General features: G+C 55.0%; 2 protein-coding genes across 2 annotated transcripts; both read left to right on the forward strand.

Annotated features, from left to right (window-relative positions):
• The first annotated feature begins 9,476 nt into the window (after positions 1–9,476).
• LOC134512672 (neuronal acetylcholine receptor subunit alpha-10-like) lies at positions 9,477–38,756 on the forward strand. The gene is made up of 6 exons (XM_063328252.1): positions 9,477–9,518; positions 34,828–34,979; positions 35,343–35,601; positions 36,114–36,203; positions 37,938–38,115; positions 38,272–38,756. The coding sequence occupies exons 1-6, from the start codon at positions 9,477–9,479 to the stop codon at positions 38,754–38,756; spliced, it is 1,206 nt and encodes a 401-aa protein (XP_063184322.1).
• Positions 38,757–50,547: 11,791 nt separating this feature from the next.
• Positions 50,548–53,569, forward strand: LOC134512678 (neuronal acetylcholine receptor subunit alpha-10-like). The gene is made up of 4 exons (XM_063328267.1): positions 50,548–50,571; positions 52,260–52,411; positions 52,775–52,982; positions 53,090–53,569. The coding sequence occupies exons 1-4, from the start codon at positions 50,548–50,550 to the stop codon at positions 53,567–53,569; spliced, it is 864 nt and encodes a 287-aa protein (XP_063184337.1).
• Positions 53,570–55,502: the final 1,933 nt, after the last annotated feature.

Consider the following 55,502-nt stretch of genomic DNA (forward strand, 5'->3'; position numbering starts at 1 on the left):
TAGCCGTGCGGGAGATGATTTATTATGACTCGGACAATGCAGACTTACCCACAGACCCTGATGAGGTGCAATGCACAAGGCCCATGTGGCGGAAGTTTGTACGAAGCGCACCGTCGTCATATGCCAACTCACTGGCAGTAACGGAATGGAAAGGCGAAGAGGGACCAACGGTGGATGAGGTGGCTGGCCGGCTCCGGCGATATGAAGAAAGTCTCTCTTCCCGCCTTGTCCCAGCTGTGGAGAAACTGTCCCGAAAGGTCCAGCAACTTGAAGAGAATATGTCCTACTCCCCACCTGTACGGGCCAGCATCTCAGGTACACACCACGAGGCACCCTGTGGTTCTTCTACCTGCGTGACCACGGGGAGGACATGAGGAAGTGGGATGGACAACCTACTTGGATCCTGCGGACACGGGTACAGGAGTTGCAAGGAAGGACAACCACAAAAGGGGATCCCTCCAGGAAAAGCGCCGCCCCACTTTCCAGTGGGCAGTTCCCCAGACAGAGCAGAAGGCCTGATCTTGCTTCTGATCCTCTTGAAGGAACTTCCAAGTCTTTTCTGCAAGAAGTGAGTGAGTAACGGATACTATGACTGGTATTAGAGGGGCCCTGCCTCCGGCCAGGTGGAAGAAAGGGACAACCGGGTTTATTGGACGGTGTGGGCTCGATGGCCTGGCACATCAGACCCTCAGGAGTATAAGGCTCTAGCGGACACAGGTGCACAGTGCGCTCTAATACCGTCAAGCTATAGAGGGTCAGAACCCATTTGTATTTCTGGGGTCACAGGGGGATCCCAAGAGTTGACTGTACTGGAGGCGGAAGTAAGCCTAACTGGGAATCATAGAATCAGAGACTCTTCATGGCTGGAAAGGACCTTTGAGATCATCGAGTCCAACCATACACACACACAAACCCCCCCTACAATCTCTGTCACTAGAGCATGCCCTGAAGTGCCAAATCTAGGCGTTTCTTAAACACCTCTAGGGATGGTGACTCAACCACCTCCCCGGGCAGGTCATTCCAGTGCCTGACCACTCTTTCAGTGAAGTAATTCTTCCTACTATCTAATCTAAACCTCCCCTGCTGCAGCTTCAGACCATTTCCTCTGGTCCTGTCATTATTCACCTGGGAGAAGAGGCCAACACCCACCTCTCTCCAGCCTCCTTTCAGGGACTTGTGGAGGGCAATGAGGTCTCCCCTCAGCCTCCTCTTCTCCAAACTAAACATGCCCAGCTCCCTCAGCCTCTCCTCATAGGACTTGGTCTCCAGACCCCTCACCAGCCTGGTAGCTCTCCTCTGGACACGCTCCAGCACTTCAAGGTCCCTCTTGTACAGAGGGGCCCAGAACTGAACACAGCACTCAAGGTGAGGCCTCACCAGTGCCGAGTACAGAGGCACGGTCACTTCCCTACTCCTGCTGGCCACGCTATTCCTCATACAAGCCAGAATGCTGTTGGCCTTCTTGGCCACCTGGGCACACTGCTGGCTCATGTTAAGCTGGCCGGCCACCAGCACCCCCAGGTCCTTTTCTGCGGGGCAGCTTTCCAGCCACTCTTCCCCAAGCCCCTGGCGTTGCTTGGGGTTGTTGTGACCAAAATGCAGGACCCGGCCCTTGGCCTTATTAAACCTCATCCAATTGGCCTTGGCCCATCCCTCCAGCCTGTCCAGGGCCCTCTGTAGAGCCTTCCTTCCCTCAAGCAGATCAACACTCCCACCTAGTTTGGTGTCATCTGCAAACCTACCGAGGGTGCACTCAATCCCCTCATCCAGATCATTGATAAAGATTTTAAACAAAACTGGCCCCAAAACTGAGCCCTGAGGGACACCACTGGTGACCGGCCACCAAGAGGATTTCACCCCACTAATCGCAACTCTCTGGGCACGGCCATCCAGTCAGTTTTTAACCCAGCAAAGAGTGCACTTGTCTATGCCACGATTCGCCAGCTTCTCCAGGACAATGCTGTGGGGGACGGTGTCAAAGGCCTTACCAAAGTCCAGAGAGACAACGTCCACAGCCTTCCCCGCATCCAGCAGGCGGCTCACATGGTCACAGAAAGAGATCAGGTTGGTTAAGCAGGACCTCCCTTTCCTAAACCCATGCTGGCTGGCCCTGATTCCGTGGCTGCCCTGCACTTGCCGTGAGAGCTCACTCAAGATGATCCTCTCCATGATCTTCTCTGGTACCGACGTCAGGCTCACAGGCCTGTAGTTCCCCAGATCCTCCTTCCGACCCTTCTTGTAGATGGGAAAGAAACACATTCCAAAGGCTGCAGATGGGTTATGCTGACATGCCTCCTGTGGAAGGCGTTAAGCACCTGCTGGTAATCATGGATCCACCCTCAGGAGGAGTAGAAGCTTTTCCTACCAGGAAAGCTGATCCCCCAGGAATGGTCAAAGCACTTTTGTGGGAAATCATTCCCAGATACTGACTGAAATGAAACCAGACGGTCAGACAAGGGTCTCATTTTTTAGCAGGAATACTGAATAATATCTATAAAAGTTCAGCCTGGAGAAGAGAAGGCTCCGCGGAGACCTTGGAGCCCCTTCCAGTCCGTCAGGGGGCTCAAGGAAAGCTGGGGAGGGACTCTGGATGAGGGAGGGGAGCCATGGGAGGAGGGGGAAGGGGTTTCCACTGCAAGAGGGGAGATGGAGCTGAGATCTCGGGCAGAAATTCTTGGCTGTGAGGGCGGTGAGCCCCTGGCCCAGGTTGCCCAGAGAAGCTGTGGCTGCCCCATCCCTGGAGGGGATCAAGGCCAGGTTGGACAGGGCTTGGAGCAAGCTGGGCTGGTGGGAGGTGTCCCTGCCCAGGGCAGGGGGTGGCACTGGGTGGCCTTTAAGGTCGGTTCCTACCCAAACCATGCCCGGAAGGGGTGGGGCCCTTCTCCTTCTCCTTTTCTCCCCCTTCTCCCTCCCTTCTTGTTATGGTTTGAGAAACCCACCACAATTTCTTGTCCTTTAGACAATTACTCTCTCACCCGATGACCCCTCCCCACCCGGGAAGGGGAATTGGGGAAAAACAAGGAAACAAGAGGGTTGAAATAGAAATCGATTTAATAGGATAAAACTAAAGAATTAACATTAATAATGCTAAAGAAGCAGTGTCAATCCCGATATCAATATAAAATACCCAAGGACTACACCCAGCCCATTCCATCAGCAGGAAGCCGTGCACTCCCAGCAGGGGACAGCCAATGGTGGGCACTGCAAGCGCTGCAGCTTCACGAGGAAGGGAAGGGCTCAGGGCTCCGAGACTGTGGCAAGGAGTTCTCTGGACCACCGCCATCACGGGAGAGTCGAACTACACAGCAGACTTTATAATTTATATTGAACGTGATGTTCATGCTATGACATAGTACTGTTGGCAGCTTGGGGCAAGTGCCCTCCTTCTCTTGCTCTGCCTCATCCCCTTCCGAGTGTCACCAAGGGGGGCTTTGACTGCCCCACGATGTCACAAAGGGGGATGTGCCCCCCTGCCACACTACAAAAGATGGACGTGGTCCCCACTGGAGCCGTCAGCGGATGCTGGGCACCGCAGTCTGGCATTGTCTGGGCAGACTGCAGCCTCGGCCTCTGACACCCCAGCAGTCTTGCGGGTCCCGTCACTGGGGACCCAGGAGGACACTGGGGAGCCGCATCGCGGTTCTGTGCTGGTGACTCGGAGCACCGCAGCCACACCGGAGTCGGTGCCATGGGGCGCTCTGACGCCGTGTCTCCCCTAGGCCCTCTCCTCCTGATTGTGATGGGGCTCAGCGTATTCTCATCTGTGCTGCAAAGCAAGCGGCTTCAGGTAGGTGACTGTTGCACCACACTGTGCTGCGGCGTGGGGTGGCGAGGGATGGCGTGGGGTGGTGTGGGGTGCCGTGGGGGGCTGTGGTGTGGGACTGGGAGGTGCTCCCGTCTCACCCAGCTCCTAGGGACCTTGCAGAAGTGGTGGAAGAAGAACAAGAAGAAGCGTCGGACAAGGAAGACAAGAGCCCAGACAGAGAAGCAGAGCGGTGAGTGGCCCCAGCACCGAGCACCCTGCAAACGGCCGACACCCCACGGCAGCCCTGAGCCGGGGCTGTGCCAGCAGCTGCTGGCCGCTCACTCTGTCTCCTCCCTCTGCAGCTTCTCAGCCAGTGGATAGAGGAGTTAGGAAATCCCGGCCCAAGCAGGAGAAGCGGTGAGTGTGGGGGAGACCCCAGATGCTGCCCCAGACCCTCACCCCGTGCCCTGCCCCTGCCTGCGCTGGGCAGCCCTGCCCACCGGCCAAGGAGGGGTGCTGCCCGCGGGTCCCGCTGGGCTCCGGGGTGCAGCGGGGTCTCTTTCTCCTCCTCTGCAGGGCGAGTGTGGAGGACTCAAGCAGGAAGCCCCTCTCCCCATGGGCCCCGCTGGCCACCATGGACTCTCTGACAGACAGAGGCTCCTCTTCCTTCAGCTCCCTCTACTCCTTCCCAGAGCCCTGGCCTGGTGTGATGGTGGACCTGGCAGCGCTCAACCGCTCAAGACCCCGCTGTACCCCCAGGTCTGTCAAGGGGAGAGTGGAGGAGCCAGGGCCAGCCCTCTGCCAGGAATCCCCAGTGGAACTGCCAACAAGGACTAAGCAAGAGCCGGTCCCCAGGGAAAGCAGGGACAGGGCGCAGAGCCCTGTGCACACGCAGCCTTCACCCTGCAGCCCCCCAGCCATGGCCACGGACCAAGGGGAGCTGATCATGGAGCTCCTCCACCCTTTTGAGTCCACCCAGGAGATGGCCAGGCAGTGCTGTGAGATGCTGAAGGTGCTGCAGGCCCGTTGGCAAGGGCGGGAGCCTGTGATTGGAACCTCCCCGGGGAGCCCTTCCATCCCCTGGGCAGGATGGTGGTGCAGGAGCAGCTGGGGGCCACAGTGAAGCCCCAGCACCTGGGAGTGGAGTGGCCGTGAGTGGATGCAAACACAGATAAGGCTGAGGATGGGGACATGGACAAGGAGAAGGACACGGGACCAGACACAAGTGTGAAGGAGAAGGAAAGGAGCAGCCCTGTGGAGCTCGGCAGGAGGCGCCTGGCAGAAGTGAAGAGAAACAGCAAGATGGGGCCGGGCGAGAACAACTCCATGGGGCCAAGCACCAGCAGCCCCCCAGGCTCAGGCAGGAGCACCCCCATGGATGTGGAAGGGAGGATGGACAGGGCGCAGAGCCCCGTGAACATGCAGCAGCCTCCCAGCCAAGGCCACAGACGAGAGGGAGCTCTACTTGGAGCTCTTGGACACTGTCAAGACCTTGGAGGGGGAGGGGCAGCACCACAGCGAGCCCGTGGACAGGGAGTGTGACCAGGCGTCCCCAGGGCTGTGCCCGCTAGGACGGTGCCTGTGTCACTGCTGCACTCGGCTCTGCCACCGCCTGAAGGACTGGTGGAGACACTGCTGCCGGCCACACCGCGTCTGCTTCAGCAATTTCCCCCAATGGCTGGGAAGTGTGGGTCCAGGAACACACATCCTCCGTGACACCAAAGGGCTCTGACATGGGCACCACTTAATTTACATCTGCTCTAGACATTTGTGTTTTGCCAAAAGGGAGCAGAACCATGAGTGCAGGCTGACGCAGGCTACAGCTCTGCAAGCAAACAGGCCGCACGGACTCCTCTCCTCATGAGCAGATTGCCCTGCAAAAGGGTGGGGTTCAGAAAAATCGGAAAGGATAAGAAAGTTACCAGTTACTAGAACAAGCCTAAAGCTTTTTCACAAAATTGAGGTTTTCCTGCCTGAAAAGCTCTTTTTGCTCACAGCTGACATCCCAGCAGCAGTATTTTGGGCGTTCTAGCTTTTTATGAGGGCAACCTGACATCAGCCTGACAGTGAAGACTGGCATAACGGGCATCGCAACTGGACAAGGACAACAACCTCAACCAGGCTAGAGTGGAACACCGCAGTGGCTCGCTTATGAAAATGACCCTCTGGCCATAACACTGAAGTGGTCAGGAATTCCTCCTGCTGAGCGCTGCTATGCAGAAGGCCTGGAGGATCACTTTGCTTAGCTTTGTGATACCGCGGTGAGATGTCACTCTGGGTTCCCGTACCTGCAGAACACGCCAGGAGGCTGGGAGGAGGTTGGTGAGGGTGCGTCTCATTCTCCAGCCTGGGTCTCTGAAACTGTAGCTCCGCAGACTCTTATGCTGCTGACTGGCATCTCCGCTAGCAGGATCCTGGCTAGGTGATCGTGCTTCGTGACTCTTTCAAAGAAGAGGTTCACGCACAGTTTTGGGGCTCTCTTGGCCAAGTTGGCCCACGACATTCCCCTGACCACTTGCCCATGAGGGTCGTGGATATGACACTGGATATTCAAGGTGCACAGGGAATGAGCGCTGTGCTCCCGCAGGGTGTGCAAGTCAGCCCACCATGTTTCCGTGACGGCGACTATGTCATAGCTGTCCTGCTGCACAATGGCTTCCAGCTCCTCCTCTTTCTTGCCCATGCTGCAGGCATGAGTGTGGAAGCACTTCAGCTGGCCTGCTGATCCTGACACCTTTTTGCTGGAAGAAGGCTTCACTCCTACCTGACCATTCCCAGGCGCAGCCGTAGCTTCTAACCCATCAACGACCCTTGCGTCTCTGCTGCCGGATTCATCCCTTTCCCCCTTCAAATCTACTTGAAAGCCCCTTTGAGGAGCCCTGCCAACTCCTGTGCAAGGATCCTTTTCCCCTTTTGAGGCAGGTGTATCCCATCTGTCTCCAACAGGCCTGCTGTCCTGTCAAACCATGCTGTGATCAAAAACCCCAAAGTCCTGCCACTGACACCAGGCTCGCAGCCAGGTATTGATCTGCTGGCTCTTCCTGTTGCTTTCCTCATCCTTCCCTGTGCCTGCAACGACAGAGGAGAGCACGACTTGCGCTCCTGAGCCCTTTCCTAGTCATCCCAAGGCCCAGAAGTCTCTCTTGATCTCCCTTGGGATTCTCGGTAACAGATCATCTCTGCCTGTCTGAAAAATGAGGAGCGGTTAATAATCGGAGGGGCTTACCAGGGAGAGAAGTTTTCTTCTGGTATCTTTAACCCGGGCCCCTTCCCTGAGCACACTTCCCTGAGAAGTGGGTCTGGTCTGCATATCGGGCCTTGCGCTCCCTTCAGGATGGAGTCGCCTACAACAGTGACCCGTCTTTTCTTCTTAACTGAAGACGTTTTGATGCGAGGTGTGGTTTGGCTTAACCTTGGCAACACCTCTGTGGACACTGCATTATCTTCCTCGTCAGCATTAGGTTCCCCTCGCAGAGCCTCGTACCTGGTTTTTCAGGGTACCTGGAAGGCCAGGGAGTTACTGGGGAGACACGCCTGCTTCGCCGGGCAGGAACATGTTCCCACAGCCCCCTGTCCTCTTCGTTACCTTCTTCAGCTAGGCAGAGGGAGGGCGGGGAATCTGCTGTGTCCCCCATCTTGTCAGCAGCCCCCCTGGGAGCTGCTGGCTCTGCTGGGCGGCCTGCGCTCTCCCGGCCTTTCCCCAGCTCCGGAAAAGCCCCTGTTTTGCCTTTTTTCGCCACCAACCCCCGCTCCCTTGCGGACGTACCTGCCCCGAAGCTGTCCCTCGGGAAGCGACCGGTGGGGGCCGTTACACCCCGTTTAAATTGAGCGCCGTTCCTGCTCGCCCCGGCCCGGCCCGTCAGCGCCCCCCCGCCAGCTGCCGGCCCTCGCGGCCGGCCTGCGCCCTCCCGGCCTTTCCCCGGCCCCGGGCAGCTCCGGAATAGCCCCTTTTTTGCCTTTTTTCGCCACCAACCCCCGCTCCCTTGCGGACGTACCTGCCCCGAAGCTGTCCCTTGGCGAGTGAGAATTCGCGAGAAGACACAGACGGCCCTTCAGCACTAGTTCCTGATCACGTTGCAGGGATATGCGGGGGGAACACCGCCGCCTCCTGGGAGGGAACCCCCGAGCGCCGCCATCGGCCGCCGCTGTGGGCCGGGCCGGGCCGGGCCGGGCCGGGCCGGGGCCGGGGCCGGGGCCGGGGCCGGGGCCTGGGGCGGGGCTGCGCCCGGCTGTGGGGCGGCTGAGGGCCCGGCGCCGTGGCCTGTGCTCCAGAGCCCTCAGCAGCTCCCTTGCCCTTCTCTGGACACACAGAATGGGAAGTGGGAAAGGGAGGAAAGTCGTGGCGTGAGAGAAAGGCAGTTTAATACGCAAAGCAAAAGCCGCGCGCACAAGCAAAGCCAAACAAGGAACCCGTTGGCTGCTTCCCATTGCAGGCGGGGGTTCAGCCGTCTCCAGGAAAGCCGGGCTCCGGCAGCGTGAGGGGGACTTGGGAAGACAAACGCCATCACTCTGAACATCAGCCCTTCCTTCTTCTTTCCCCGGCTTTATATACTGAGCGTGACGTCAAATGGCACGGAATGTCCCTTTGCTCAGTCGGGGTCAGCTGTCCTGGCTCTGTCCCCTCCCAACTCCCTGTGCCCCCCAGGCCACTGTCGGTCGGGCAGCGTGAGGAGCAGAAAAGGCCTTGAGAGCTCAGCAACAGCTAAAACCACCAGTGCGCTACCAACACTGTTTTCATCCCAAATCCAAAACACAGCGCTACACCACCTGCTCGCAAGGAAGTCATCCCCACCCCAGCCGAAAGCGTGACACCCCAGTGCCTTGGGAGGGAGCAACTGGGGCTGGGGGCAGACAGGGACATGGACGCAGATGCAGACGTGAACAAGGACAGGGACACGGACACAGGGGCAGGCAGGAGCAGCCTGGGGAAGAGCAGACACAAGAGGGAAGGCTTGCGGACAGAAAGGGAAGGGGGTGGAGGGTCAGCAAGGGATAGAAGGGGAGGTGCGGGCATCCCTGAGAAGACACACCTTTGAGTCGATCCCTTCCAGGCAAAATGCTTTCAGAGGCTCCACACATTTGCCTTCTGGGCCCACAGAAAAGTGTGGGAGCACAAGTCTGAGGCCTGTGCGCCCCAAAGGGAGAGAAGGAGATGTTCAGCAAAGGGACAGGAGGACTTGGGATTACCCCTTCACGGGTCTCACACCATCCCAAAACCTCCCATGAACTCAGCAGCGCCCCGAGCTGCTGCCACTGCTCACGGTGGTGATGACCAGCTCCAGCCTCCGTCCTCTTGGCACCCTCCCTGCAGGTATTGATGTGCGTGGAGGAGATCCCCCTGAGCCGCCTCTTCTCCAGGCTGAGCACTCCCAGCCCTGCCCAGACTGGGCACTTGAACTTCAGCAGCGGAGACCATTTCACTGTTTAGCTAGACCGAAGGCCAAAAAGTTAAAGGATGTGGCCTGTGCTTGTACCGTGATTCTTTTTCACTCATTGGGCTGGTTTTGGTTGTTTTGTTGGGGTTTTTTTAGGCGTTTAGTAACTGGGAACTTTCTTATCCTTTCCGATTTTTCTGAACCTCACCCTTTGCAGGGAAATGTGCTTATGAGGAGAGGAGTCCGTGCGGCCTGTTTGCTTGCAGAGCTGTAGCCTGCGTCAGCCTGCACTCGTGGTTCTGCTCCCTTTTGGCAATACACAAACGTCTAGAGCGGATGTAAATTAACTGGTGCCCATGTCACAGTCCTTTGGTATCACGGAGGATGTGCCACCAAAGGTGTGCGACAGCCTTGACCCGTGTCAATGAGCATCAGGTCTTTGCACGCCTGAGGGAAGCACACGGCCTGATGGTTGCTGACAGCGCTCTTGAGGTTCTGTTGCGCTGCAGAGCTTCCAATGAACAGCCGGGATCTGCAAAGCTTTCTAGAAATTGTCTTTGGATCTACTCTCGTACCGGGGATAATTTCCAATATGTCAAATAAGATCATGGCATGAGCTGAGGGTACGACATCTTCTAACGGTAATAGAAGTTGTCTATCTCTCTGGGTGGGGTGTAATGCTCAAGGGCCCCCCCATCTCCACGGGAGAGTGAGCATTACTGTAGCATCTACTGTTGTCGTTACCCAAAACTGATTCTCTGCTCCTGTCAAGGGACAAAACTGATCTGCTGACAGTCACAGGGATAGAGAAAATACTGACTTTTTTATTGGTACAGAAGAGGGGCACCCCAGGGGGTTCCTGGCCCCACACTTCCCAGCCATTGGGGGAAATTGCTGAAGCAGACGCGGCGTGGCCGGCAGCAGCGTCTCCACCAGTCCTTCAGGCGGTGGCAGAGCCGGGTGCAGCAGTGACACAGGCACCGTCCTAGCGGGCACAGCCCTGGGGACGCCTGGTCACACTCCCTATTCACAGGCTTGCCATGCTGCTGCCTCTCCTCCTCCAAGGTCTTGACAGTGTCCAAGAGCTCCAAGAAGAGCTCCCTCTCGTCCGTGGCCTTGGCTAGGGGGCTGCTGGGCGGCGGAAGAACATTCATGGAGCTCTGCGCCCTGTCCCTCCTCCCTTCTGCATCCATGGGGGTGCTCCTGCCTGAGCCTGGGGGGCTGCTGGTGCTTGGCCCCATGGAGTTGTTCTCGCCTGGCCCCACGTTGCTGTTTCTCTACACTTCTGCCAGGCTCCCCCTGCCGAGCTCCACAGGGCTGCTCCTTTCCTTCTCCTTCACACTTCTGTCTGGTCCCGTGTCCTTCTCCTTCTCCACATCCCCATCCTCAGCCTTATCCGTGTTTGCATCCACTCACGGCCACTCCACTCCCAGGTGCCGGGGCTTCACTGTGGCCCCCAGCTGCTCCTGCGCCGCCATCCTGCCCAGGGGATGGAAGGGCTCCCCGGGGAATTTCTGGTCACAGGCTCCCGCTGCCCCTTGCCAACGGGCCTGCAGCACCTTCAGCATCTCACAGCACTGCCTGGCCATCTCCTGGGTGGACTCAAAAGGGTGGAGGAGCCCCATGATCAGCTCCCCTTGGTCCGTGGCCATGGCTTGGGGGCTGCAGGGTGAAGGCTGTGTGTGCACAGGGCTCTGCACCCTGTCCCTGCTTTCCCTGGGGACCGGCTCTTGCTTAGTCCTTGTAGGCATTTCCAGTGGGGACTCCTGGCAGAGGGCTGGCCCTGGCTCCTGCACCCTCCCCTTGACAGCCCTGGGGGGATGGCGGGGTCCTGAGCGGTCGAGTGCTGCCAGCTCCGCCATTGCACCAGGCCAGGGCTCTGGGAAGGAGTAGAGGGAGCTGAAGGAAGAGCAGCCTCTGTCTGTCATTGGGTTCATGGTGGCCAGTGGGGCCCATGGGGAGAGGGGCTTCCTGTTCAAGGCCTCCGCACTCGCCCTGCAGAGGAGGAGAAAGAGACCCCGCTGCACCCCGGAGCCCAGCGGGACCTGCGGGCAGCACCCCTCCTTGGCCGGTGGGCAGGGCTGCCCAGCGCAGGCAGGGGCAGGGCACGGGGTGAGGGTCTGGGGCAGCATCTGGGGTCTCCCCCACACTCACCGCTTCTCCTGCTTGGGCCAGGATTTCTCCACTCCTCCAGCCACTGTCTGAGAAGCTGCGGAGGGAGGAGACAGAGTGAGCGGCCGGCAGCTGCCGGCACAGCCCCGGCTCAGGGCTGCCGTGGGGTGTCGGCCGTTTGCAGGGTGCTCGGTGCTGGGGCCACTCGCCGCTCTGCTTCTCTGTCTGGGCTCTTGTCTTCCTTGTCCGACGCTTCTTGTTCTTCTTAAACCACTTCTGCAAGGTTCCAAGGAGCTGGGTGAGACGGGAGCACCTCCCAGTCCCACACCACAGCCCCCCACGGCACCCCACACCACCCCACGCCATCCCTCGCCACCCCACGCCGCAGCACAGTGTGGTGCCACAGTCACCTACCTGAAGCCGCTTGCTCTGCAGCACAGATGAGAATACGCTGAGCCCCATCACAATCAGGAGGAGAGGGCCCAGGGGAGACACAGCGTCAGAGCGCCCCATGGCACCGACTCCGGTGTGGCTGCGGTGCTCCCAGTCACCAGCACAGAACCGCGATGCGGCTCCCCAGTGTCCTCCTGGGTCCCCAGTGACGGGACCCGCAAGACTGTTGGGGTGTCAGAGGCCGAGGCTGCAGTCTGCCCAGACAATGCCAGACTGCGGTGCCCAGCATCCGCTGACGGCTCCAGTGGGGACCGCGTCCCCCTTGTATAGTGTCGCAGGGGTTTACGTGCCCGCTTTGTGACATTGTGGGGCAGTCAGAGCCCCGCTTTGTGACATCGTGGGGCAGTCAGAGCCCCCCTTGGTGACACTCAGCAGGGGATGAGGCAGAGCAAGAGAAGGAGGGCACTTGCCCCAAGCTGCCAACAGGACTATTTCATAGCATGAACATCACGTTCAATATAAATTATAAAGTCTGCTGTGTAGTTCGACTCTCCCTTGATGGCGGTGGTCCAGAGAACTCCTTGCCGAAGTCTCGGAGCCCTGAGCCCTTCCCTTCCTCCCGAAGCCGCAGCGCTCGCAGTGTCCCCCATTGGCTGTCCCCTGCTGGGAGTGCACGGCTTCCTGCTGATGGAATGGGCTGGGTGTAGTCCTTGGGTATTTTATATTGATATCGGGATTGACATTGCTTCTTTAGCATTATTAATGTTAATTCTTTAGTTTTAGCCTAGTAAATCGATTTCTATTGCAACCCTCCTGTTTCCTTGTTTTTCCCCAATTCCTCTTCCCTGGTGGGGAGGGGTCATCAGGTGAGAGAGTAGTTCTCTAAAGGACAAGAAATTGTGGTGGGTTTCTCAAACCATAACAAGAAGGGAGGGAGAAGGCGGAGAAAAGGAGAAGGGCCCCACCCCTTCCGGGCATGGTTTGGGTGGGAAGGGACCTTAAAGGCCACCCAGTGCCACCCCCTGCCCTGGGCAGGGACACCTCCCACCAGCCCAGCTTGCTCCAAGCCCCGTCCAACCTGGCCTTGAACCCCTCCAGGGATGGGGCAGCCACAGCTTCTCTGGGCAACCTGGGCCAGGGGCTCACCGCCCTCACAGCCAAGAATTTCTGCCCGAGATCTCAGCTCAGTCTCCCCTCTTGCAGTGGAAACCCCTTCCCCCTCGTCCCATGGCTCCCCTCCCTCATCCAGAGTCCCTCCCCAGCTTTCCTGGAGCCCCTTGAGGGACTGGAAGGGGCTCCAAGGTCTCCGTGGAGCTTTCTCTTCCCCAGGCTGAACTTTTCACGGACTCACAGAATTTCAGAGTTGGAAGGGACCTCTAGAGATCATCTATCCAACTCCCCTGCTAAAGCAGCATTGCCCACAGCACATTACTCAAGACTGCAGCCAGGCACGTCTTGAAAGTCTCCAGAGAAGGAGACTCCACAACCTCCCTGGGCAGCCTCTTCCAGTGCGCTCTCACCCTCACCGTGAAGAAGTTTTTCCTCATGTTTGATCGGAACTTCCTATGTTCCACCTTGTGCCCGTTACCCCTCGTCCTCTTACTGGCAGCCACTGAAAAGAGTCTGGCTCCATCCTCCTTCAGCCCACCCTTCAGATACTTGTAAACATTAAGAAGGTCCCCCCTCAGCCTTCTCTTCTCCGGGCTAAAGAGTCCCAGCTCTCTCAGCCTTTCCTCATAAGGGAGATGCTCTAATCCCTCAATCATCTTTGCTGCCCTACGCTCGACTCTCTCCAGAACTTCCCCGTCTCTCTTGATCCGGGGAGCCCAGAGCTGGACACAGTACTCCAGTTGTGGCCTCACCAGTGCAGAGCAGAGGGGGAGAATGACCTGCCTTGACCTGCTGGCCACGCTCTTCCCTGTGCAGCCCAGAATTCCGCTGGCCTTCTTGGCGACAAGGGCACATGGCTTGCTCATGGATAATTTACTGTCTACCAAGACCCCCAGATCCTTTTCTTCAGAGCTGCTTTCCAGCAGGTCCACCCCTAACCCATACTGCTGCCTGACACTCTTCCTCCCCAGCTGCAGGACCCTGCCCTTGTCCTTGTTGAACCTCATTAGGTTCTTCTCTGCCCAGCTCCCCAGCCTGTCTGGCTCACGCTGGATGGCAGCACGGCCCTCTGGGGTCTCAGCCACCCCCCCCAGTTTGGTATCAGCAGCGACCTTGCTGAGCACACACTCTCTCCCCTCGTCCAGGCTGTTGATGAATACTTTAAACAATACTGGTCCAAGTATTGACCCCTGCGGGACACCACTGGTTAGAGGCCTCCAACTCGACCCTGCTCCATTAATGACGACCCTCTGAGTCCTGTCACGCAGCCAGCTCTCCATCCACCTCACTGTCCCCTCGTCTAGTCCACACTTCCTCAGTCTCCTAAGGACAATGTTATGACAGACAGTGTCAAAAGCCTTGCTCAAGTCAAGGTAGACATCATAGAACTGCAGAATGGTTCGGGTTGGAAGGGACCTTAAAGATCACCCAGTTCCAACCCCCCTGCCCTGGGCAAGGACACCTCCCACTAGACCAGGCCGCCCAAAGCCTCACCCAGCCTGGCCTCGAACACCTCCAGGGATGGGGCACTGACAACTTCCCTGGGCAACCTGTGCCAGTGCTTCACCACCCTCACAGTCAAGAATTTCTTCCTGAGAGCCAATCTAAATCTACCCTCCTTCAGTTTGAGACTTTATCCCCTTCTACGGTACGTGGAAGTTCTGATTGGGCAGGACCAGCTCAATTATTAGATCCCCTGGTGTTAACTAGCCAGGTGCCCTTTGCTAACTGTGTATCCCATTGTTTTAAGGTCCCACAGCGGCACGGGGCACAGGGTACGTTTCCAGCCATCCAGTGCTTGCTTCCACCACTGTGAGCACATGGTCCTTACCTTGGTGGGTTTGTGGCAGTGTGGTATTGTCAATCTGCCAGGCCTCCCCATATTGATATTTCAGCCATCGGCCTCCATACCACAGAGGCTTTCACCACCTGACTCGCTTGATTGCAGGGTGTGGAATAAATACTAAATTGGCTAAAAATACAAAAGTACAGCATTGTTCACACATGAAGGAAAAGTAGAAAATCAAGAGGCTTCTGAGGGAGAAAACAGCCGCAGCTGGCATGAAGGATACAACACCTGTGGTTCCCTGATAAGCTACATGAGGTACGGGACGGGATGCAATTATTCCGCGGCTTTACCTTAGGATGTATAGCAGATACGGGAATGGGATGATACCAGGAAACAGGTAAGCTGCCAATTAGCTGCCCGCTCGATGCTCAGAGCCAACATTTTGTCAAATTTTGATGAAACGCTGTCCTTTGTGCGAACTTTGCTCATTAGAATGTCATTATAATACCAAAACACACCTCCACCCCGAAGGCTACCCGCCTCCAAGGTGCGACCGCTCCTTCTTGAGCCTGCGCCCTGAGCTTCTCGTAAACTAGACCTTTAACTGTGAAGCGAGAAAAATTTACACCACTCATGGTAAAAGTATGTACGACTAAAGTCACTCAAACTCCACCTCGAAGATAACAAATAGTAGAAAAACAGCCCAAGAGAGGGGGGATACCCAGGGAAGACACCATCGCAAAGAATTCCATCACTGGCTTCTGGGAGCAGGCAACGGGCTGAGCCTCTCTTCCCCCCATAGGGACGCCTTTGGGTAAGACCTAGATTATACCGAGGGCTTCCTCGGGAAACTCAGAAATTTCTCTAGAGACTCTCTTTTCTACATGTATAGCCAGGCTGTATCGTTAGAACTTTGTCCCGCGTTTTGTAGATGTAACAATACTTTCATTTGCACGTGCTTTGCAGACAGTGTATTTATCACCGGCTGCCCTAAGAACCTATCTATCTGTTGCTTAAATAAACTGCACTTTTTGAAGTAGCTCGTCCTTTTGGTTTCTCACCGAACGCGACCAAAGACTCGAGAGTGGCCGTGCTAGTTCATGAGCACGACTAGACGGAAGGTGCAGTCCACTATTACTGTGCCCAAATCGTAACACTTTAATACACATTAAACGCCATTGGGCTGATAGTGCTGAATTGGGCATCCCTCAGGATTTAAACCCAGCCGCACCTGGCCTCCCACCTCGGTGAGGAGTGTTAGAACACAAGGGGGTTCCTTTTCTGCCAAAACCGCTTTGCCCCTTTTCACGCGACACCCCCGACCCGCCCCCTGGGCCCCAGCCTGGCGGCCTCTGCAAGGGTCCCGAGGGCTGGGCTGCCTCTGGGGGGTTGCGCTGGTCTTGGGGGGGCTGGGCAGGGTTGAGCTGGACGCCAGCGGTCCCAGCTCATTTTGGGGAGGGCTGTGCTGCTTTGGGGGGGGTTGGAGAGAGCTGAGCCGGTTTCCAGTGATCCCAGCTCATCTGGGGGAGGACTGGCTCATGATAAGCTGGCCGGCCACCAGCACCCCCAGGTCCTTTTCTGCGGGGCAGCTTTCCAGCCACTCTTCCCCAAGCCCCTGGCGTTGCTTGGGGTTGTTGTGACCGAAATGCAGGACCCGGCCCTTGGCCTTATTAAACCTCATCCAATTGGCCTTGGCCCATCCCTCCAGCCTGTCCAGGGCCCTCTGTAGAGCCTTCCTTCCCTCAAGCAGATCAACACTCCCAGCTAGTTTGGTGTAGTCTGCAAACTCACTGAGGGTGCACTCAGTCCCCTCATCCAGATCATTGATAAAAGATTTTAAACAAAACTGGCCCCAAAACTGAGCCCTGAGGGACACCACTGGTGACCGGCCGCCAAGAGGATTTCACCCCACTAATCACAACTCTCTGGGCACGGCCATGTAGCCGGTTTTTTACCCAGCAAAGAGTACACTTGTCTATGCCGCGATTCGCCAGCTTCTCCAGGAGAACGCTCTGGGGGACGGTGTCAAAGGCCTTACCAAAGTCCAGAGAGACAACGTCCACAGCCTTCCCCGCATCCAGAAGGCGGCTCACATGGTCATGGGGATCTGACTGTGGGTGAGACAAGCCAATGAATCCATTTGTGTGATGTTAATTGCTATATAGCCCTGCCACTCTGTGTCATCATTATTAGAATTGCTAGATGCCATACCAATGGGACTCCAGTAAGAATCACCCAAAACAATGGCAGATGGACTTTGATGAACGTGAGTAATGCGCAGCGGTGATGGGATCACACCTGACCTCAGCAACTGGCGCCCAGCAACTTCCTGAAGATTGACATCTTCAACCTGCGGAACCTGGGCAGGGTCCGCACCAGCTACACCAGCGGCGAGCTCTGGATACAGCATGCAGGAGTCCAGCACCACACACCATCTCCCCTGCCCTGAGAGACGGCTCTGACAGAGGGAGCCCAAAGCCATGGGTTAAATGAACTCAACCTCAACGGACATTGTCGAGGGATGGCCCAGAGACTAAGGGTCGGTCTCTTCTCTCAAGGAACAGGCGACAGGACAAGAGGAAACGGCCTCAAGTTGCACCAGGGGAGTTTTAGAATGGATATTAGGAAAAATGTTTTCACCAACAGGGTTGTCATTGGAAGAGGCTGCCCAGGGCAGTGGTGGAGTCACCGTCCCGGGAGGGATTTACAAGCCGGGCAGACGTGGTGCTGAGGGACGTGGGTTAGCGGTGGTTTTTGTCAGTGTTGGGTTGATGGTTGCACTTGATGATCTGAAAGGTCCCTTCCAACCTCGACCGTTCTATGATAGCTGTATGTCTATAGATGTGTGTATATATCAAAGACAGGGAAAAGCGGTGGTAATTCATTGGAAAGTGTAAGATCTGGGCATGACGTTGAAAGTATAGAACAAAGGGTGGATAACACCCGGTTCTGCCAGCAATAGGGTCAGTTTTCCCAAGGAGCTGTCACGGGACAGCGGTACTTCCCGGGTCCGGTCGGTGAGCAGCGGTACATTCATGGTGTTTTGTACATTCCTCTAACAGCGTTATTGTTGTGGTTTTCTGCTTTCCTTCGCTGTTCTGTTAAACTGCCTTGATCTCAACCCACAAGTTTTGCCTTTTTCTTCCCATTCTACCCCTCTCCCGTGGCAGGGGGGAAGCAAGCGAGCGGCCGCCTGTTTCTTTGTTGGTGGCTGAAGTTAAACCAGGACATCACCCCACGTCTCGGTTTCCCTCTTTGTAAATTGGAAACAGCGCGCTGGGCTTCATTGGTAAGGTGTTTGAAGCTCTACAATGAGAGGTGCTGAAGAAAGAGGGGGCCTTATTTTTCCTAGAGATGCCCGTAAGGGTGGAAAAGGGCTCGCTGCTTCCTTTGGTTCTGGCGAGGAAAAACAAAGCAAGGGTAAGAAGAAATGATGCTGGAGATGTAGGAGGCCCGTTCCCAAGTCCAACATTTTAACGCGTGGAGCGCAACCTTGTCCCTTGCCTCTGTCTTGCTGTAAAGGTCTCTCTCGTTCAGAGGCACTGCTGTCGAGATTCAAATCCCTTCCTAGAGCCCTCCAAAGGATGCATTCATTGCGTGCAGATGGCACTGGGTGTTCTTCTCGCTTCCTCTGGCTTATACCATTGGGTAGACGACAGCAAAATGATTAATCTCTGAGTCAATCAGGTATTTGAACCTCCTCTAACTAGCGTGCAAGAGCTGAGCAAGGCGTTCGACACGGTCTCCCACAGCATCCTCATAGGGAAGCTTAGGAGGTGTGGGTTAGATAAATGGACATAGATAAGGTGGACAGATAACTGGTTAAAAGACAGAGCTCAGAGGGTCGTGATTAGGGGCAAAGAGTCTAGTTGGAGGTCAGTGACGAGTGGTGTTCCCCAGGGGTCAGTACTGGGTCCAGTCCTCTTCAATATATTCATCAATGACCTGGACGAAGGGATAGAGTGCACCCTCAGCAAGTTTGCTGATGACACAAAGCTGGGGGGCGGGTGGCTGACACACCAGAAGGCTGTGCCGCCATACAGAGAGACCCGGACAGGTTGGAGAGTTGGGCAGAGAGGAACCTTATGAAATTCAATAAGGGCAAGCGTAGGGTGCGGCACCTGGGGAGGAATAACCCCCTGCACCAGTCCAGGTTGGGGGCTGACCTGCTGGAGAGCAACTCTGTGGAAAGAGACCTGGGAGTCCTGGTGGGCAACAGGATGACCATGAGCCAGCAATGTGCCCTTGTGGCCAAGAAGGCCAATGGCATCTTGGGGGGCATCAAGAAGAGTGTGGCCAGCAGGTGGAGGGAGGTCATCCTCCCCCTCTGCTCGGCCCTGGGGAGGCCACAGCTGGAGCACTGGGTCCAGTTCTGGGCTCCCCAGTTCCAGAAGGACAGGGAACTGCTGGAGAGGGGACAGCAAAGGGCTACCAGGATGATGAGGGGACTGGAACACCTCTCTGATGAAGAAAGGCTGAGGGACTTGTGTCTCTTTGGTCTGGAAAAAAGACGACTGAGGGGGGATCTTATCAACGCTTAGAAATACTGAAAGGGGGGGTGTCAGGAGGATGGGGCCGGGCTCTTTTCAATGGTGCCCAGCAACAGGACAAGAGGTAACGGGCACAAACTTGACCATAGGAAGTTCCACCTAAACATGAGGAGGAACTTCTTTCCTGTGAGGGTGGCAGAGCCCTGGCACAGGCTGCCCAGAGAGGTGGTGGAGTCTCCGTCTCTGGAGACATTCCAAACCCACCTGGACGCGTTCCCGTGCAACCTGCTCCGGGTGACCCTGCTCTGGCAGGGGGTTGGACTGGAGGGTCTCCAGAGGTCCCTTCCAACCCTACCATTCTGTGATTCTGTGGGCCTCTTCACTAGGCTCTTGTCGGGCTGTGTAAATCCCGACCTGTACGAATGAATGAGGGTCGTGTCTCTCAGATACACGGAGCACGCTCAGCCCGTTAAATTTCATGACAACAAGAAGCCTCTGTGACTAATGAGGAACCCAGAGAAGCCAAATGCCTTGGCTTGGAGTAAAATGTTGAGGTGTGACTGTTTTCACTCCAAACTGACGGAAAACACCATCTCCTGCTGAAGAATCTCTGGGGAGAGCCAGGTTCCTTTTACCCCCAGAAGCGAGGCACCCCTGGGAGCTGCACACATCGGGGAGGATCCACTGAATTCAGCATCTGGCATGCAAAGCAGCATGACAGCATGGTGTACACCAGCCACAGTCGTGGTCTGGCCCAGTTCAACACAGCATCCCTAAAGAGTGAGATGTGCTTCCATCTTTTTGCAGTTTAGTGGGATTCAACCCCCTGGCCTCGACTTAAGCGTAGACGTAAGCGCCGGGGCTGGCAGGTGACTCAGAATCCCCAGCTTGAACTAGAGGAGACAGAGGGACCCCCAGCCTAGGAAGGACTCGTGGAACTGCTGGGGCTTGTTGTTCAGCCTCTGCAGCATTCTGTACCTGGCTGAGGAGGTCGGAAAGCCCCGTTTCTGCGAGTGGTTCTCAGGCTCGTTACAATTCTAAAACGTAACCTAGGGAAGGTAGTTATGTTAGCATTTCCGTAAGCGCCCTTTCTCTGGGCCTGGGGACCTCACCTTTCTCTGGCTATTGGAGAGAGGAAGGGAATGGGAGTTTTGAAGCACAAAGTCTTACCTTTAGAGTAGCCAAACTGCATTTCCTTTCTGCCCGGTTTTGGAGCAGCCCCTCCACGGGGGTGACACTTAGAAAGGCCCACACTTCCAGAAAGAACAGCCTGTGGCATGACAAGGTGAGCTGTAGCAGCTCATCGTCCAGCAGCTCACGGTCATTGTTCCACTGAAGTGTTAATTCCTTCAAAAAAGAACAAATGTTGTTAGTGCTGCTCAACAGAACTGGTGAGCGCAGTAACTAGAATTCAATAAACAAGTTTCCCAATACTACCAACAGAAGGGACTGGCAGCAGATCAATTTTGTCCCTTGACAGGAGCAGAGAATCAGTTTTGGGTAACGACAACGGTAGACGCTACGGTAATCCCAACTCTCCCGTGGAGATGGGGGGGCCCTCGTGCATTGCACCCCACCCTAAGAGATAGACAACTTCTGTTACCGTTAGAAGATGCTGCACCCTCAGCTCATGCCATGATCTTATTTGACATATTGGAAATTATCCCCGGTACGAGAGTAGATCCAAAGACAATTTCTAGAAAGCTTTGCAGATCCCGCCTGTTCATTGGAAGCTCTGCAGCGCAACAGAACCTCAAGAGCGCTGTCAGCAACCATCAGGCCGTGTGCTTCCCTCAGGCGTGCAAAGACCTGATGCTCCTTGACGCGGGTCAAGGCTGTCGCACACCTTTGGTGGCACATCCTGCGTGACACCAAAGGCCTGTGACATGGGCACCAGTTAATTTACATCCGCTCTAGACGTTTGTGTGTTGCCAAAAGGGAGCAGAACCACGAGTGCAGGCCGATGCAGGCTACAGCGCCGCAAGCAAACAGGGTGTACAGACTCTTCTCCTCATACGCAGATTTCCCTGCAAAAGGGTGGGGTTCAGAAACATCGGAAAGGATAAGAAAGTTACCAGTTACTAAACGTGAACACGTCTAACTAGAAGAAGCCTAAAGCGGTTTCACCAAACTGAGGTTTTCCTGCCTGAAAAGCTCTTTTTGCTCACAGCTGACATCCCAGCACCAGTATTTTGGGTGTTTTAGCTTTTTATGAGGGCAACCTGACATCAGCCTGACAGTGAAGACTGGCATAACGGGCATCGCAACTGGACAAGGACAACGACCTCAACCAGGCTAGAGTGGAACACCGCAGTGGCTCGCTTATGAAAATGACCCTCTGGCCATAACACTGAAGTGGTCAGGAATTCCTCCTGCTGAGCGCTGCTATGCAGAAGGCCTGGAGGATCACTTTGCTTAGCTTTGTGATACCGCGGTGAGATGTCACTCTGGGTTCCCGTACCTGCAGAACACGCCAGGAGGCTGGGAGGAGGTTGGTGAGGGTGCGTCTCATTCTCCAGCCTGGGTCTCTGAAACTGTAGCTCCGCAGACTCTTATGCTGCTGACTGGCATCTCCGCTAGCAGGATCCTGGCTAGGTGATCGTGCTTCGTGACTCTTTCAAAGAAGAGGTTCACGCACAGTTCTGGGGCTCTCTTGGCCAAGTTGGCCCATGACATTCCCCTGACCACTTGCCCATGAGGGTCATGGATATGACATTGGATATTCAAGGTGCACAGGGAACGAGCGCTGTGCTCCCGCAGGGTGTGCAAGTCAGCCCACCAAGTTTCCGTGACGGCAACTACGTCATAGGTGTCCTGCTGCACAATGATTGGACTCCATGATCTCAAATGTCGTTTCCAACCATGAAGATTCTACGATTCTATGATCTCCATGGGAGAGTTGGGATTACTGTAGCATATACTGTTGTCCTTACACAAAACTGATTCTCTGCTCCTGTCAAGGGACAAAACTGATCTGCTGACAGTCACAGGGATAGAGAAAATATTGACTTTTTTATTGGTTCAGAAGAGGGGCACTCTAGGGGGTTCCCGGCCCCACCCTTCCCACCCATTAGGGGAAATTGCTGAAGCGGACGCGGCGCGTCCGGCAGCAGCGTCTCCAGCAGTCCTTCAGGCGGTGCCAGAGCCGGGTGCAGCACTGACACAGGCACCGTCCTAGCGGGCACAGCCCTGGGGACGCCTGGTCACACTCCCTGTCCACGACCTCGTCGCGCTGCTGCCTCTCCTCCTCCAAGATCTTGACAGTGTCCAAGAGCTCCAAGTAGAGCAACTTGTCGTCCGTGGCCTTGGCTGGGGGGCTGCTGGGCGGCGGAAGCACATTCACGGGGCTCTGCGCCCTGTCCCTCCTCCCTTCCGCATCCATGGGGGTGCTCCTGCCTGAGCCTGGGGGGCTGCTGGTGCTTGGCCCCATGGAGTTGTTCTCACCCGGCCCCGTCTTGCTGTTTCTCTTCACTTCCGCCAGGCTCCCCCTGCCGAGCTCCACAGGGCTGCTCCTTTCCTTCTCCTTTACATTTCTCTCTGGTCCTGTGTCCTCCTCCTTGTCCATGTCCCCATCCTCAGCCTCATCCGTGTCTGCATCCACCCATGGCCACTCCGCTCCCAGGTGCCGGGGCTTCACTGTGGCCCCCAGCTGCTGCTGCGCCTCCATCCTGCCCAGGGGATGGAAGGGCTCCCCGGGGAGGTTCTGGTCACAGGCTCCCGCTGCCCCTTGCCAACGGGCCTGCAGCACCTTCAGCATCTCACAGCACTGCCTGGCCATCTCCTGGGTGCACTCGAAACAGCGGAGGAGCTCCATGACGAGCTCCCCTTGGTCCGAGGCCATGGCTGGGGGGCTGCAGGGTGAAGGCTGCGTGTGCACAGGGCTCTGCGCCCTGTCCCTGCTTTCCCTGGGGACCGGCTCTTGCTTGGTCCTTGTAGGCAGTTCCTGTGGGGACTCCTGGCAGAGGGCTGGCCCTGGCTCCTGCACCCTCCCGTTGACAGCCCTTGGGGGATGGCGGAGTCCTGAGCGGTCGAGTGCTGCCAGCTCCGCCATCGCACCAGGCCGGGGCTCCGGGAAGGAGTAGAGGGAGTTGAGGGAAGAGGAGCCTCTGTGAGTCACAGAGTCCATGGTGGCCAGCGGGGCCCGTGGGGAGCGATGCTTCCTCTTCAAGGCCTCCGCACTCGCCCTGCAGAGGAGGAGAAAGAGACCCCGCTGCACCCCAGACCCCAGCGGGACCCACGGGTAGCACCCCCCTTGGCTGGCGGTCAGGGCTGCCCAGCGGAGGCAGGGGCAGGGCACGGGGTGAGGGTCTGGGGCAGCATCTGGGGTCTCGCCCACACTCACCGCTTCTCCTGCTTCGAATGGGATTTCTCCACTTCTCCATACACTGCCCGAGAAGCTGCAGAGGGAGGAGACAGAGTGAGCGGCCGCCGCCCCCGGCACAGCCACGGCTCAGGGCTGCCGTGGGGTGTCAGCCGATTGCAGGGTGCTCCGTGCTGGGGCCACTCACCGCTCTGCTTCTCTGGCCGGGCTCCTGTCTTGCTTGTCTGACGATTCTTCTTACTCTTCTTCTTCCACCACTTCTGCAAGGTCCCCAGGAGCTGGGTGAGACGGGAGCACCTCCCAGTCCCACACCACAGCCCCCCACGGCACCCCACAGCACCCCATGCCATCCCTCGCCACCCCACGCCGCAGCACAGTGTGGTGCAACAGCCACCTACCTGAAGCCGCTTGCTCTGCAGCACAGCTGAGAACACGCTGAGTCCCATCACAATCAGGAGGAGAGGGCCCAGGGGAGACACGGCGTCAGAGCGCCCCATGGCACCGACTCCGGTGTGGCTGCGGTGCTCCCAGTCACCAGCACAGAACCGCGATGCGGCTCCCCAGTGTCCTCCTGGGTCCCCAGTGACGGGACCCGCAAGACTGCTGGGGTGTCAGAGGCCGAGGCTGCAGTCTGCCCAGACAATGCCAGACTGCGGTGCCCAGCATCCGCTGACGGCTCCAGTGGGGACCGCGTCCCCCTTTTATAGTGTGGCAGGGGGGCACGTCCCCCCTTTTTGACATCATGGGGCAGTCAGAGCCCCCCTTTGTGACATCACAGGGCAGTCAGGGCCCCCCTTGGTGACATGCAGCAGGGGATGAGGAAGAGCAAGACAAGGAGGGCACTTGCCCCAGGCTGCCAACAGGACTATTTCATAGCACGAACATCACATTCAGTACAAATTATAAAGTCTGCTGTGTAGTTCGACTCTCCCTTGATGGCGGCGGTGCAGAGAACTCCTTGCTCCGGTGCCGGAGCCCTGAGCCCTTCCCTTCCTCCCATAGCCGCAGCGCTCACGGTGTCCCCCATTGGCTGTCCCCTGCTGGGAGTGCACGGCTTCCTGCTGATGGAATGGGCTGGGTGTAGTCCTTGGGTATTTTATATTGATATCGGGATTGACGCTGCTTCTTTAGCATTATTAGTGTAAATTCTTTAATTTTATCCTAGTAAATCTATTTCTATTGCAACCCTCATGTTTCCTTGTTTTTCCCCAATTCCTCTTCCCCGTTGAGGAGGGGTCATCGGGCGAGAGAGTAGTTGTCTAAAGGACAAGAAATTGTGGTGGGTTTCTCAAATCATAACAAGAAGGGAGGGAGAAGGAGAAGGGCCCCACCCCTTCAGGGAATGGTTTGGGTGGGAAGGCACCTTAAAGGCCACCCAGTGCCACCCCCTGCCCTGGGCAGGGACACCTCCCACCAGCCCAGCTTGCTCCAAGCCCCGTCCAACCTGGCCTTGAACCCCTCCAGGGATGGGGCAGCCACAGCTTCTCTGGGCAACCTGGGCCAGGGGCTCACCGCCCTCACAGCCAAGAATTTCTGCCCGAGATCTCAGCTCAGTCTCCCCTCTTGCAGTGGAAACCCCTTCCCCCTCGTCCCATGGCTCCCCTCCCTCATCCAGAGTCCCTCCCCAGCTTTCCTGGAGCCCCCTGACGGACTGGAAGGGGCTGGAAGGTCTCCGCGGAGCCTTCTCTTCTCCAGGCTGAACTTTTATAGATATTATTTAGTATTCCTGCTGAAAAATGAGAACCCCTGTCTGATCCTCTGTTTTCATTTCAGTCAGTATCTGGGAATGATTTCCCACAAAAGTGCTTTGACCATTCCTGGGGGATCAGCTTTCCTGGTAGGAAAAGCTTCTACTCCTCCTGAGGGTTGATCCATGATTACCAGCAGGTGCTTAACGCCTTCCACAGGAGGCACGTCAGCCTAACCCATCTGCAGCCTTTGGAATGGGAAGTATGACCATGGTTGCCCTCCAGCCTCCTGCTTGGGTTTTGCACCGGAAAACTTCCAACATGTGGGCCAAGAACTCACAATCCCCTTTACTGCCACATGTCTTCCGGGGGCTGTCCACATTTTCTCAATCTGATTAAAAATTGTCATCCCTCCATGTGTTTTATCACAAAACTGCCTAGCCAAAGCCATTGAGTATTTTCTTGGTAAGACGGGGCTTCCCCCAGTAGTCCAAATTCCAGTTTCATCTTTCGTGGAGGAGGGAGGGATCCCGAGTGCAGGGCCCCATTCCATTTTTACAGAGCAAGGCAGCGTTACATCTGTCCCTGTCGTCTGACCGATGGAAGACACGTCTCAGACAGACATCAGGTAGGTGAGCCCAGCGATTCTGCTCAGCTTCGCTGTCGTCTTCCATTGAGAAGACAGTTTTTCACTTCTCTTCTGGGTGTTGAGCCAAACCTAGAGGAAGACTCTCTCCAGCAGGCTCCTGAAAAGACCAAAGCCTGCCCTCCGGAAGTCCATGGTGGCAGTTCTGCTGACGCCCTTCCTTGCTTCTCTAAGAATCAAAAACTCTGTCATTTCATGGTCACTGTGCCCAAGACGGCCTCCAACATCACATCCCCCACAAGTCCTTCTCTGTTCACACACAGCAGGTCCAGCAGGGCTCCTTCCCTAGTGCGTTCCCTCACCAGCTGTGTCAGGAATTTATCCCCACACACCCCAGAAACCTCCAAGACTCTTCCCTCTCAGCTCTATTGTGTTCCCAGCTGATACCTGGTAGGTTGAAGTCTCCCACCAGGGCAAGGGCCAGTGATCGTGAGATTTCTCCCACCTGCTTACAGAATATTTCACCTGCCTCTCCGTCCTGGTTGGGCAGTCTATAACAGACCGTCATATCAGCCTTCTTGGCCCTCCCCCTCATTCTTACCCAGAAACACTCAACCCCAGTGTTTACCATCATTAAGGTCTCAATGTTCACAACACTCCCCAACATACAGGGCCACCCCACCTCCTCTCCTTCCTTGCCTGTCCCTTCTGAAGGGTTTGTAGCCATCTAATGCAGCACTCCAGTCATGCGAGTCAGCCCACCATGTTTCCGTACAGCGACTACGTCATAGCTGTCCTGCTGCACAATGGCTTCCAGCTCCTCCTCTTTCTTGCCCATGCTGCAGGCATGACTGTGGAAGCACTTCAGCTGGCCTGCTGATCCTGACACCTTTTTGCTGGAAGAAGGCTTCACTCCTACCTGACCATTCCCAGGAGCAGCCGTAGCTTCTAACCCATCAACGACCCTTGTGTCTCTGCTGCCGGATTCATGCCTTTCCCCCTTCAAATCTACTTGAAAGCCCCTTTGATGAGCCCTGCCAACTCCTATGCAAGGATCCTTTTCCCCTTTTGAGGCAGGTGTATCCCATCTGTCTCCAACAGGCCTGCTGTCCTGTCAAACCATGCTGTGATCAAAAACCCCAAAGTCCTGCCGCTGACACCAGGCTCGCAGCCAGGTATTGATCTGCGGGCTCTTCCTGTTGCTTTCCTCATCCTTCCCTGTGCCTGCAACGACAGAGGAGAGCACGACTTGCGCTCCTGAGCCCTTTCCTAGTCATCCCAAGGCCCAGAAGTCTCTCTTGATCTCCCTTGGGATTCTCGGTAGCAGATCATCTCTGCCTGTCTGAAAAATGAGGAGTGGTTAATAATCGGAGGGGGGGGAACACCGCGGCGTCCTGTGAGGGAACCCCCGAGCGCCGCCATCGGCCGCCGCTGTGGGCCGGGCCGGTGCCGGGGCCGGGGCCTGCGGCGGGGCTGCGCCCGGCTGTGGGGCGGCTGAGGGCCCGGCGCCGTGGCCTGTGCTCCAGAGCCCTCACCAGCTCCCTTGCCCTTCTCTGGACACACAGAATGGTGGGAGAAATAAGTTCCGGTCCGAATGAAATAGGCTCAGGCAGAATCCTCTGGGAAGCACATTTTTATTCACGCTCTTGCAAGAGCGGGTGACCTAGCAGGTAGGCACACTTTCCGTTCTTGAAACACCACACCTTTTTATTTCCTAATCCCGGCCCAATTTTTCCCTCCTCTCTTTCCCGTTGGTTGGGTACTCCAGGGTTCACGGTCTGTGCGAGGCGCCTAAAATTCTTCCCGCATGTCCTGCCGCTGTTTACTTCTATTTATGCTACACCTAAAGGGATTATCTGACTGGTTGATTTCTTTCCTTTTTGGTAAAAAAATTGCTCAATGTCATTAGCCCTGGTTAAATGTATGACTACCCTTCCAGACGCTAATGCAGTAGGAATCAGTTTGTCCTTTTGTCTGTGTGATAAGAGATGTTCTACAAGCCTTTGCTGGAGCCTCTTTGTCTCAGTCATTCCCTTATCATGTCACCTCTGATGGAAACGGCTTTTCTCCTTCGGGTCAGGCGTGACAGCTTTTGAGAATTTTGAATATCCTTGGGATGCTCAAACCAGCATGTTCCTAGTGTTATGTCTCCTGAATACGTTGCAGGTCCTTTTTAGGGCTAAACGACTATTTAAGACTACCGCCCAGAGATCTGCTCCGAGGCTGGCTAGGTGAGGAGAAATAACTGGCCTCCAGACGGTCCAATGTGAACCAACAGAAGCCGTTTATTAAGCACAGATCATCACCTTTTATACCCTGTGTTGTCGCCGTACACGCGACTCGCTTATTTCTGATTAGCTAGTTACGCTGTCCACGCGCTGTCCATGCAGTTCGTTCACACAGCAGATTGGTTACAAGAATTCGCATAGTAAATTGCTTAGTCATTAGCACAACATGTTTTCTGCCTTCTCAGTTCCCGTTTTTGCCATGTACTAATTCCATCTTCTACCACCTGTTTTGCTCTTACTCTAATCTCTCATAGTAGGGAGGCTGGCTCACATGACCATTTTCTCTCAGACACATTCCTACAATCCCCCCTTTTTCTTCTTGAGCCAGCCAGACCTTATGCATGGCATTTTCTATCATGTCAGTCACTTTGCGGAGAACACACGAGGCTACCATAACCAATAGTAATATAACCAACAACAGCATGAGCCCTTGCTTTAGTAAATCTGATAACCATCCCGTTATACCACATGAGCTTAACCAATCATCGAAACCTTTTTGACCACTTTTAATTTGGACATGTTATCCTTCAGATCCCGCAACTGCTTATGAATGGATGATGAGTGGTTGGAAAGGTTCATGCAACACATACCTTCAAAATCTTCACATCCATGACCCTGAGCTAACAGCAAAAAATCAATAGCCGCTCGATTTTGCAACGTAGCATGCTGAATGCTATCAACATCAGTGAGCAAGCTAGATATGATTTCAGTTGCAAGGTTTATCTGTTTACTTGCCCAACACCCTATCTTATTCAACATATTCAATGCCATGGCTGTTCCCAGCGAAGGAAGAATACTTAGCCCTATTCTTTGTCCGAGATTCGGGAACGTTATATGGTCGTCACAGGATGGAGTGAAGGTACGAACTGTTCTCTTGGCTCTGTGTTTACTGTGTGCGCTGCTCACTGTGTCTTTGGCCGTACGCAGGCCTCTGCTCGTAGATCTGCCCCATCTCCCCCTTTTTTGTTTAACACCAGACCATTTATTAACAAGGTGGCCATGACTTGTGCTTCTACTCGTTGTGACGCTCTTAGCAGGTTATATATCATACTAAACACAATTAAAAACAGAATCAAGAAGAACCCTGCTAAGGCAATAAATACCCAGATTCCTAAATTTAGCCCAGAAAGCCAATTTCTTTGGATTTACCCACGAGAAATCCTTTTGTAATATTTCAAATACATTGCGGTTCATTAAGTCTTGAATGTTTAGTATTTGAGCTTTTAGCTGGTCATGTAAAGGACGAATATTTTCTTGCAACGACATGTCAAAAGCACCTTGAAGATGGTGTTTAACCATTTCTCAGCCATGTAGCAACGTATTCCAGGGGAGAGATGTAACACAAAGTCTTCGAGAGTTGTACTCCCAATCACAATACAGAGAAAGACGTGTTTTTAATGCGTTTTGCCGATTCCCTGTCCATATTACTGCTGTTTTATACCTTACTAGCGTTAACTTTACACAACAAGATTGATTACATTCTTGTATACTTGCATTTTGAGCCGAAGCAAACAGACGGATGAGAAGTACAAATCATTACAGAATTGTCTTGCTCACAACTTCTATTTGTTGCAGTATTATCTGTGGTTAGCATGCACCCCGATTTAGGGTGCTTATAATACACCTTCGGTTGTTCAGGCCATTCAACACTTCTTACAAAATGTCGCTCTACTGCTGTGGATGACAAAGAAGACATGTTTAGAAAACTTAAAACATGAGTTGCTTTATACACTCACTCTTGAGGTGTCATACCTACGGGATTCCCCCTTTTTTGTTTAGCAAGCATGGTTTTTAAAGTATGATGCATACGCTCCACAATTGCTTGCCCAGTCGGGGAATGAGGAATACTGGTGACATGTTTAATACCTCGTATCTGTAAAAAAAAAAAGACCTGTACTTTAGCGGACACATAAGCTGGTTCATTATCAGTTTTTATAGTTTTCGGTACTCCCACGACTGCGATGCATTGCAACCAATGTCGAATAACATCACAAGCCTTCTCTCCTGTATGAGCAGTAGCTACAACAAAGTGTGAAAACAAATCAACTGAAACATGTCCAAATTCCATAATGCGCGTAACATCGGATTGCCAAAGTTCATCAGGTGTAAGCCCTCGCGGGTTAACCCCCGCAAAGGATGGCAGAGGAGCCAGCTGCTGACAACCGGCACACGTTCACACAGTATCACGTGCTTCTTGTTGTGTCAAAGAAAATTGCTTCCTCAATGCCTTCGCATGTTGATGAAAAAAAATCATGCGACATTTTAGCTTGCTGCATAATGTTGGGAGTTGTTACCAACAGTGTGATAATCCGCAACTGTGTTTCCCTCAGTTAACGGGCCAAGTAAACAGCTATGAGAGCGTATGTGGACAATAAAATAAGGAAACTGTCTTTTTCATAAAAGCAACAGTAATTGCAGTAAGAGACTAAATAACCATTGGTTCTCTACTTGTTTTATAAATGCTCCTTCAAGTCTTTGAACAATACCAGTAACACATTGAGATTCTGCCTACATTTAGCAGTTCCTGTTGAAATAAGTCCAAAGCCTTTACTGTGTCCCTGAACCATCTGCAAACACCGAACAGGTGCCATCAAGAGGCTTTGGTCCTAGCAGGATGCGCGGCTGTAAAGGAATTTGTGAAAGTGACTGTAATAGTCTGTGCCAGGGGAAAGAATAATTTATTTGCCCAATATAATGTACTAAGGAGGTTAAGACTTTGTGATAACCAAGGGTCAAGGTCATCCTTTCTGGTGGGGACATGTATGTGGCTTGGATCCATTCCAGAAAGCTGCTGACAGCACAGACGACCCTGGAAAAACAATCGCGGTAACATTTCAATCATCGTAGTTACTGGTTTTGAAAAGGTATGTGGCAAAAATACCCACTCTAGTGCAGTCAGGCTCTTTGCGAGTGCATCATCCCACTGTCCTATCAGGGCATAAAGTTGAAATTCTTGTAGGAAGGTGTTCAATGCGTCTTGCAGCAGTAGTAGACTATATCTTATCTTGCAACATGCTGTAATGCCTTCGGAGCTGTTGGGGTTAATGAACATAGAACTTATGGGGGGGGGCGGGGGCAGACACAGTGCTTCAGGGCATCCCCTGTATCTTCAAAGTGCGCTCATGTCTCTCTCCCCCTCGCTCATGTCTCTCTCCCCGTCTCTGACCCGAGACAGCCCCCTTATATCCTGCACTGGATTGAGTGGAGAAGTACAGGCTCGAGCCGCTGCACGCGTGGCCAGTGCACGCAGCAAGTCCCACCAGACTCTCCTGCACTGGACTGAGTAGAAAAGTACAGGCCAGAGTCGCTGCACGCGTGGCCAGCGTATGCAGCGAGTCTCACCAAACTCATGATCCAGCTTTGCTAACAGCGGCTGTCTGATACGTGACTCCATTGTTGTAATCCCGTCTTAGCTTCTTCTGTGAAGGTCGGGTTCTCATGGATACACACATAGTTTTTAGAGCAACATATTCTACAACTCGTACGAGGGTACGATGCAAAGCGGCATTTACAACTGATCGTATGATGCTTATTAAACACGGCAAACAGCATACTAAACATAACAGACAAATTCCTTCCACACAGGCAATGAGTATAATTTGCTTCAACCAACCCCACCCCCAAGTCCATCCAGCAAAGAGATTTCACCCAGTGGTCTCCACAAGTTGCTGGTTCGGTCGGTGCAGTTCCTGCAACTGGGCATGGATGGATTTGGAGTGGTCACTTAGATTCATACAATACAGTCCTTTAAAATCTTGACAACCGTGTCTGTGAGCTGAAAGCAAAAAATCAGTAGCAGTTCTGTTTTGCAACATCGCATATCGAATACTATCTACATCCAGCAACAACTCAGAAATAGCGGTACTAGTAGCATTGTTAAACTTATCCTTGGCAGCAAGAGAGTCCTTGTTATCACGAATCCTTGGCAGCAAAAGAGTCCTCGTTAGCAAGAGCGCATGCGGACTCCCTGTTCTTGCTGGTACTGTGCTTTGATCTTCTTCCACAACAGGCCAAGATCCTCAAGCAGCTAGATGAGGTGTCTGTGAGTCCATCACAGGCTTATGTCATCCAAACGTTTTTCTTGCCAGCACCCGAGACTGAATAACGATTGGTGTGATATATGTGTTTTCCAGCACCCAGGTGCGAGTCCCTTGAGTGTATTTACAATCCTCCTCGCCGATCTGCCGTTGCTTTCCCATATTCCACCCCCTTGCTCAAGAGACCGCTTCTGCTGGGTTCATTTTAGTCTCACAGGGCATAACACAGAGCAATCTACTAAGGCATGCAATAACATACATGTTGGGGGATGCGGCAGGCCCGTAGACCCTTTGACAGAAGAGATAGAGATTGCAGTGTAGCCGTAAGAAGGCCGCGAGTTGCGTCATATAAGGGCAAAGTAACAAAAAGGAGAAAGAAGAAGATCGCTTCAGAGAACAAGGAGAGTTAGGCTGTGAGGAAGCCAGATTTTGAGCAATGCGAACAGGATTTCAATAACCAATCGTATTGTAGCTACGAGCGCGTGTGCTATGTAACCTAACCAATTGAAAGCGTAGAAAGAACACGTGAACGGAGCGTGAACAAAAGATTAGATATATAAGAAAGCCAAGTTTGTAATAAAGAGAGAGCTTAACTTAACTTTTCAAGGAGAGTCTTGTCGTTTGTCCGTCCCGACTGAAACGACAATTGGTGACCCCGACGTGATACTGAGGAAGAAGACGACTGGAAATAGTCGTGGGGACGGAGCCCAGTGAAGCTGAAGACAGCGGGCAGAGCTGTTGACGGATCCGGATCATATTTCAGAAGACACCTGTAGTAGGTGAGCCACTGGGGACATGGGAGAGAAGTTAACTAAGGAAGAGCAGACTGTACTCTCCACATGGACGCTGCTGTTAAAGCGGCAGGGCGTAATCCTCCCTGAAGTGACCTTGCGAAAAATGCTATTGTGGGGAAAGGAAGAGGGAGGAGAAGTAACGTCGGTTACGGCATTTAGTGTAACGCAATGGACGAACCTAGGGCAGACATTATTTGAGGAAGCTACGCTAATGCGTAGAAAGAACACATGAACAAAAGATTAGATATATAAGAAAGCCAAGTTTGTAATAAAGAGAGAGCTTAACTTAACTCTTCAAGGAGAGTCTTGTCGTTTGTCCGTCCCGACTGATTCACCCAAGAGTACTCAGGGAGCTGGCGAGAGAGCTCACCACGCCTCTCTCCATCATTTATCAACAATCCTGGTCAACAGGGCAGGTACCAGATGACTGGAGGGTGGCTAATGTGACGCCCATCTACAAGAAGGGTCGGAAGGAGGATCCGGGGAACTACGGGCCTGTGAGCCTGACGTCGGTACCAGGGAAGATCGTGGAGAGGATCATCTTGAGTGAGCTCTCACGGCAAGTGCAGGGCAGCCACGGAATCAGGGCCAGCCAGCATGGGTTTAGGAAAGGGAGGTCCTGCTTAACAACCTGATCTCTCTCTATGACCATGTGAGCCGCCTGCTGGATGCGGGGAAGGCTGTGGACGTTGTCTCTCTGGACTTTGGTAAGGCCTTTGACACCGTCCCCCACAGCATTGTCCTGGAGAAGCTGGCGAATCGTGGCATAGACAAGTGTACTCTTTGCTGGGTTAAAAACTGACTGGATGGCCATGCCCAGAGAGTTGTGATTAGTTCGGTGAAATCCTCTTGGCGGCCGGTCACCAGTGGTGTCCCTCAGGGCTCAGTTTTGGGGCCAGTTTTGTTTAATACCTTTATTAATGATCTGGATGAGCGGATTGTGTGCACCTTCAGTAAGTTCGCAGACGACACCAAACTAGGTGGGAGTGTTGATCTGCTTGAAGGAAGGAAGGCTCTGCAGAGGGCCCTGGACAGGCTGGCTGGCTGGATGGATGGATACACTACTACTGGACTGCACCTTCAGTCCAGTCGTGCTCATGAACTAGCACGGCCACTCTCGAGTCTTTGGTCGCGTTCAGTGAGAAACCAAAAGGACGAGCTACTTCAAAAAGTGCAGTTTATTTAAGCAACAGATAGATAGGTTCTTAGGGCAGCCGGTGATAAATACACTGTCTGCAAAGCACGTGCAAATGAAAGTATTGTTACATCTACAAAACGCGGGACAAAGTTCTAACGATACAGCCTGGCTATACATGTAGAAAAGAGAGTCTCTAGAGAAATTTCTAAGTTTCCCGAGGGAGCCCTCGGTATAATCTAGGTCTTACCCAAAGGTGTCCCTATGGGGGGGAAGAGAGGCTCAGCCCGTCGCCTGCTCCCAGAAGTCAGTGATGGAATTCTTTGCGATGGTGTCTTCCCTGGGTATCCCCCCTCTCTCGGGCTATTTTTCTACTATTTGTTATCTTCGAGGTGGAGTTTGAGTGACTTTAGTCGTACATACTTTTACCATGAGTGGTGTAAATTTTTCTCGCTTCACAATTAAAGGTCTAGTTTACGAGAAGCTCAGGGCGCAGGCTCAAGAAGGAGCGGTCGCACCTTGGAGGCGGGTAGCCTTCGGGGTGGAGGTGTGTTTTGGTATTATAATGACATTCTAACGAGCAAAGTTCGCACAAAGGACAGCATTTCATCAAAATTTGGCAAAATGTTGGCTCCGAGTATGGAGCGGGCAGCTAATTGGCAGCTTATCTGTTTCCTGGTATCATCCCATTCCCGTATCCGCTATACATCCTAAGGTAAAGCCGCGGAATAATTGCATCCCGTCCCGTACCTCATGTAGCTTATCAGGGAACCACAGGTGTTGTATTCTTCATGCCAGCTGCGGCTGTTTTCTCCCTCAGAAGCCTCTTGATTTTCTACTTTTCCTTCATGTGTGAACAATGCTGTACTTTTGTGTTTTTAGCCAATGTAGTATTTATTCCACAGGGGGGCAGCGAGGTCTGTCCCTGTCCCCGTCCGCCACCCTCTGCCCTCAGCAGGAGGAGAGGAACCAGGTCCTCACCTCCTACCTGTGGGTCCGTCAGGCCTGGCTGGATGCCCACCTCGCCTGGGACAAGGACGCTTACGGCGGCATCGACAGCATCCGCATCCCCAGCAGCTACGTCTGGCGGCCGGCCATCATCATCCTCTACAACGAGTGGGTGCTGCTCGCCCTCCCCCACCCCCCGGCTGCTCCCGGAGCTGGGGGGGCTGAGGCTGCGGCTGGGGGTGTTGCCAACGGGGAGCAGGGGGGTCCTGGTGTGGGGGATGTGGGGAGACGGTCACCTCGACTGGGTGAGAAGGCGGCGGCAGGAGGTGCTGGCATCAGCCTGGTGTGCCACCCACCTGGCAGCTGGGATGTGCCACCACGGGGGTGACCAGGGGCAGCGAGCCCCCTCTTCCTGGGGGTGACGTGGGGAGGGGACACGGGGTTGGGGACAGTGCTCGGCCCCGGCCCCGCAGACCCTTGCCCCACGTGGGGCTCGGGGCCATCCTGGCCCCACAGCGATCCCTCCCCCAGCGCCGACGACGGCTTTGGCGGCTCGGTGGAGACCAACGTGGTGCTGCGCTCCAACGGGCACATCACGTGGGACTCGCCCGCCATCACCAAGAGCTCCTGCAAGGTGGATGTCTCCTACTTGCCCTTCGACGGGCAGCGGTGCCGCCTCACCTTCGGCTCCTGGACCTACAATGGGAACCAGATCGACCTCCGCAACCGGCTGAACACCGGGGACCTGACGGACTTCGTGGAGAACGTGGAGTGGGAGGCGCTGGGCATGCCGGCTGTAATAAGTAGAATCATGTTTGTTAATCAAATCAGGCTTTCTTAAAGGCTGGTGAAAACTTACACTTTTTCAACTCTTCACATACTTAAATCGCAGGCATCCAGCGTGCTGTCTGGTGCACTTTGATACCTCAAGGCCTAAATCACAGGCATCTGGTGTGTTTTAACACTTCAAAGGGAAGAGCTAAGTTGTGAGATAAGCTGAAAAGAGTCTCCCCAAGGACACTGATAAAGATGAGGAGCCTTCAGCCCCACCACCATCAGGAGGCGGGACAAGACCGACCCCCTAGCAACACGTCGCTCAGACACAGAATATACCAGGATTGACACATATACGGGAACCAGAAGAGTATATAATCAACTACTTTTGGGAAGTGGGTGTGCACCGTTGGCGGAGCAAAGACTCCCCGGCCGCCCAGCGCTGTTTTGCTTGCTGCCGCTTGCTTAATAAACTAATTTGATTAATTGGACTGGTTCCTGTCAATTATTGGGCCACAATCTATAACACCGGCCACGAGGAACGTCATCACCTACGGCTGCTGCTCCGAGCCCTACCCTGACGTCACCTACACGCTGCTCCTCCGCGCCTCCTTCTACATAGAATCATAGAATCGCTGAGGTTGGAAGGGACCTTTAAGATCATCAAGTCCAACCTTTAACCTACCCTGACAAAAGCCACTTCTAAACATGTCCCTAAGTGCCCCATCTACCCTTTTTTTTAAACACCTCCTGGGATGGTGAATCCACCACCTCCCTGGGCAGCCTATTCCAATGTTTAATAACCCTTTCAGTGAAAAAATGTTTCCTAATATCCAATCTAAACCTCCCCTGACATAACTTGAACCCGTTTCCTCTCATCCTATCACTTGTCACCAGGGAGAAGAGGTCAGCCCCCATCTCTCTACAACCTCCTTTCAGGGAGTTGCAGAGAGCGAGAAGGTCTCCCCTCAGCCTCCTCTTCTCCAGGCTAAACAACCCCAGCTCCCTCAGTCGTTCCTCATAAGGTTTGTCCTCCAGGCCCCTCACCAGCTTTGTAGCCCTTCTCTGGACACGCTCCAACACCTCAATGTCCCTCTTGTAGCGAGGGGCCCAAAACTGAACGCAGTACTCGCGGTGGGGCCTCACCAGTGCCGAGTACAGGGGGATGATCACTTCCCTAGTCCGGCTCACCACACTATTCCTGATACAGGCTAGGATGCTGTTGGCCTTCTTGGCCACCTGGGCACACTGCTGGCTCGTATTCAACCGGCAGTCAACCAACACCCCCAGGTCCTTTTTTGATGGGCTGCTTTCGAGCCACTCTGCCCCAATCCTGTAGCGCTGCATGGGGTTGTTGTGACCCAAGTGCAGGACCCGGCACTTGGCCTTGTTGAACCTCATACCATTGGTCTCAGCCCATCGGTCCAGCCTGTCCACATCCCTCTGCAGAGCCAACCTCCCCTCAAGCAGATCAACACGCCCGCCCAGCTTAGTGTCATCTGCAAACTTACGGAGGGTGCATTCGATCCCCTCATCCAGATCATTGATAAAGATATTAAAGAGAACCGGCCCCAGCACCGAGCCCTGGGGGACACCACTTGTGACCGGACACCAACTGGATTGAACTCCATTTACCACCACTCTCTGGGCACGGCCATCCAGCCAGTTTTTTACCCAGCGAAGAGTACACCTGTCCAGGCCATGAGCAGCCAGTTTCTCCAGGAGAATGCTGTGGGAAACGGTGTCAAAAGCTTTGCAAAAGTCCAAGTAGATAACATCCACAGCTTTTCCCTCATCCACTAAGTGGGTCACCTTATCGTAGAAGGATATTAGGTTTGATAGGCATGACCTGCCCTTCACAAACCCATGCTGACTGGGCCTGATCACCCTGTTCTCCTGCATGTGCCGTGTAATGGCACTGAGGAGGATCTGTTCCATGACCTTCCCAGGCACCGAGGTCAGACTGACTGGCCTGTAGTTCCCCGGATCCTCCTTCCGGCCCTTCTTGTGGATGGGTGTCACATTTGCTAACCTCCAGTCAGCTGGGACCTCCCCGGTTGTCCAGGACTGCTCATAAATGATGCAAAGTGGCCTGGCGAGCACTTCCGCCAGCTCTTTCAATACCCTTGGGTGGATCCCATCCGGCCCCATAGATTTGTGCAGCTCCAGGTGCTGAAGCAGGTCCCTCACCGTTTCCCTTTGGATTACAGGGGCTTCATTCTGCTCCCCATCCCTGTCTTCTAGCTCAGGGGTCTGGGTACTCAGGGAACAACTGGTCCTACTGCTGAAGACTGAGGCAAAGACTGCATTAAGTACCTCAGCCTTTTCCTCATCCTTGGTCACTATGTTCACATCTTCAGCCTGCTCCTGCCCTGCATCATGGTCTCCTTCCTGGCACCCCTTGGCTTCTACCTGCCGGCCGACTCCGGGGAGAAGGTCTCACTGGGGGTGACAGTGCTGCTGGCCCTCACCGTCTTCCAGCTGCTGGTGGTGGAGAGCACGCAGCCCTCGGAGAGCGTCCCGTTCATCGGTGAGCCTTGATGGCACCCAGGACCCTCCCATGGGACCAGGGCGTCTGCACCGGGGTGGTGGGCACCCCCCCATGCCAGGGGGGGTTTCGATGGGGGGAGGTGGGCACAGGTCTCTCCCCACCCCACCGCGGCATCACCACCCATTACCCACGCAGGGAAGTACTACATCGCCACCATGACCATGATCACGGCCTCCACCGCGCTGACCATCTTCATCATGAACGTCCACCACTGCGGCCCGGGGCCCCGGCCCGTGCCCCCCTGGGCCAGGTGGCTCATCCTCCACCACATGGCCCGGCTCTGCTGTGTCTACGAGGTGGGCGAGAGCTGCAAGAGCCCCCGGCGGGTGCTGGGCAGGCAGGCGTGCAGGGAGGACACTGGGGGGCTGGGGGAGAGCCCCATGGAGGGGGAGGTGGGTGCCGAGGCAGGGGGCTGTCCCCGGGACTGCTGCCTGTGCCACCACGATGGCCTGCTGAGGAACATGGGCTACGTCGCCAACTGCTGCCGGCATCACCAAGCCTCCCAGCGCTGGACCGGCGAGTGGAAGAAGGTGGCCAAGGTGATGGACCGCTTCTTCATGTGGGTCTTCTTCCTCATGGTCTTCCTCATGAGTGTGCTGGTCCTGGGCAATGCTGCATGATGGCCCTGGGGACTCACTGCCCCCAGGGGCAGTGGTGGCCACGGGTGCCCTATGGGGGTGGCTTGTCCTGAGCCCCCCTTGGCCCTTTGTGGTCCTGCAGCATGGAAGATCCAGCAGCGCCAGGGAAGAGGAGCCTGAGAGCGGGAACCTGACTCGGCCGGGGCTGCCCCGGCTGAAGGGTTGAGAGGTCACGGCCCCCCCCTTCCCCCCTCGTCCCCTTCACCCCTCGTCCCCCCTTCACCCCTTCCCCCTCGTCCCATGGCTCCCCTCCCTCATCCAGAGTCCCTCCCCAGCTTTCCTGGAGACCCTTGAGGGACTGGAAGGGGCTCCAAGGTCTCCACGGACCTTTCTTTCTCCAGCCTGAACGCCCCCAACTCTCTCAGCCTGTCCTCACAGCAGAGGGCCTCCAGCCCTCCCAGCATCTCCGGGGCCTCCTCTGGACCATATATATATATTTATATATATATATAAAGAGACACCTTCCGCTCCTCCTGTGTCCCCACCAGTGCCTGCCACCCTGCCTGGCCAGGGGCCGGGTCTGCTGCAGCCCCCCGAGACGCCACTCCAGTGTCCGGCAGCCCTGGCGAGGGTCCCAGGGGAGTAGGGCAGCCCCCCATGCCCCCTCCGGGTGCTGGCTGGGGCCAGGATGGTGCCCAGGAGGGACGGAGGGGTCTGGCCCTCGACGCCTTTGGTGACAGAGCGCGGGGCTCGTGGAGCTCTGGGGCTGCTGCCCACCCAGGGCAGGGCAGGTCAGTGCTGGGGTCCACCATAGCACCCATGGCGGGTGTGGGGCAGCACTTGGGTGCCGCGGGTGGCTGGCAGGGTCCCGCAGCAGCTGCAGGGCTCTCGCCGGGTTGGAGTGGGGGAATTTGAAGGGGAAGCTGCCGTTGGAGCCGCACAAGGGGAAGCCGCCACGTTCAGGGGCGGGTGCAGGTTGTTGCGCGGGTAGGGGACAGTGAGGGGTGCAGCCCTGCTGTGTGAGCGAACCGCACTTGGGTGCAGGCAGATGCTCAGCCAAACCCAAGTTAATGCTCTTGCGTGAGGCCGTCAGCGAGAGCTCAGCACCAAAACCAAAAACCAGCCCTGTTTCGGCTGGAGATCGGGCTGGTAAGTGGCTGAAACAGCCTGAACGCAGCAGAAAACCCGACTACGACTCAACCCCTCGATGCTCTAAATACCCGCAGCCATCGGGGTCTGTGGAGCTCCCCCTGCCCAGGTGGGGACTGTCCCCTGGAGCAGGGACCCCTCTCAAGGGGACCCCTCGAGGCTGAGAGACACCGTACCTTTGCATACCTGTGACATTTAAGATACATACGGGAAACCGACGCCATGACCTTTGTATCCCACCCAAACCCCGCGTGCGGTAAATAGCGGAGCATTTCCTGCCGATACATCTGACCTTACGGAATATCTCACCCCCCTGCATTTACTGATCCGTCCTCAATAAAATAATGACTCCATCAGCTCTGGCTGAGTGACCTCTGGCTCTTCTCCTGCGACAGCGACGGCGGCTGGTCCACGCTCACCCTGCCCGACAGCCTGTGCTGGGGGGGCTGGGCCCCTCGTCCCCATCCCTGCCCCACACCCCACAGAGTGGCTGTCGGAGGCCTCGGGGCTCATGACATCTTGTCACCGGTGGAGGGGACCGATCAGCTGGTGGGGAGGGGGAGCGTGGCCAAAGCCGGGGGGACACCCGTGGGTGATGGGGGAACTGGGGGATGAGAGCCGGAGGCGCTGGGGCAGCCGGAACAGGGTGCAGGGGACACGGAGTGCCCTCGGGCTGGCTGGGATGGCGCACAGACGCTGGCAGCAGGGATGGCCGTAGCGAGGGGAGCGCGGGGGGCCAGCAGCACCGCCCCCGGCTGAGTGCAGGGACCCGGCTGGGGGCACATGGCGAGGGGAAGGAGCCGCTGTCCCCGCGGGGAGCCCCGGGGCGAGGAGGGAGCCCGGCCAGGGCAGACCCAGGGGCCGAGGAGGAAGGCAAAGGGGCCAGGCAGCATGGAAAGCGCAGAGCAGCGGGGACGGGGGTCCCACCGAGACCCCAGCCCTGCGCCGACTCCGCTCAGGGGTGTAAGAAAGGCAGGTGTTGCTTTTGCAGAGGAGAAAAGCCGTTTCCATCAGACGTGACACGATAAGGGAATGACTGAGACAAAGAGGCTCCAGCAAAGGCTTGTAGAACATCTCTTATCACACAGACAAAAGGACAAACTGATTCCTACTGGATTGGCGTCTGGAAGGGTAGTCATACATTTAACCAGGGCTAATGACATTGAGCAATTTTTTTGTTACCAAAAAGGAAGGAAATAAACTAGTCAGATAATCTCTTTAGGTGTAGCATAAAGAGAAGCAAACAGCAGCAGGACATGCGGGAAGAATTTTAGGCGCCTCACACAGACCGTGAACCCTGGAGTACCCAACCAACGGGAAAGAGGGGAGGGAAAAATTGGGCCGGGATTAGGAAATAAAAAGGTGTGGTGTTTCAAGAACGGAAAGTGTGCCTACTTGCTAGGTCACCCGCTCTTGCAAGAGCGTGAATAAAAATGTGCCTCCCAGAGGATTCTGCCTGAGCCTATTTCATTCGGACCGGAACTTATTTCTCACAATTTGGGGGCTCGTCCGGGAGCAGAAGTCATCTTTTTGGGAGTCCGTGTTGCCGAAGGATGGGAAGACGCGTCCTGTTGTTTTCAACGGTCTCGTGGATCGTCGGCAGGGATTCCGGGAGGAATCAACTAAGATCTCGAGACCCAGTTGTGCAGCAGACTCTGTGAACCACAGGGGGAAAAGGGATAGGTGCAGTCGGCACAGAGAGTACGACCAGGCAAGTCCGTGCACGGACCAAGGTAAGAAAAATCGGACCGTTAAAGTATTGCCTTGGTGGTCGGGACATTCTAAGGGACTTGTGTGTGAGTGACTGAGACGTACTGCGGTACGAAGCGAGTGTGGAGTCGGGATCCGCGGTTCTGTAGTCCCGCGAGGGGCGCAGCCGGAGAAGGACGAAGCGAAAGGAAGGGGTGTAAGAAAAGTCTCTGTTCAGAATGGGAAATAAGGATTCTAGGCCTAGGGATGAAGAAGGGGATACTAAGAAAGACCCCGGGAACATTCCCCCAGACAGTCCTTTAGGGGAGAATGCTGAGGTTTCGGAATGATTCTTCTTGTACAAGGGATAAAGATAAAAAGAAAATGATTTGTTTTGTTCGGACCGCATCCCGGAGGGGCCGGGGGCGGACGGGGGGGCCGTGGACATCCTGGGAAGGGTCTCAGGGGTGTCCTAGGGGTCCTGTGTCTGTCTTAGAGGATCCCAGAGATGTCCCAGGTGGGACACGTTTGCATTTGCATTTGAATTTGTTTGGACCAAAGAACCCATAAGACCTCCTAGTGTATTTTGGCCCAAATTAGGATCTGATGAACACTGGGTCTGTCAGACTTTAAACATGTATGTGAATAATAAGGACTAATAAGGAAGTCAAAGAAGGTGAATATGCTTTTTGCTGGGTCAAGATGAATAGATTCAGGAACGCCCAAATCCATTTTATATGTTCGCAGCCCAGACCGTCGGTGATGTTTCAATCGACAAAGAAATTGAATCCCCGAAGTGGGACCCCTTAGGCTGTTACTTGGGGGCGAGGGAGAGGGGTGAATAACAGGGGACGAGGACTGCCCCGACCGCTCCTACCAGCAGCTCGAGGTTCACCGGTAGGGTGTTATCATTGTGGGATTTACAGAATCCCCTAATTTGCTTGGCGAGTGTTAGAACAAGTGCTTGAACAATCCAGCCCTCCATCGGGAGTAGCCCTGCTTCAGTATGTGGATGATTATTGGTATCTGGGGAGGAAGAAGGCAGGGTAAAAGAAGCCACGAATGAGTTACTGAACTTTTTGGGACAGTAAGGTTTGAGGGTCTCAAAAAAAAAATAAAAAAAAAATTGCAATAGGTGGAAACAGAAGTGAAGTACTTGGGACATGTAGTCAGTGAAGGGAGTCGAAAAAATAAATCCTATAAACCTTGTAAGTCTGGGGATAAAAGGATGGAGAAAATGACTGTTACATTGGGAGAGAAGAAACTTGATACGTGACGGACCAGTCGACGGGCTGTGTTCTCTCCCTCCGCCCCAGGCAGGGACGCCTTTCTGGGTAAGCGCTGCGCCTTTCACCCTCTGGTGAATGTTACCCCGGGTTGCTGTACTATCATTATTTTTGCTAGCAATGTTAACCTGAAGTAATTAGCGCTATTGTAGTCAGTGAATTTATCAACGGCAATCTCAAGCCTGTTCTGTCGCTCTCAATAAAACAACTAATTTCGATTATTTGTGAATCTGATTCAGTGAAAGTCCTGTGGTGGGACTCTGATAGTAAATCAGTGAAAGTCCGGGACTCTGACAGACAAATACACCAACAAGTAAAAGCATCTGAAAAATTCCCTAGTGCATGGTCCGCTCAAATATGTGAGATGTATACCTTAAAGCAGGCACTTAAATTAACTGGAGAAAGGAGAAGGAACAATATACACAGACTCTCGCTATGCCGTTGGGGTAGTGCATACCTTTGGTAAAATTTGGGAAGAACGAGGACTAATAAACAGCAAAGGGAAAGAACTTTTACACAAAGAACTTACACAGCAGGTGTTAGCTAATATATTAATACCAAGTGAAATAGCAGCTTTACATGTTAAAGGTCACCAGAGAGACAATTCAATCACCGCAAGGGGAAACAGATTAGCGGACAAGGTGGCAAAAGAGGCAGCCTTGGGGCAGGAGAAGCAATGACAGAAGCAGGGGCAGTGGAGAAAGGTGGTAAATGGATTCTGCCTGACGGAAGGGAAATGGTCAACAAACAATGAGAGAAACAGTGACAGTGTTACAACAGGGAAGCCATTGGGGAACGCATGCAATGTGCGAATAGTTTTGTGGAAGTACAGGTGCTTTGGCATATACACAATAGCCAAACAAATTTGTGAGGGATGTGCTATTTGTAAGAAAGTAAACAAGAAAGCCTTGAGAAAGCAATCTTCGGGAGGAGGAGAGCCCGGCTTGAGACCATTCCAAAGTATACAGGTAGACTTCAGTGAACTACCACCAACAGGCAGGCGAAAAGATCTTTTAGTCCTAGTGGACCGTCTGACTGGATGGGTGGAAGCCTACCCCTTGGTGTCAGCTACTGCAGCAGGGGTAAGTAAGATAATACTCGAACAGATTATTCCCAGATACGGGTTAGTGGAGAATAGAAACTCAGATCGGGGCAGTCATTTTATCTAAAATCCTTCAAGGAATTCTGGAAAGTTTAGGGACGGTGTGGGAATTTCATATCCCCTAGCATCCCCCGTCATCAGGAAAAGTTGAGGATGAACCAGACCATTAAGAGACAATTCAGTAAGAGACAATTGTCGAAATTACCACGGACTAAATGTTTGCCCATAGCATTGTTGAGGATCCAGACTTCTAGAAAAGATACAGGTCTCTCGCCCTGTGAGACGCTTTTTGGACTACCTTATATGGGTAACAGAGAAGACTTGCCCACTTTTGAAACTAAAGATATGTTTCTTAAGAACCGTACACTGGGGTTGTCGTCTTCTTTCTCTCGCCTCAGAAATAAAGGATTTCTTGCTCAAACTCCGCCGTTGGAATTTGTCGTCCATCCGTATAAACCAGGGGACTGGGTACTAGTCAAATCCTGGACGGAGAGTAAGCTACAACCGGAGTGGGAAGGACCATTCCAAGTCCTCCTCACTACTGAAACCGCAGTAAGGACAGCAGAAAAAGGATGGGCTCACTACGCTCAGCAAAAAGGAGCAGTTGAACCCCCGCCAACAGATCCGGTAGAACGGTGGACTGTACATTCTACTGACAGCCCACTGCGAGTAACCCTAAAGAGACAATAAGCCGTGGGTTGGGGCGGGATGATTCAGTTGGGAGACATAAATCTGTGCATGCCATGAATTTTAAGAAGCGTTTTGCGATGATACTGGTCATAGGGGCGGTGTTGAGCTTCCCCCTAGGAAGCTGGAGTGTACACCTAGATCACCTACGAAGTGCACACCCAGATTACCCGGTTAGGCTTATCATAAACATCACTAAAGGAGATACCCCACAGACTGTACGCTTTGATGCCTGTCAAGTACTGAAGTGTGGGAAGCTAGAGGCCCAAAGACGGTTGAGTGGTGAAAACAGGTACCTGTTCCCAGAAATTTGGAGGGTCGCAGAGGGATATCAGGAGGCTGCACCTTGTGACCGATGGAGTGAAGCGTGGTGGACCACCCAAATTGGAGGGTGGGCCATTGATGACAAGTGGTTCAAGTCTTCTTATTATTACCCTCTCAAAAAGAAAATACATTTTTACAAAGGATCACCTTCCCCAGAGTGTGGCCTTTTTGAATGGACTCCTCGGTTGATAACTATAACCCAGAGGGACGATACAGCTAACCTGAGGTATGGAATAGGAGCAGATGTGTCTGGAAGAGAGCCAAGGGGAAGATTTAGAATAGACCTACTGGAAAATAGCAGTTAAGCGGAAGGGACAGCTATGACTACTAAAACTCCCAGTAATACAACAGTGGGAACCACTGAATGACCCAGCTTTGGTAACGGTTGCTGAGATTACAGATCTTAGACAAACATTTGAGATTGAGACAGGGTACGGTGAGACGAATGCTTGGGTAGAATGGGTAAAATATACTGTTAATAGTTTGAACCAAAGCAATTGCTCTGCTTGTGCCTCAGGAAGGCCCACAGCACAGATTGTCCCTTTTCCCTTAGGGTGGACGAAAGATTCCCTAGGGATGTGGTGTATGATAGCATTATACCAAGAAAGGACGGCCTGGGGAAACGAGGCTTGTCATTCACTTTCCTTACTGTTTCCTGCCTTGGAATCTAGAGATGTTAAAGTGCCACCAGCATTTTCCACAGCAATTGGTAACCATCCAGCGTGCCTCTCACGGCAGGGTGTGAATGCTACCAAACCTGGGGGGGGATTTACCCTGTGCACTGAAACTCTGAATGGGACCAAGGATGTAAAAGGAAACTACTCAGCGATACGAGTGCCTTGGGTGGATCTCTGGTGGTATTGTGGAGGGAAGACCTTGCGATCTGTGTTGCCGGCTAACTGGAAAGGTACATGTGGAATGGTACAATTGGCAATACCATTCACCCTAGCATTTGAAAAAGGAACAGGAACCCTGAGCTCAGGCAGTAGCGTAAAAAGAAGTGTGGGTGTATCCTTTGATGAACGGATATATATAGATCCCATTGGAGTCCCTAGAGGAGTCCCAGATGAACACAAAGCAAGGAATCAGACAGGAGCAGGATTCGAGTCTGTCTTTTTCTGGTGGATAACTATAAGCAAAAATGTAGATTGGATAAATTATATGTACTATAACCAACAGAGGTTTATTAATTATACCAGAGATGCATTGAAAGGAATAGCTGAACGATTGGATGCAACCAGCGGATGGCATGGGAAAATAGGATTGCCCCGGACGTGATCTTAGCAGAGAAGGGAGGTGTGTGTGTAATGTTAGGGAACCGGTGCTGCACCTTCATCCCCAACAATACAGCTCCAGATGGTGCTATAACTAAAGCCCTTCGAGGGCTCACCAGTCTAGCTGATGAGTTAGCTGAGAACTCTGGAATAGACACCTCACTGACAAGTGGGCTGGATTCCCGGTTTGGGAAACGGAAAGGTATGGTGGTATCAATATTGACTTCTCTTATAATGGTAGCGGGAATGTTAGCGGCTGTCGGACGCTGTATCATTCCCTGTGTGCGAGGATTAGTTCAACGATTAATTGAAACTGCCCTAACGAAACGAATGGAAGTAGACCCTCCCCCATACCCTGGGAAAATGCTTCATCTAGAAGACAATAAAAACTGTCGAGAAGAAGAAGAACGTAACATCACGCTGTCGGCTCCAGAGGCCTCATATGGAACCATGCCCTGGGAATGCAAAAGACAATAAGATTATGAGAAAGGAAAGGGGGAAATTGTAAGAAAGGCAGGTGTTGCTTTTGCAGAGGAGAAAAGCCGTTTCCATCAGAGGTGACACGATAAGGGAATGACTGAGACAAAGAGGCTCCAGCAAAGGCTTGTAGAACATCTCTTATCACACAGACAAAAGGACAAACTCATTCCTACTGCATTAGCGTCTGGAAGGGTAGTCATACATTTAACCAGGGCTAATGACATTGAGCAATTTTTTTGTTACCAAAAAGGAAGGAAATAAACTAGTCAGATAATCTCTTTAGGTGTAGCATAAAGAGAAGCAAACAGCGGCAGGACATGCGGGAAGAATTTTAGGCGCCTCGCACAGACCGTGAACCCTGGAGTACCCAACCAACGGGAAAGGGGGGAGGGAAAAATTGGGCCGGGATTAGGAAATAAAAAGGTGTGGTGTTTCAAGAACGGAAAGTGTGCCTACTTGCTAGGTCACCCGCTCTTGCAAGAGCGTGAATAAAAATGTGCCTCCCAGAGGATTCTGCCTGAGCCTATTTCACTCGGACCGGAACTTATTTCTCACAGGGGGGTCCCAGCAGGGCCCCCAGGCACAGCCAGGTCCCGGCAGCGGCAGGGGGGTCCCCAGCCCCATCTCAGCCCCGGTCCGGCGGGGACGGGCTCAGCCACAGCTGGGGAGAGAGGGCGGGGGCTGCGGGGGCCACCAGGCAGTGCCGGGGGGGGGGCGGCTCCCAGGTCTCTCCCGGCTCCCTCAGAGGCAGCATCACCCAGGCGGCTTGTGCTGAGGCCGGCACAAGCCCGGGCAGCGGCGGGGAAGCGCAGCTCGCCCGCGGGCACCCGCAGCTCGGCCGCAGCTGGCGCGAGGGCGGGGGGCGAGGCGGGGGCGGGGCCTGCAGCCGCCGCGGCCAGACCCCACCCCCGTCAAAGGCGGCCCCGGGGAGGGCGGCGAGCGGGAGCGGGAGCGGGAGCGGGAGCGGGGCGAGCAGCCAGGGCGCGGGAGGTCACGCGAGAGTTGAGCTCGCGCGGGATTTCGCGCGGGAGTTGAGCTCGCGCGGGACGCCGAGGCAGGGCGAGGCGGGGGAGCTCAGCCATGGCCTGTGCCCGAAAGGCGCAGCCTCCCGCGTGTTGCGCACTTTCCAGAGGAGACGCGGCCACGCAGACAGAGCCCCCCTGGACGCCTGCAGCCCCCCCGGGCTGTGACTGCAGGGAGCGCCTTCACCTCTCCCGGGTAGCGGAGGGTAGAAGGGATGGCGGGTGCGTGAGGTGCGAGCAGGCGGCTGATGCGCTCGGCCTGGCGGCAGAGGTCAAAGAGGGAGCAGAAAGGCTGCGGAGCGTCAGGGAGAGGGCAGAGCAGCAGAGAGTTGGGGTTGTTCAGCCTGGAGAAGAGAAGGCTGCGGGGAGACCTTCTTAATGTTTACAAGTATCTGAAGGGTGGGCTGAAGGAGGATGGAGCCAGACTCTTTTCAGTGGCTGCCAGTAAGAGGACGAGGGGTAACGGGCACAAGGTGGAACATAGGAAGTTCCGATCAAACATGAGGAAAAACTTCTTCACGGTGAGGGTGAGAGCGCACTGGAAGAGGCTGCCCAGGGAGGTTGTGGAGTCTCCTTCTCTGGAGACTTTCAAGACGTGCCTGGCTGCAGTCTTGAGTAATGTGCTGTGGGCAATGCTGCTTTAGCAGGGGAGTTGGATAGATGATCTCTAGAGGTCCCTTCCAACTCTGAAATTCTGTGATTTGATGAAACGTTCAGCCTGGAGAAGAGAAGAGAAGGCTCCGCGGAGACCTTGGAGCCCCTTCCAGCCCCTCAAGGGGCTCCAGGAAAGCTGGGGAGGGACTCTGGATGAGGGAGGGGAGCCATGGGACGAGGGGGAAGGGGTTTCCACTGCAAGAGGGGAGACTGAGCTGAGATCTCGGGCAGAAATTCCTGGCTGTGAGGGCGGTGAGCCCCTGGCCCAGGTTGCCCAGAGAAGCTGTGGCTGCCCCATCCCTGGAGGGGTTCAAGGCCAGGTTGGCCGGGGCTTGGAGCAAGCTGGGCTGGTGGGAGGTGTCCCTGCCCAGGGCAAGGGGTGGCACTGGGTGGCCTTTAAGGTCGGTTCCTACCCAAACCATTCCCTGAAGGGGTGGGGCCCTTCTCCCCGTCCTTTTCTCCCCGTCCTTTTCTCCCCGTCCTTTTCTCCCCGTCCTTTTCTCCCCCTCCTTTTCTCCCCCTCCTTTTCTCCCCCTCCTTTTCTCCCCCTCCTTTTCTCCCCCTCCTTTTCTCCCCCTCCTTTTCTCCCCCTCCTTTTCTCCCCCTCCTTTTCTCCCCCTCCTTTTCTCCCCCTCCTTTTCTCCCCCTCCTTTTCTCCCTCTCCTTCTCGTTATGGTTTGAGAAACCCACCACAATTTCTTGTCCTTTAGAGAACTACTCTCTCACCCGATGACCCCTCCCCAACCGGGAAGGAGAATTGGGGGAAAAACAAGGACCCAGGAGGACACTGGGGAGCTACATCGCGGTTCTGTGATGGTGACTCGGAGCACTGCAGCCACACCGGAGTCTGTGCCATGGGCGCTCTGATGCCTTGTCTCCCCTGGGCCCTCTCCTCCTGATTGTGATGGGGCTCAGCGTATTCTCATCTGTGCTGCGGAGGAAGCCGCTTCAGGTAGGTGACTTGACTGTTGCAGCACACTGTGCTGTGGCATGGGGGGGCGAGGGATGGCGTGGAGTGGTGTGGGTGGCTGTGGTGTGGGACTGGGTGGGGCTCCCGTCTCACCCAGCTCCTGGGGACCTTCCAGAAGTGAAGGAGAAGAAGAAGCGTCGGGCAAGGAAGACAAGAGCCCAGCTGGAGAAGCAGAGCTGTAAGTGGCCCCAGCACGGAGCACCCTACAAACGGCCTACACCCCACGGCAGCCCTGAGCCGGGGCTGTGCTGGCAGCTGCTGGCCGCTCACTCTGTCTCCTCCCTCTGCAGCTTCTCAGCCAGTGGATGGAGGAGTGGAGAAATCCCGGCCCAAGCAGGAGAAGCGGTGAGTGTGGGGGAGACCCCAGATGCTGCCCCAGACCCTCACCCCATGCCCTGCCCCTGCCTGCGCTGGTCAGCCCTGCCCACCGGCCAAGGAGGGGTGCTGCCCGCGGGTCCCGCTGGGGTCTGGGGTGCAGCGGGGTCTCTTTCTCCTCCTCTGCAGGGCGAGTGCGGAGGCCTTGAGCCGGAAGCCCCTCTCCCCACGGGCCCCGCTGGCCACCATGGACTCCATGACAGACAGAGGCTACTCTTCCTCCGCTTCCTTTACCCTTCCCGGAGGCCTGTCCTGGTGGGATGGCGGAGCTGGCAGCACTCAACTGCTCAGGACCCCGCCATCCCCCCAGGGCTGTCAAGGGGAGGGTGGAGGAGCCAGGGCCAGCCCTGTGCCAGGACCCCCCACTGGAACTGCCAACAAGGACCACGCAAGCGGTCTACTTGACCTCTTGAGCATTGTCAGGTCGTGGGGGGAGAGGCAGCAGCGCGGTGAGCCCATGGCCAGACTGCCATGGCCAGACAGCCCATGGCCAGAGCCGGCTGCCGGCCGCGCTGCATCTGCTTCAGAAATTTCCCCTAATGCCTGGGAGGTGTGGGGCCGGGAACCCCCTGGGGTGCCCCTCTTCTGAACCAATAAAAAAGTCAATATTTTCTCTATCCCTGTGAGTGTCAGCAGATCAGTTTTGTCACTTGACGGGAGCAGAGAATCAGTTTTGTGTAATGACAGCAGTATGTGCTACAGTAACGCCGACTCTCCTGTGGAGATGGGGGGGCCCTTGCCCCTTGTGCATTACACCCCACCCGAAGAGAGAGACAACGTCTATTATTGCGTTTACTATCTTTATCAGATCATCTATTCGTATGTGTAACAATAATGCACCCTCAGTGAGTTTGCAGATGACACCAAGCTAGGAGGGAGTGTTGATCTGCTTGAGGGAAGGAAGGCTCTACAGAGGGCCCTGGACAGGCTGGAGGGATGGGCCAAGGCCAATTGGATGAGGTTTAATAAGGCCAAGGGCCGGGTCCTGCATTTCGGTCACAACAACCCCAAGCAACGCCAGGGGCTTGGGGAAGAGTGGCTGGAAAGCTGCCCCGCAGAAAAGGACCTGGGGGTGCTGGTGGCCGGCCAGCTTAACATGAGCCAGTCCTCCCCCAGATGAGCTGGGATCACTGGAAACCGGCTCAGCTCTGTCCAACCCCCCCAAAGCAGCACAGCCCTCCCCAAAATGAGCTGGGACCGCTGGCGTCCAGCTCAACCCTGCCCAGCCCCCCCAGACCAGCGCAACCCCCAGAGCCAGCCCAGCCCTCGGGACCCTTGCAGAGGCCGCCAGGCTGGGGCCCAGGGGGCGGGTCGGGGGTGTCGCGTGAAAAGGGGCAAAGCGGTTTTGGCAGAAAAGGAACCCCCTTGTGTTCTAACACTCCTCACCGAGGTGGGAGGCCAGGTGCGGCTGGGTGTAAATCCTGAGGGATGCCCAATTCAGCACTATCAGCCCAATGGCCTTTAATGTGTATTCAAGTGTTACGATTTGGATACACTACTAGTGGACTGCACCTTCCGTCTAGTCGTGCTCATGAACTAGCACGGCCACTCTCGAGTCTTTGGTCGCGTTCGGTGAGAAACCAAAAGGACGAGCTACTTCAAAAAGTGCAGTTTATTTAAGCAACAGATAGATAGGTTCTTAGGGCAGCCGGTGATAAATACACTGTCTGCAAAGCACGTGCAAATGAAAGTATTGTTACATCTACAAAACGCGGGACAACGTTCTAACGATACAGCCTGGCTATACATGTAGAAAAGAGAGTCTCGAGAGAAATTTCTGAGTTTCCCGAGGAAGCCCTCGGTATAATCTAAGTCTTACCCAAAGGTGTCCCTATGGGGGGGAAGGGAGGCTCAGCCCGTCGCCTGCTCCCAGAAGCCAGTGATGGAATTCTTTGCGATGGTGTCTTCCCTGGGTATCCCCCCTCTCTCGGGCTGTTTTTCTACTATTTGTTATCTTCGAGGTGGAGTTTGAGTGACTTTAGTCGTACATACTTTTACCATGAGTGGTGTAAACTTTTCTCGCTTCACAATTAAAGGTCTAGTTTACGAGAAGCTCAGGGCGCAGGCTCAAGAAGGAGCGGTCGCACCTTGAAGGCGGGTAGCCTTCGGGGTGGAGGTGTGTTTTGGTATTATAATGACATTCTAACGAGCAAAGTTCACACAAAGGACAGCATTTCATGAAAATTTGGCAAAATGTTGGCTCCGAGTATGGAGCGGGCAGCTAATTGGCAGCTTATCTGTTTCCTGGTATCATCCCATTCCCGTATCCGCTATACATCCTAAGGTAAAGCCGCGGAATAATTGCATCCCGTCCCGTACCTCATGTAGCTTATCTGGGAACCACCCGTGTTGTATCCTTCATGCCACCTGCAGCTGTTTTCTCCCTCAGAAGCCTCTTGATTTTCTACTTTTCCTTCCTGTGTGAACAATGCTGTACTTTTGTATTTTTAGCCAATGTAGTATTTATTCCACAGGGGGGCAGCGAGGTCTGTCCCTGTCCCCGTCCCCCACCCTCTGCCCTCGGCAGGACAAGGTGAACCAGGTCCTCACCTCCTACCTGTGGGTCCGTCAGGCCTGGCTGGACGCCCACCTCGCGTGGGACAAGGACGCTTACGGCGGCATCGACAGCATCCGCATCCCCAGCAGCTACGTCTGGCGGCCGGACATCATCATCCTCTACAACGAGTGGGTGCTGCTCGCCCTCCCCCACCCCCAGCTGCTCCCGGAGCTGGGGGGGCTGAGGCTGCGGCTGGGGGTGTTGCCAACGGGGAGCAGGGGGGTCCTGGTGTGGGGGATGTGGGGAGACGGTCACCTCGACTGGGTGAGAAGGCGGCGGCAGGAGGTGCTGGCATCAGCCTGGTGTGCCACCCACCTGGCAGCTGGGATGTGCCACCCCGGGGGTGACCAGGGGCAGCGAGCCCCCTCTTCCTGGGGGTGACGTGGGGAGGGGACACGGGGTTGGGGACCAGTGCTCGGCCCCGGCCCCGCAGACCCTTGCCCCACGTGGGGCTCGGGGCCATCCTGGCCCCACAGCGATCCCTCCCCCAGCGCCGACGACGGCTTTGGCGGCTCGGTGGAGACCAACGTGGTGCTGCGCTCCGACGGGCACATCACGTGGGACTCGCCCGCCATCACCAAGAGCTCCTGCAAGGTGGATGTCTCCTACTTGCCCTTCGACGGGCAGCGGTGCCGCCTCACCTTCGGCTCCTGGACCTACAACGGGAACCAGATCGACCTCCGCAACCGGCTGCACACCGGGGACCCGATGGATTCCATGCCAGGGGAGGTTTCGATGCGGGGAGGTGGGCAGGGGTCTCTCCCCACCCCGCCGCGGCGTCACCACCCATTACCCACGCAGGGAAGTACTACATCGCCACCATGACCATGATCACGGCCTCCACCGCGCTGACCATCTTCATCATGAACGTCCACCACTGCGGCCCGGGGCCCCGGCCCGTGCCCCCCTGGGCCAGGTGGCTCATCCTCCACCACATGGCCCGGCTCTGCTGTGTCTACGAGGTGGGCGAGAGCTGCAAGAGCCCCCAGCGGGTGCTGGGCAGGCGGGCGGGCAGGGAGGACGCTGGGGGGCCGGGGGAGAGCCCCACGGAGAGAGAGGTGGGTGCCGAGGCAGGGGGCTGTCCCCGGGACCACTGCCTGTGCCACCACGATGGCCTGCTGAGGAACGTGGGCTATGTCGCCGGCTGCATCCGGCATCACCAAGCCTCCCAGCGCCGGACCGGCAAGTGGAAGAAGGTGGCCAAGGTGATGGACCGCTTCTTCATGTGGGTCTTCTTCCTCATGGTCTTCCTCATGAGTGTGCTGGTCCTGGGCAATGCTGCATGATGGCCCTGTGGACTCACTGCCCCTAGGGACAGTGGTGGCCACCGGTGCCCCATGAGGGTGGCTCGTCCTGAGCCCCCCTTGGCCCTTCATGGACCTGCAGGGTGGAAGATCCACCAGCGCCAAGGAAGAGGAGCCTGAGAGCGGGAACCTGACTCGGCCGGGGCTGCCCCAGCTGCAGGGTTGAGGGGTCACGGCCCCCCGAGCAGTTGTCTCGGTGGTGACATATAGATATAGAATCACAGAATGGTTTGGGTGGGAAGGGACCTTAAAGATCATCTCATTCCACCCCCCTGCCCTGGGCAGGGACACCTCCCACCAGCCCAGCTTGCTCCAAGCCCCGTCCAACCTGGCCTTGAACCCCTCCAGGGATGGGGCAGCCACAGCTTCTCTGGGCAACCTGGGCCAGGGGCTCACCGCCCTCACAGCCAAGAATTTCTGCCCGAGATCTCAGCTCAGTCTCCCCTCTTGCAGTGGAAACCCCTTCCCCCTCGTCCCATGGCTCCCCTCCCTCATCCAGAGTCCCTCCCCAGCTCTGAGGCTGGACAGGCAGGGGTGGCATGGCATGTGGGAGAACAGGGGCAGGTACCTAGAGAACTTCTCGCCTCCAATGCTCTGGGGCTTCACCCCTGAACAATTACAGGACCCTGAGAGAGGAGTAGAATATCTGCAGGGGAAATACCGGGGCTCTTCTAGAGAGGCACAACTCACCGCACTGTGCGGGGCCCTGGCCACTATCTACCAGGCACTGCTCAGTGTTATGCAGCACCCTCAGGGGAAAGAGATGGAGACCAGACCGACAGCACCAGTATAGGTTAGGGGCGGACATGCTGGGAAGCAGCTCTGAGGAGAAGGACCTGGGGGTCCTAGTAGACAGCAAACTATCCATGAGCCAGCAGTGTGCCCTTGTCGCCAAGAAGGCCAATGGCATCCTGGGCTGCATATTGAAGACTGTGGCCAGTAGGTCGAGGGAGGTCATTCTCCCCCTCTACTCTGCACTGGGGAGGCCACAACTGGAGTATTGTGTCCAGTTTTGGGCTCCCCAGTTCAAGAGGGACAGGGAACTACCGGAGCGAGTCCAGCGTAGGGCAACCAAGATGATTATGGGACTGGAGCATCTCCCTTATGAGGAAAGGCTGAAAGAGCTGGCACTCTTTAGCCTGGAGAAGAGAAGGTTGAGGGGGGACCTGATTAATGTTTACAAGTACCTAAAGGGTGGGTTTAAGGAGGACGGAGCCAGGCTCTTTTCAATGGTTCCCAGTGACAGGACAAGGGGCAATGGGCACAAGCTAGAACATAGGAAGTTCCGTTCAAATACACGGAAAAACTTCTTTACGGTGAGGGTGAGAGAGCACTGGAACAGGCTGCCCAGGGAGGTTGTGGAGTCCCCTTCTCTGGCGATTTTCAAGACCCGCCTGGATGCAGCCCTGAGGGATGTGCTTTAGGCAATCCTGCTCTAGCAGGGGAGTTGGACTAGATGATCTCTAGAGGTCCCTTCCAACTCTGAAGATTCCGTGATTCCGTGACAGACACTGCGGCTACTGCAAGCCCTGTGGCAGACACTGTGGCTACTGCAAGCCCTGTGGCAGACACTGCCGCTGAACCAGGGAACCAACCCGTGCCAGTATCAGTTGCCCCCATACAGAAGAAGTACACGAAGAAATCAGTTCGCTTAGTAAGAGATGATGATGAACCAGGGCCATCATGAGAAGAGGAGGAAGGGGCAGAACCAGAGATAATTACCCGATCCCTATCCTTGAGTGAGCCGTGGGATATGCGAGAAGATTTTAGCCCACTTTCAGGCGAGCACATTGTCACCTGGCTGCTTCGGTGTTGGGATAACGGGGCCAGTAGCCTGGAATTAGAGGGTAGGGAAGCCAGGCAGCTGGGATCCCTGTCTAGGGAAGGCGGCATTGACAAGGCAATTGGAAAGAAG

The sequence above is a fragment of the Chroicocephalus ridibundus genome, chromosome 1 (genome assembly GCF_963924245.1).
Source record: "Chroicocephalus ridibundus chromosome 1, bChrRid1.1, whole genome shotgun sequence".
In the NCBI taxonomy this organism is placed as follows: Eukaryota; Metazoa; Chordata; class Aves; order Charadriiformes; family Laridae; genus Chroicocephalus; species Chroicocephalus ridibundus.

Excerpts from the sequence above, each read along its gene's own strand:
- LOC134512678 (XM_063328267.1), top strand. The coding sequence starts at position 50,548 with ATGTGTAACAATAATGCACCCTCA. Across the intron at positions 50,572-52,259 it reads GTAACAATAATGCACCCTCA|GTGAACCAGGTCCTCACCTC; the intron begins GTGAGTTTGCAG and ends CGGCAGGACAAG. Across the intron at positions 52,983-53,089 it reads TCCGCAACCGGCTGCACACC|TACTACATCGCCACCATGAC; the intron begins GGGGACCCGATG and ends CACGCAGGGAAG.
- LOC134512672 (XM_063328252.1), top strand. The coding sequence starts at position 9,477 with ATGTCACAGTCCTTTGGTATCACGGAGGATGTGCCACCAAAG. Across the intron at positions 34,980-35,342 it reads ATCATCATCCTCTACAACGA|CGCCGACGACGGCTTTGGCG; the intron begins GTGGGTGCTGCT and ends TCCCTCCCCCAG. Across the intron at positions 38,116-38,271 it reads GGAGAGCGTCCCGTTCATCG|GGAAGTACTACATCGCCACC; the intron begins GTGAGCCTTGAT and ends TTACCCACGCAG.